Below are 71,839 nucleotides of genomic sequence, written 5' to 3'. Positions count from 1 at the left end.
TATATAATTAAAATCCATAGATGACCCAGAAACTTCATTAGAGTGATAACTGCAATCTTCTGTCTAGGTATACTGGGAATGTCAGGAAAAAAAGAAAAAGAAAAAGAGACTTTTTTCAGAATTTTTCCCTTCCCTAACTTGTTCCTGAGTATATTGAAAGAAGAATAAAGGCACAACTGAGTCATAAGTTGGAATCCTTGCCATCAGCTCTACCTACTAAAAAGCTGTGCAACTTACCTCTCCCTGGCACAGCTTGAATTCAGCTCCTTCTCACCTCTTTCCCTCCCTGGCAGCAGGGTACTCCTGGGCCTGCATATTTGGCATTTTTGTGCCTCCTCCCAGTAGAAAGATCATCAAAGGGGGCCCTTTCTTCTGAGCCAATGCACTCCACTTCCAGGCAAGCAGCCAGGCAAGTGAGTCCCACTCTCTTCCTTAACCAGCACCCTGGTCTAGTGCACGGACTGCACAACCACATGAGGCCTCCCACCTGACCATCCACAATCCATACCACCAGCATGACCTTCCTCAAACTCCATTCTGACTGCACCCTGGCTTCAAAGTCCCCAGCGTGTATACGGGCCCCACGAGAGCTCCAAACCTCCACCCCTGCACCAAACACCCCTGATGGTGGGAAACTTGCCTCTCTTTTCAGCTTCTTTTCCTGCCACCTCTGCTCGTAATTCCCAAGCTTCTGCCAAATGAAGCTACTAACTAAGCCTGGACATACCACACTCCTTTATTCCTGCATGGCTTTGCACATACTGGTCCTTTAGACGTGAAAGATTTCCCTTCGTGCCTTTCCCCCTTGTCTTCTCAGTCCATTTCTATTCATTCTTTTAAAAAAAGAATTCCACATAAAAGAAATTTTGATGTATTAATTTTAAAACTTGGAAAATATGAAGAATTGTGGGAAAAACTGTCCATAAAAAAAATAACTGTTGGGCTTCCCTGGTGGTGTGCAGTGGTTGAGAGTCCACCTGCCGATGCAGGGGACACGGGTTCGTGCCCCGGTCCAGGAAGATCCCACGTGCCGTGGAGCGGCTGGGCCCGTGAGCCATGGCCGCTGAGCCTGCGCGTCCGGAGCCTGTGCTCCGCAACGGGAGAGGCCACAACAGTGAGAGGCCCGCGTACCACAAAAAAAAAAAAAAGAAAAGAAAAGAAAAAAGATAACTGTGGTTCACACTTTGATTCTTTGGTTTATTTTTTCAAGGTATTTTATATGCATATTTAATTATGGATCATACCTTAAAATGCATTGTATCATGCTTTTTTTTTTTACCTCGTATTACACTGTAAGCTTTCTTCTCAATTTTTATAAATTATTTGAAAACGTCTTTTTTTAATGGCTACATAATTTTCATATATGTTTGTGTGTGTATCTATATTATACCTGAGGAGTTTGTTTAACCCGTTTCGGTCAGGTAGATGATTTCCTTTTCATCTTTTTGCTATTATAAATAATGCTACAAAGAAGAGTTTTGCACATAACTGTGAGAGCCCCTCTGGAAGAGAATTCTAGAGTGGAGTCACTGGAATGGTAGAAAAGAACACTTGTAGGCTCTTGATATGCAGTGTCAGGTTGCTATCAAAAAAAGGTGGACAAATTTACAAACTCACCAGGGGAGCACAAGTGTTCCTTTTATTTACTAACAGCCTTTCTGTTATTGACAGTCATAATTATTTTTGTGTGTGGTCCTTGATAATTTGATTTTAATTTAGCATTTCTTTGATTAGACAGGAATTTTTTCTACATTTATTAACCACATGTATTTCCTCTTATGTAGACTATTTTAGTCCTTTCTTTAGTTTTCAACTGGAGTCAAAATTCCTACTCATCTTCAATATTTCACTTAAGCGTCTTCTCACTGTGAAGTTCTGATAAACCTACACAACACCCCTAGTTCAGGTTTCCTCTTCTGTAATGGGACTGTGTGTGCACATTTATTACTGGGATTTCCACACTCTATTGTAACTGTTTACATGCTTGTCTCCCCCACTGGACAATGAGCAAATCATGCGCCAGAACTAAGTCTTACGTTTTTTTTTTTTTGCGGTACGCGGGCCTCTCACTGTTGTGGCCTCTCCCGTTGCGAAGCACAGGCTCCGGACGCACAGGCTCAGTGGCCATGGCTCACGGGCCCAGCCACTCCACGGCATGTGGGATCTTCCCGGACCGGGGTACAAACCCGTGCCCCCTACATCGGCAGGCGGACTCTCAACCACTGCGCCACCAGGGAAGCCCAAGTCTTATGTATTTTTTTCCTCAGCACCTAACTAATTGCCTGACCCAAGGTATGTGTCAATTAAAACGTATTTAATGTTTAATGATCTAATGAGTAAATCAATGAAGATCATTGAAGAGTTGACTTTTAACTTAACATGGATTTCATCTAGATGTTATATCTACATTCTGTGTTAAACAGCACTACTAACTCCTTGGATAAACCTGTGCAAACTTGTTTAAAGGAATACATATGCTAATAGAACAGCCTATAAAAATCCTCACTATTAAACTGCTAGAGAATGAAAGACTGCTGGTAGCCCTTTACTCAAAACAACAAAACAAAACAAAATAAAAAAACTAAACCCTTTTATTTCACTTGAAGAAAGTAATTTTCTTTGCAAAATATCATAAAGTTATGTTTATTGATGTATCCGGGAACTTTTCAAATGATCTTGACAATGATCATAACACACCTTCTAAAAGGAGAGCATGAAACAAATGCACTTCCTCTGACAATGAAACACATACAGGTACTTACAAATTAAATATACAAACGAGAGTTAAACTTGAAAACAAGTGCATTTTTCATCACATCATACTCTCAGATTATAATTCCTGTATGCCTAATTTGGCCATTTCACAGTTCTGCTACACACAAAAATTACACATATATTTCCAGGTTAATACCACCTCTGAGATAAACCAGAGGTGAAAAAATGGGGCTGCTGCTAAGCTGAAAATAAGGCAAATACTTTGATCTTTGGAAGGGATGGCTGAATGGGGGTCTCAGGCTATTCAGATGTAGCCGGCTGTCCAGCTCAGAGTCTGAGTGTGTCAGGTACACCACAGATGCTGAAACCCCTCTGATGCCCCCATGAAAAAACTTTCATCTTTTACCCAAGGTGAAAGTTCTTCCCTGCAGGCTGGGTCTACAGTCTCTTGCTTAGTTTAACAGCTGCAGCTGTTAAACTTTTCCCTTTTGGTCATAGTGTTGCTAACGTTCGTAAGCATTATGTACAATTAAAGTGCTTGGTGGTGCTCCATCTGAGCCATATTCTGCTCCAGATTGAAAGCGTATCTCTCAGGAACCTCAATAAGGTCTTACTGTCTCCACCAAGGGCAGAATATGGCTTTAACATGTAGATGTTAAGGTCATTGCCACTGCTCTCAGCTGAGGCTGACTGAGTCCCGGGTGAGCTTGTCTCTGTGCTGAATGCCCGGCTGTGTCACAGCCATGCTTAGTAAACACGCTCTCTGGGAAGTCCTACATCCCTGTCTTCCAAAGACCATAAATCCCTCCCCACCAAAGAATCCATTATTTTGATAAACCTACAAAATGGGAGGTTCCAAAAACTGAAACAACATTTTGTAGCCCACTCCAAATTTTCATGCCTACTGACACCCCTACCTCAACACACAAGAAACTGGACTTCAAAGGGTAAAAAGAACTTTTTCTTCTCTAGGGTGTAGACCATAGTCACATCTTGCCTTTCATTTACTTATTTACAGCTTCGCCTCTTCACACAAGGTGGTGAGCGTTTTCCCAGAGGGTGGCTGGGGAAGGACCCTCCAAACGCCTCACCTAGTTATATTTTCTACCACCCTTTTCAGAGGAGCATCTATAATTCAGGCTATACTTGTATCAGTTGGCAAAGGAAAGAATTAAACAGGGGCAATTGTGATGCAAAATAAACAAATCAGGTTCCAATAGAAATAAAGAGGGTAAGAAAATTTAAGAACACCTATCACATAATTGTAAACTGTGTTGTTTCTACTGAATTTAAATAAAGACCCAGAGGTCTCAAGACCGCCTTAAAAAATTAGGGACACCAAGTACAAACAATGGAACAATTACTATCATTGCTTTAAGACTTTTAACATTGTTTACAATATATGAAATTGTAGTTGCTATTATACTCAAAATGAAAAACCCGACTGAACTCGTTCATGAATATAGAGTGACAACACATTATTAAGATCGATCGAGGACTTTCCTGGTGGCGCAGTGGTTGAGAGTCCGCCTGCCGATGCAGGGGACATGGGTTCGTGTCCCGGTCCGGGAAGACCCCATGTGCCGCGGAGCGACTGGGCCCGTGAGCCATGGCCGCTGAGCCTGCGCGTCCTGAGCCTGTGCTCCACAATGGGAGAGGCCACAACTGTGAGGGGCCCGCATACCGCAAAAAAAAAAAAAAAAAAAAAAAGATTGATCGAATAGCTTTGAAAATACATTTAGATGTTTTGTTATGGGACATAGCTTCTCTCTTTTTTTTCTTTTTTCTTTTTTTTTTACGCTATGCGGGCCTCTCACTGTTGTGGTTTTTCCCGTTGCGGAGCACAGGCTCCGGACGCGCAGGCTCAGCGGCCATGGCTCACGGGCCCAGCCGCTCCACGGCATGTGGGATCTTCGCGGATCGGGGCACGAACCCGTGTCCCCTGCATCGGCAGGCGGACTCGCAACCACTGCGCCACCAGGGAAGCCGTGGGACATAGCTTTTAAGGATATAACTTGTAAGATTTTTTTTTTTTTTTTTTTTTTGCAGTACGCGGGCCTCTCACTGTTGTGGCCTCTCCCGTTGCGGAGCACAGGCTCCGGACGCACCGGCTCAGCGGCCATGGCTCACGGGCCCAGCCGCTCCGCGGCACGTGGGATCCTCCCGGACTGGGGCACGAACCCATATCCCTTGCATCGGCAGGTGGACTCTCAACCACTGCGCCACCAGGGAAGCCCTGTAAGATTCTTTTGATCATGGTTCTTTGCCAGAAAATGTGATATATTCCTGAGTTTACCAGAGAGGTTAACACACTGTCACAGGCTGGATTCCATGTTAGTTCCGCAAGAACTGCTGTGCCAGTTCCTATACATAAGAGGCCTTATGAAAATCTTGTGAAAAAACATCCGAAATACCGATGTTCTGAAAATGATGAAAATCCAAGGGTCCACAATGGAGATCACAGAGAGAAAGCGTAAGGCTCGGAGGTCTTCAATTTCTTCAGCAGTTCCATTTTTCTCGTGAACAGCTTTAAACGCTCCATAGTAAGCACGATACTGTTTTAAAGGAAAATATTCAATTAGGATAGCGGAAGGTCGATGGCTGCAACAAATTCACTTACTTCACTTAGGAAACATTACTTTTCCGTAAGAGTATGGCAGCTTGGCTTGGAGTATTCATTTGGGTAAATTTATAAGCAGCTAAGGCCACCACAGTGGATGGGTGCAAGTGAGAAGCCAGGGAGGTGCAGGGCCGACCTGGGAGGCTCAGTGGAAGCCTGGTCCTCCTGGGAGCCCCTGGCTAAGTCCCTGGAGCTGGTCCACCTGTGGTGAGTGTGGCAGGGCTAGAGTTGCCCGCTCCCTGCCTGGCGGTGTAGAGGAAGAGCTGAAGTGGGACAAATCTAGTCTACTGAGTCGTTTACAGAGTCACCGCACTCCCATAGATACTGATTCTCTTCCCTTTTTCCTCTGCCTCCTTCCTGTCCTCGATTCTTAGTTAGCCCAGAAATAAGTCACTCTGGTGAAATGTCACATGTGTGGAGACACCAATGAAACAGAAACTTGTTTTTTCTTTCTCTGAATTTTTTTTTATTGAAGTATAGCTGATTTGCAATGTTTTAGGTGTACAGCATATATATGTATACGTATATACATATAAATGTATTTTTTTTCTTTTTAAGATTCTTTTTCAATATAGGTTATTACAAGATATACATGTTCCTTGTGCTATACAGTAGGTCCTTGTCTATCTATTTTATATATAGCAGTGTGTATCTGTTAATCCCAAATCCCTTATTTATCCCTGCCCCCGATTTCTCTTTTGATAGCCATAAGTTTGTTTTCTATGTCTGTGAGTCCATCTGAAACAGAAACGTTTAATCAACGTAAAGAGACAGGACATATTCCAGTGGAAAGACAGGAGACAACTTGTGTAAATTACTCATTTTTAGCACAGATGCTTATCATTCTGTGGTTGTCATCCTCTTTTCAGACTAGGAAGAAAAAAGAAACATACACAGAGCGATAAGCCTACTTACCTGTGCCCAGCCACTCCTGTATTGTCTTGCTCTTCCTTGAGCTCTCTGGCCGCTTGGGAGCCCTGCAAACTGCTTCATCCCTTTCCTGCCATTCAGCCGACACTGCTGTCTAGACCAGCACTACAACTGTCTCCCACTCAGTTGGAGGCCAGCCACTTTTTCTCAGTGCTCTTACATCACCCATGCTCACTGAGATTCTAAATCCATAATGGGACAAAATGGACTCTAATGGTACAGAAAATATGCAAACTCAACATTAATGGGAGGGGATATGAATAAGTACACAGACCAGACCCATTCAACGCAATCAGGGATATGAGAAGATGTATGTTCTCATAATTGTTTCCTTACCTTTTTATTCTCTTTTCTGTAGGTTCAGATACTTCCATCTAGTGCACTTAGGAAGACAGAGTTTATCTGGAAGCCCTCTCCCATCATCACTGCTTAATAACACTAAGAGTAATAATAATGGCTAACGTCCACACAGAGCTTCATATTCTCAGGCACCGTTCTAAGTGTTTTACTTTTAAAAGTTTGTTTCATCCTTACGAAAGTCCTGTGAAGTAAGTATGTTCATTATCTCCATTTTACAGATGTGGAAATTGATTACATGCCCAAATCCTACCTTCTTTCCAGGTTGACCTAAAACATTACCCCCAACACGAAGCCTCTGGTGATGGTTAAGGTGGTGGTTAAGCTCATCAGCTTTGGAGTCCGACCATCCAGGTTAGATAGAATCGCCTCACTGGCTGTGTTACTTCAGGCAAGTTACTCTGTTTCCTCATCTATACAATGGGGATAATTGCACCTATCTTTCAGGATTGTTATGAAATTTGCATGAGATAGTATGAGTACAACCGTGAGAACAGGTCCTTGCACTAAGAATAATTCAATAATTAGCTAGTATTATTATTTTATCAATTAGGAGTCAATCCTTTCCTTTTCTAACTCCTTTCCGGCCCTAGTCACTCCCTCTCACCCCTAGTATTATAGCTGCAGGCAGATGTGATGTTTTTCTCATTTTATATCCCCACAATGAATTACAGTGCCTGGAATGTTGTAGGTTCCAGATCTGAGATGAATGAATAAATGGATGACAACAGGCTACACACTTGAGTTAACTGAAAAAGCAAACACTTTATATGACTTTAATCTTTATATTTGCTCCTTTCTCCTCAAAGTGGAGTGCAGCAAGATATAATTCTTACTATTTGAGAATGCTTGATTAGTTGGGATCTGGGTAACTGAATGATGTTTATATAATTAAGACAAAATTTATTTCTGTACACTATTTATCCATATCAATTCTATTGCATATTATTAGGTTATTTGTACTTTCAAGTCACCTGATTTGTATTAGAAATGTAATATTCTACAAACGGCCTTTTAATTTTATTTATTTTTTGAGTTTACTAAAAATATGACAAATTTATTCCCTTGTGACAGTGATCAAAGTACATATTCTATTAATTCTCACAAGACATCCGTTCGAACACAATCTAGACTTTCGAAAAATCCTCTGATGATCAATGGTATTCCCTAGAATATACTTTATAAACTGCTCCTCTAACAGAGGGCTTGAATACGGAATACCCTCAGAATATACAACTGGTTTGTTCAACGCGTGTAGGTCATTACACAAAGAGAACTGGTGTGAGAAGAGCGCCCTCTGTTGAAATTAGGGGTCCACAAAAAAATGTTGCTGTTGCCGGTTCTCTGGCGACAGCTTGGCTGGACATCCCTGCTTAGGACATCAACATTGATTCCAACGCCCTCTCCCATTCAGTTCATCCATCACCACACCCTAGACCTCACCCTCTGCTCTAGCTCTTTAAATCCACTTCTTACCCTTTTCCCTGGGCCAGTCTCTTGCTACCATCCCTTACACAACTTTAACAGCCTCCTATGGATGGCGCATCCCACCCATTCTTTCTGCTCAACAAAATGAAACACACACACACACACACACACACATACACACACACACACAAGAGTTATCTCAATGCATGCAGGAGGTCCTCTAACCACTTCTCTGACTCCATGGATTCTGATATATGCGATTGCACAAGCTTGTGCATACCTTTACCTGGCTTCTAAACCTTTCAACTACTATGTTGAATCTCTTCGTGAAAACCCTCTTTCAGCCATTCCTGCTCCCCGACCAACCTCCAAAACACTGTGGTTTTCTAAGGTAAAAATAATTTTGATGAAAATACTTTGTATACATTAAAGAACGTGCTGCAAACTGCCACTAAAGCTCCTCCCATATTCTCTATACTTTCTTTTTACCGTATCAAATTGGAAATTTGAGAATTCAATCTAAACATCTTGCTCTAATCCAGCATTATAACAAACTTAATTAAAAAATCATATTCCAACAAACTTTTCACCGGCTTAATGAAATATGATATTTATGTGATGAGCAAGATTTTTTTTTAAAGTTTACCCACCTTCACATACAGCCTTATTTTTTCCAATCACTAAATCCTTTCCTTAGAAAAGTGATTTTCAAAGAATGGGCATCTTTAATACTCTTTCCGTGTGTCTATGTGGTCAAAACTATTTTCATAAAAAGATGTTACTTGTCTTTTTTCACTTTCATCCTCTCATAAGTGTACAGTGAGTTTCACAGAAGCTGCCTGATATGTAATGAATGACATCATCACTCCCATGGCTAATGGAATATGTGCTGTGTACTCTTGCATTTTCTAGACCTTTCTAAGGTAATAGGATATACATATGTGCATTTTCAGAGATTGTTCTCAGTGTTTCTGTGCTCTTAACATGCTTTTCCCCATGTTATCTGCTAATATTACTATACTTTATTATCATTCATTAAATAATTTTGAAATCTCAAACTTCTCTTTCACCTATGCAAAAACACAAGCAATAAGTACATTGCAACTTGTTTTACAATAATATCTAAAATTTTTCTTATTTTAATTTCTAATATTGTAAATACTAATAGATATAATCCACATAAATAAAACATCTTTGGGTCCTTAATAATTTTTAAGAGTGAAAAGAGGGTCGTTAGACTAGAACAAGTTTGAGAACCACTGCCTTAAAATATTATACTATCTTCGGAGGTCATATTTCTTAATTAATTTTCTATGTCTAGCAGGCAATTATAATAAATGGAAGTTATAATTAGTAATACTAATTTTTGAGGCCACCGGGCACCTGGTTAGTGTGTATTTATGTATGTATGTATATATATATATATATATGTATATATAATACTTCAAATCTTCATAACTATCTTACAGAGCAAGAATAGTTATCCTCATCACAGATGAGGAAACTGAGGTTAGAAAGGATAAGTAAGCGCTTTTATACTTAGTAAGTGATGAGACCTGATTCAAACCTATGCTAAAGCCCTTTTCCTTTCTAGAAATGATACTTCCTGTGAAGAATGCTGTCTGCATTGCATGTCTTTGAAACTTTACAAGTTTTTTAGAAAATCATTTTCAAGTCCATTATTTCCTTCAATCCTCACAAGCCCCTGTGAGTTATTCAAATCTCCTTAGAGAGTCGTCAAGTGCAATGTTCTTTCCAATGTATTATGCTTTCTGCATTATTCTTACTAAAACATTCAAACTCAGGACATAATATCCAGGCATTTGGCTAATTTCTGCTTTTATCGCAGCACAGGTAAGTAAGGCTCTTATTTTAGAGCAAGGATCTGAAAACATATTCTGTAAAGGGCTGAAGAGCAAACGTTTTAGGTTTTATGAGTCAAGAGGCAAATAGTGAATATTTAGTAGGTACTTACTAACAAGAGAGAAAACACATTTCTACAATTTTAATTGATGAAATTAAAAATGTAATAATAATTGAGTACAATTTTTGGTAATACATGTCTACTAAAGAGAAGCGTGAGTCTTTTTCTTGGAATCACATTTGACTTAGTTGGGGTTCAGAGTTCATGTGCCCTATCATCAAATTTATGGCAAATGTTTACTTATAAAAACTATTCTTAACTCCAGGGCTGCACTAAAACAGTGGGCAGGACATATTTGGCCTGTGGGCTGTGATTGCTAAGTCTTGCTTTAGAGTGTGGTTCTCAAAATGTGATCCCCACATCAGCAGGTGAAGAAGAGGCTGCTGAATTCTTCAAAAATGTCTGCATCAGAAACTCTGGAGAATGGGGCCCAGCCAGCTCTGCTTCTAAAAGCACTGCTGATGAGTCTGAGCGTGCTAAAGTTTGAAAACCACTGCTAAATATCTATACCTATATCTCTATCTCTCTGTTTATATAGATATAGATTTATTTATTTATCTTGGGGAGTTCTGATCCTAACCCAGAGAGCTCTTTGCCCAACACATTAAGGCCTTCATTTAAGGGAAAAATCACAGTATATTTCACTTTCACCCCCCCTTGAAAGTAATGTCCAAAACTGCTACACTGCCATGAGAAACTTAACTTTCCTATTCACATAAGTCTCAGGACTCCAATGACACGGACTTGGTAACGAATTTATTTAAATGTTGTTCATGTTGAACAAGTACACTGTGGGGTCTGGAGAGGGAGAGGAGCAAGGCTGAAAAAGGTTTCTCAAGCCTCAGCCACTCCTAGGTGTCTTGGCCGGGGTCACAAGAGGAAATACCTGCAAAATGAGGAAGTAATTCAATGTGCACCACACCACCCCCGTTAGTGATTGAAACCCAACATAATGGCTTTCATGTCACCTCGCTTGCCAAGATAGAAACAAAACCTGTCGAGACAGGTTATTAGAACGACACCACCAGCGGAAACGTTCCTACACATCTGCTAATCCAAACAGCCTCTCCGCCTCTGCAGCACCAGAAACGGCATCCGCCACTCCTCAAAGTTTACTCACGAGTTAAAAAAAACCTAAACCTATGCTTTTAGTCACTCACATGTGCAAATCACTTTGACAGAAGCACACCTTCCCTATTCCCTTTCCACACCAACACCGGGGAGAACTCCCAGATACCATTTGCCCATTTCTGATGCCACTAAAATCATGGGCAGGTGTAACGAAATAAAACCTCACGTAGCCATCGAGAAGTGGTAAAGGACTCGTATTGCCAAGGTCCGCTCCTCAAAGTCCTGAGGTGCATAAATAACCCTGAGATCTTCGCAGAGGAAAGCAGGGAGGAGGGGGTTCTGCTAACTGGAGAGGTTCTGCGGGGCTAAGGGGACACCATCCGGCTCCGGCTTTCCCTACCTTTCTGTGGCTTTACCTCTTTTGGCTCAACAAATTGGGTTCTATCTCCTGGGGGCTGTGGAGGGAACCTGATCCGGGGAACGCAGCAACACACCCTCCTGGCTCAGGGCGCATCTCTTGCACCGCGTCCAATGCGCCCCACCCTTCCCTCCCGGCAACTGCGGCCCGACGCGCTTCAGTCTCCCGCAGCCTGAGCGCCAAGCGACTCACAATTAAAGGCAGGGAGCACATGGTGAAGAGCACAGTCATGAGGGCTAACAGCAGGAGGTGATCCAGCTCCTCCAGGGGCTGCGCGGTCTCTTCCCTCTCGCCGGCGGCCAGCTCCGCTCGTTCCCTGGGGCCAGAGCGCGGGAGCCGCCGCAGCCGCAGGTGCATCGCGTAGAGGTTGCGCATGGCGCTCAGGTTGCACAGCCCGATGGCGAGGACCAGCAGCAGCATGAGGCTGGCGTAGAGCACCGAGTAGCTCAGCACCGACAGCGAGCGCTCCTCGTGGACCATTTGGATGAAGCACCAGGTGCCGGGGCAGTACTGCACGAACTTCCCGAAGCCCGCGAAGGGCAGCGAGCAGAAAGCGAGGCAGAAGGCGCCCACGACAGGCGCCACCAGTGCGCCCCGGCGCGGGGTGATGTACCGTCGGTAGAAGAAGGGATGCCCCAGGGAAAGCCAGCACTCCAGGGCCATGGCCAGCAGCTGCAGCGTCGAGGCAAGCCCGAAGAAGGACATGAAGAAGGCGAAGGCTTGGCACAGCGAGCTGCCGGATGCGGGCTCCAGGCCCCTCAGGCTCCGGTTCTGCGCGTAGGCGGACAGCACGAAGGGGCTCACGAGGGACTTGCCCAGCAGGTCGGTGACCGTCAGGCCGCACACCAGCACGTAGAAGACGGAGGGCGGCGGGCGCGGCGAGCGCCGCGGGCACGACCGCAGCCCCGAGCGCGCCAGCAGCCCCAGGGCTAGCAGGTTGCCCAGGAGGCCCGTGCTGAAGAGCACCCCGCCCATCGTCGCTGAGTTTCCCTTCTCCACCGACGTGGTGTTGCAGCAGCGGTAGAACAGCGGCCTCATGGCGGGAGGCGCGGCGAGCCAGAGCGGAGGCTGCGGGAGCGCTGGGGCCACGGCGTCTGGGTGCAGAGGAGCGCCCCAGGCCGCCCCGCGCCCGGCTCCGCCGGAGAGGCTGAGCCGCCAAGAAAGCTCCGCGGACGGCGGTGTGTTCCCCACCGCAGGCGCCTCTTATCTCAACTCTCGGGTCACACCCCGCCCCTCGGGGCGGGACGCACAGCCGGCTGCGCAGCCCGCGCTGGTTTCTCAGAGACCCCCGGCAGCGGAGTGAAGAGCTCCGCCCCGACGCGCCGGGTCCTGAGGAGAGACAGATCCTCAAGCCCAGAGTCGGAAGAAGGGAGGGAGGAAGGAAGGAAGGGAGGGAAGGAGGAAGGAAGGAAGGAAGAAAGTAGGCAGACTCCCAGCATCCAAGACCAGTCCTTCCTGCGAGGCAAGAGAACTACTGAAATGGAGGGGAAATTGAGCCGCAGCCACTGGGAGGAGAGGGGCCCGAGGAGGAGCATCCAAGACCAGTCCTTCCTGCGAGGCAAGAGAACAACTGAAATGGAGGGGAAATTAAGCCGCGGCCACTGGGAGGAGAGGGGCCCGAGGAGGGGGTGGTGGCGTGGTGGGACTGTGGCGGTGGCCGAGAAGAACTCTGAAGATGAGCGCGGCTGGGAGGCTGAGAAAGCGCTACCACTAGTTTTCGCGTTAGTGCTTTAAGGAGGGGAAAAGGTAACCAACCTTCGCATAACACCTAAGCCTTAGCTCCTTTCTCTTCTAGATCCTGAAACAGGAACAATGAGCTTCATGGCCTAGGTGAGGAAACAGAGATCTTGGAAGGTTAAGTCATCTCCCAAGGTGACAGAGCTAGTACTTGAGCTGGACCTGGAACCCGGATCTTCTATTTATAGAGTCCAGCTGTCTTGCTTCCATGGCTTCTCCTATCAAGCTTTCAGGCAAGTGGCTCCAGGGAAAACCAAGAGGAGATGCTGGGTAGCGTGAATCACGGTGGTTGTGTAGACATGGTGGGAGGAGGATGGTTAAGAGTGCTGATGATATCAGACCCGGGTTTAAGTCCTGGTTCTGTTACTCACTGTGTGATCCTGAGAGACTTGCTTAACGTCGCAAGAAGTAACATCTAACCAGCTTGTTTGGCTCTTTTGAAACATAGGGATAACACGTGTAAAGTGCAAACACGTAGGAAGCACTAAGTACGTACATTTGTCAGGATTCTCCCATGTTTTAGGAAGGTTGTTTTAGTAGCTAATGTTTAACTGCAATTTTGAGCATGGATTTGGAAACCAGAAAATAGGAGACTTAGTTTGAAGCTTTTTCACTCTGGTTTGTGACTACTAGAAAACATTTCTGCCCTTCTGGCCTTTCACTTGGCTGCATGATAGATTGGAGGGAGTTAATTGTGCTTAGCATGACTTATTTCTTTAATTAACACTTGACACCCTGGGAAAGAAACTGGCTTGAGTGTGGAATTTCAGGGGGATGACCAGGACCCTATTATATAAGCAAGTAGATTATGCCTTGGCTTGAAGAAGCTCATTTTGTGGCTCAGTGCCTGTTCTGATGGACAGACTCAGGGAGAGAGTAAGACTGGGCTTTAGACATAAAAGCCTAAAGGGTAGCCGGAGAGGCTGCTTTCAGATTGAAAGCCTGGCCAGTAATTCAGGTCTTGGGGTGGGGACAAAGAGTCCAAGCTTTGGAATTAGATCTTTCTGAACTCCACCACTAGCTGTGACCCACGGGTTAGTTTACTTAATCTCTCTGAGTCTGTTTCCTTATAAATAGGATATGGGACTTATGCTGGCCTTGTAGGGTTATTGTGAAGCTGAGAAAGTATAAGGCTTTTGGCATAGAGTAATAAAAATAGTGAGAGCTAACATTTATAAGCCCCTATTTATATATGCTGAACACTCTCTAATCCTTTCACATCTATTAACTCAATTAATAGAAGGTCTTCCGAGGGCTTAGTTCCCTTCTCCCTCTCGTTCCCACCACCTCTTATTCCCACCTCCAGCCCCTAATGAATAATTATGGACTTAGAGGAGCTCCATTTGAGCTGATGAAGAGGAAGAAGTAGCAGGCCCAATAACCAAAGGGCACAAAAATCTGATGAATCTGAGGTCTCCTCTCTAGACAGACAGCCACACGTATGCACAATTTATACCAATTTCAGTGTGTTCACAGTTTCCTGAAGTCTCGCTATGCTGCCTGGAGGAGGCCCAATAGACTCTAGGTTAAGAATCTTCCTCTAATGACGTTGTATCGGGATGTTCTCTTGCAGTCTTATTTTTCTGTTCCAGCTGTCTTGACCTTCATACCCCTTCCAAGAATGTACGCAACTTTTTAGAAACAACTCTCAAGTGGGGCTGAAGGGGCAACTGTCCATCCTTGACATGGTCTATATATATCATGCTTCAAGGCTGATGGCTTTGAATGGATACAATTCAGGAAACCACATGCTTCCTTCTGGCCAGTGTAGCTGGCCTTTACCATAGGATTTCCAGCTGCTTTCCTGCCTGTTTGCTCTGGTTCACCCTGCCCTATTCTCATGGTTAACTTTGGAGTCTCCTGTCCCTCCGCCTAAGAAATCTTATTGTACAACTTCATTGTTCAGCCCAGAAAAGTATCATTTGTTCATACATCAAGTATTTTTTGAGCTCTTACTTTGTGCCAGGAATGGGAGTGAGGTGTGTGGGCCTTGAGGAACATACAGCAAAGAAGCGAAGGCAAATGTCGTCTCATGGGACCTTTACATGGTTATACATTTTATATCAGTTTTCATAGTAACAAGGCTAAGGTTCCCCGCCCCGACCCCTAGAGGGAAACTTCTAATGAAAATATCTTGGGCCCAGTTACATAGTAAAGTTATCTTCATAATCTGCAGGTTGCTTAATTGGGTTATAAGACAAATCTTCTGGAAAAATATATATGGTATAATGTGAACAGACACATCTAAATATATAATTATATTATGATTTTGTAAATATAAAAACCATATATGCTCATGGACAAGAACTAGAAGTTGACATAGGCAAATAAAACATTAACTTAAACTTGAGAACGGATGGTTGAAAAATTTCTCCTTGGATTTGTGATATTTTCAGTATGGTACCTGTAATAATTATCTACAAATTTTTTAAACAGAAAACAAGTGTATGCTCATGGCCAGATTTTAGAAAGGGGAGAGTAGGAAAAAGAATAGGATTTCCTGGATCCATATTGACTGTTCTTATCCATCCCTCAATCCTACTGAACTCTAAGCAACATTTTGGGCTGGGGATTGTGAAGAGCAAAGAATAGGGAGGAAAGCTAAAAAGTAAAGACAAACTTAGCTACCAATTTTGGAGCATCTGCTCTGTGCTAGTGGCCGTGCTAGATACTCTTCACATGCAGGGGGTGAGGTGGTGGCACAGCAGTGTGGTGGTGATGGGAAGGGTCTTTGTGGTCATACTGTGTGAATTCAGATCTCAGCTTTGCCCCCTTGCTAGCTCTGTACCCTTGAGCGACCTTCTAACCTTTCTAAACCTGTTTCCTTGTCTGTGGAAATGGAGGGAGGAGTACTTATACTGAACTCATATGCTAGTTATGTACCTAAAATAGAAAATAATCTTCATGGAGCAATCATTCTCAACCTTGGCTGTACTTTATTTATTCATTTATTTATTATTTTTAATTGAAGTTTAGTTGATTTACAATGTTTCAGGTATACAGCAAAGTGATTCTGTTTATAGTTATATATATATATATATATATTTCAGATTCTTTTCCATTATCGGTTATTACAAGATATCAAATATAGTTCTCTGTGTTATACAATAGGTCCTTGTTGTTTATCTATTTTATACATAGTAGTGTGTATCTGTTAATCCCAAATTCCCAATTTATCCCTCCTTCACCTCCCCTTTTTAACCATAAGTTTGTTTTCTATGTCTGTGAGTCTATTTCTGTTTTGTAAATATAAGTTCATTTGTATCATTTTTTTATATTCCATATATAAATGATATCATATAATATTTGTCTTTTTCTGTCTGACTTACTTCACTTAGTATGGTAATCTCTAGGTCCATCCATGTTGTTGCAAATGGCATTATTTCATTCTTTTTTAGGTCTGAGTAATATTCCATTGTATATATATATCACATCTTCTTTACCCATTCATCTGTCAATAGACACTTAGGTTACTTCCATGTCTTGGCTATTGTATATAGTGCTGCTATGAATATTGGGGTGCATGTATCTTTCTGAATTAGAGTTTTCATCTTTTCTGTATATATGCCCAGGAGTGGGATTGCTGGATCATATCTACTTTTAGTTGTTTAAGCAGCCCCCATACTGTTTTCCATAGTGGCTGCCATCCTTGGCTGCACTTAAGAATCACTTAGAAAGCTGTAAACATTTCTGATGATTCGACACCTTAAACCAATTATATCAGACTCTCTGGAAGTTCCCTCCAGGCTTCACTCCACTGTGCAGTTACAGTGAGAACCACTGGACTAGAATTTAAGCTTAGTGCTGTGACTTGCTCTGCATGGCTCTGTCAGTGATGTCAATGTTTTTATTCCTGTCAGTAGCACCCGAGAAGTCTTCTTTCTTTTCCCCCCATTTTTCAGATAAGGAAAATGAGACTCAGGTTAATAACTTCTCCAAGTTTACATAATTAGTAAGTGATGAGGCTAGAATGGCATCCAGATCTTTTGGATTCCCCAGGCCTCTGCTTTGGAAGAAGAGAACAGAGAAGACAAGAGGGTGGGAGAGAAAGGAAGGACCCTGCGATTTCCTTTATTTGCTCAGAGGTGGGGAGGCAGAACTCCCCCAGGGTCAGACAGCATGCCAGTTGCCTACATTTCTGCTGGTTGCCTATGTCATGTGGCCAAGTCTGCACAAACATCATATTAGCATCTGTTGGCTAAAGTTTGCAGGTGGTTTAGTAAACTCTTCATTTTGTCCCATTGTGATTTCTGCTTTTTTTGGTTTCCCAACCTCCTGTCCATCAAGAAGTTTCATTTTGATATCTTTTGCTGCCAAAGCAAGTAATTAAATCCTCCAGAGATTCTGGGGAGTGGGTGTGTCCTGGCCGACCTCAGTGTCCACGTATAAATCAGGATCAGGATCTCTGTATGCTTGGATCTTGGAGAAAACATATTCTCAGTTATAGCTTGGCTGTAGTTTAAACCCTAAAGATCAGAATGAATTTTTGAAACTGCCTTTGGGTGATGACCTGGGAATAAATAAATGGTGGAATAATACATTTGTCAACCCAATTATAGGTTTGACGGTTCACTGATTACTGAGATTTTCTAGCAGTTTGCTTGTGGTTCTAAGGGATGTTGTTGGCAGGTGTGGCTAGTTTGTTCCCTGTGAAGCAGACTCTGAGATGGAGGCTAGTGTGTAGGATATTTATTAGGAGTGCTTTGACGATGAACACCTGTGAAAGGGAAGGAACAGAAGCAGGATTGGGCAGAGGGTGAAGTCAGGCTATGATAGTTTCAATAAAAGGCTCGAACCAACCTGACTGGTAGCTCAGAAGCTGAAAGGGGTCTTTGGAGTTGCCCCAAACTGGGGGTGAGGGCCTCATCGCCTTGGGTGGGCCAGGCACTGGGGGCCCAGGGAAGGGCACATGACCTTGAGTGCAGCAATTCTTTTGAGACAAGGCAACAGCTAGAGGGGGCTGATAGTGAGGACTGTGTGCCAGTAGCCGGAAGAGTAAGCCCTTTAGTTTGGAGGGGGATCTGGGTAGTGCATTCAGCATCCACTGCCAGGATGGTATTGTTGGGCATCTCAGCTGAGACCCAGAGGCAGTGAGCCCTTAAGCTCCACCTAGACTTAACTCAGGTTTAAAGAAGCCTCCCTAAACCCCTTTTTGGTGACCTCAGGCAAGTTAGGCCAACGTCTAGGTCACAGCATTCCAATGCTATTTTTTTATTCATACCTTTTTTTAATCTTGCTTTCCTCAGCATAGTCTTGGATTTTTATTTCAACATTCTTCTTCAGATTCTTCCCAGAAGTTTCTCATCCTCATCCCTGAACCTAAGAAGCCCACTTTCTTGGGCTCGCTGAAAGCCCCATCACATTTAATGTATTATACTGTGTTGTGTGTTTGCACGTTGGGGTGTGAATCTCTCAAGGGCAGGGGCTGTGTCTTATTTAACTTTCTCCCCCAGGTCCCAGCACATGCTGCTAGGCACATGGTAGGCTCTCCATAAATATTTACTAAATGAACGAATAACCATGATACTATTTTTCCTTGTCCTGGAAGACTCTATCCTGAGTCAGAAACAATTTTGATCTCTCATTCTAAGAAGCTAAGATATTCTTCTGTATTCAACTGCCAGGCAGAAAGCCCAGGTCAAACAAATTTAAGTTGTATGCTTATGTAAGTCTGGGTGTCAAAATTATTTTGTATACCTGTATGTGGCTCTGGAAAAAATGGAGACTGGCTTTTGAAATCACTTGTTTCTCTGTGTATGTGCTAATTTACATGAAAGATGAGTTATTTGAAATAATACACATTCTTAGCAGGAGAGCGTTGAGAGCAAACAATTGAAAAGTTGGAAACTTCCAACTTTAAGAATGAATTACTATTATTACTGTTAATAAGGTTGGAGAGAGAGGAGGAAAATTTATGTGGTTCAAACGTTTCTTTTATCACCTTGAATTTCAATACAGATAAATGTCTTCCTATTAGACAATAATCTGAGCTGAACGAAGGATAATTTATAGGCAGACCATTTTTAACCGCTGGTCAAGAGTAGACAGTAAATGTCATCTGTCAGTAACCATGGTAAGGAAATGCTGGGGAAGACTTTGATATACAGTCTACAGAGAGAATTAAACTAACAGGGGAGTCATTAATCTGGGCAGTAAGACACTGTGATCCCCGTGTATCTTATAAACTTCATCGGTACTTTTTTTGTACTTGGCAAAAAAGCATTATTGTTGACAACAACCAACATGACTCACATTTTGCAATTTTGGCCTTCTTGGGGGATTTAAAGTACAAACTCATAGTACATCTTATCTCATCTATTTCTTTATCTCAGTATTTTTCAAACTTCACTTTTCACAGCTATAAAGGGGAACAAGTCTAATTGTGATTAGAAATGGTTCTTATTATGGCAGAATGCAAATTAATTCATGCTTTATGACAACAACAATAAGAGAAAAAAATGTTGAGTAATAAACTTGTTATGGCAGACAGTAAAGAAGAAATGCTCATCTTTGGCTTAAAGGATTGAACGAGTAAGATTTTCTGCCCTAGAATGTACCCAGTCAGGGTGCAGTGACTACGGCCTGTTCCATTCATGTCTGATGGTTGGATTAGGGTCGAGTCTATTACTGAATGGCTTAACTGTAACGGTAGGCCAGAGACTAGCTAGTTGCCCACTAAATCCATTTCCTCCTCTTGGGTGGTCACACGTACTACATTTTCTTGCCTCCTCTGCCATTATGTCTCATCATATAGCTGAGTTCTGGCCTCCTACATGCTGTCCTTCATCCCCTTTCTCCATCTACTAGCTGAATATAGAGGATTTTGAGGTCCTAGAAAAAGATGGAATACATGGAAGGGACCTGGGTCCCAGAATGACCATGTAGGAGTTTTTCTGCTGGCTAGGAACATACATTTTGAGTATTATGTAAGCAAGAAAGTACTATTGTCTAAGCTGATGAGAATTTAGAATTTATCTTTTACAGCAGCTGACATTAACCTAATGAATTCAAGCATGTAAGCTTATGTTTCCTAAGGCCATCTCTACTACAAGAAAGGCTTGGAAATTTTGTCCTTTAGTTGGACATGTTACCACTTCAAATAAAATTGGAGTTGTGTTGGTAAGGAAAAGGGGAGAATGGGATATTTGGTGGTCAACTAACAGTCTCTGCCATGGTATGTAATAGTTCACATATTACAGAGTGAACGAGGAAAATGAAGACTAAGGAAAGATCATTGAGGGGCTTCCCTGGTGGTGCAGTGGTTGAGGGTCCGCTTGCCGATGCAAGGGATGCAGGTTCGTGCCCCGGTCTGCGAGGATCCCACATGCCGCGGAGCGGCTGGGTCTGTGAGCCATGGCTGCTGAGCCTGCGCGTCCGGAGCCTGTGCTCCTCAACGGGAGAGGCCACAACAGTGAGAGGCCCACGTACCACAAAAAAAAAAAGAAAAGATCACTGAATTTGGCAAGTAGGAAGTCACTGATGACCTTCAAGAGCCCAGAGTAGAGCAATTATCAGATTGTAGAAGATGAAGGAGTGCATGGGTCATGAGTCATTGGAGCCAGCAATTCGTTTTGGCTGTGAAAGCAAAGAAAGAAATTAAAAGAGCAGAGGGGAAAACAAAGCCTTTTTCAAGCTGGGGGAACATTGTTCCTATTTTGAGAGCTGACAAAGGAGAGAGTAAAGCTGCTGGAGAAGAGGAGATGATTGAGGGAGCAAGACTCAAAGATATTGGGATGGGAAATAGTGGTGAAGATGTGAGCCCTAGAAAGATAAGATCTTCTCCCATGATGGGAGTTAAGAATCTGAAGGTGGTGTATACAGAGATAGAGATATTTTGAGATGAAAAGTAGGGTACAAGATAGAGCTGACCCCAGAGAGCCTCATTCATTCATTCACTAAATATCACTGGAAATAAAGCTGTGAACATGAAAGATATGGTCCCTGCCTACGTGGAATGAGGATAGATGACCATTGAACAAAAACTTACAATTAAATAAGAAGAGTGAGGTGAGGAGTTTGTCTGGAAAGTAAGGAATGTCAGGGGTATGAGGAATTTGGAGAAGGATGGAGGAGCCAATGTGGGGAAAGCCCTAAAGCACCACTAGGAAGTGATGGGGTGGTGGTCATGGTGATGGTGGTTGACAGACAAGAGTGAGAGCACAGCTGAAATTAGCATGAATTCGGAGTGCATCCTTTAGCACAGTTCTTTACTTTCTCAGCATTCACATTCTGTGACGCCAAGGCAGGAAAGCAGAGGAAACACATGGGTCAGTCCAGGGAGTATTCTGTCTCCAATGTTAAGTGTAGTAAATTTTGGAATAATGGTCCAAATAAGTGAAAATTCTATACAATAACCTAGTTAAAAGCCATTAGTTTTATTATTATTGTATAAGTTAGTTAAAGAGAAAAAATACACTAGTAAGGATAAATTGCACTTTAGAATTTAGTGAACATTAATTTTTATCATACATGAGTTAATCTGAGCACAACTTAAAAGTCCATTAAAGAATTCTTAGCTCCTTGAGTTTGGTTTGGAAAAAGTTAATGATTTTAAATTGAATTCCCACTCATTACTGTAGTAGAGATGAACTGCTCACTATACCAGTTTCCTCTTTTCCCCAGGCACATAGCTAAATGACATTTCCCAGCCTCCCTTAAATTTGGATGTGGCTGGTGGCTGAGTTTGGGCCCATGAAGTGGAGGTGGAAGTGATGTATGCTACTTGCAGATTCAGCCTATGAAATCTTAGCCATCCATGATCCTCCAGTTACTTTCTTCTTTTGCCTACTGGCTGAATGCAGAACATCCAGTGGAGGACTCTGAGGCCCAGGGATTAAAGGAGCCAGGGTTCCTGAATTCCACATGGAAGGCTGCCCGCTGAAAACCCAACTGAACTGTAAATGTGCAAAGTAAACCACTGTGTCAGGCCTGTGAGATTCTGAGGCTTGTTTGTGATAGAACCTAGCTTCATCTAACTAATAAAATTATCAATCAGATGGGAAGTTGGATTACTTAATAATAATGCAGTTTTGTAGTCTGAAATAAAGTCATCCCTAGGTATCCATGGGGGATTGTTTCCAGGACCCCTGCAGATACCAAAATTTGAGGATGCTCAAGTCCCTCATATAAAATGGCACATTACTTGCATATAACCTATGTACACCCTCCTTCATATTTTAAATCATCTCTAGATATCTTATAATACTTGATACAAATGTAAATGCTATTAAATCATTGTAAATACAGTGTAAATGCTATCTAAATAGTTGTTTGTACATGACAAATTCAAGTTTTGCTTTTTGGAACTTTCTGGGAAAAAATTTGTTTTTTCCAAATACTTTCTATCATGGTTGATTGAGTTCACAGATGGGGAACCTGCAGATACAAAGGGCCAACTGTATAGCAAGCCCTTCCCAACCTCAAATTTCTTTACACGAAATTTTAGTACAATTTACATAATATCTGTCCTAAAATTATGAAAATGTTGGATAATGTATATGTGGATTTCAAATCACTAATATTGAAGATGAATGGGAAAATTGCTAAGAATAAAGGGAGGTGAAGTATCTGGCAAAGGCTGGGAAGAGGCCTTTGGAATGCAGCCATGGAAAAGTAAAAGAATCTCAAGCAAAGCCCTCCTGGGTCTTGCACCTGCATTCCTGACACCACAGTGGATAGACAGCTGAGCTGCCTGAGCAGCAGTGTGCTGATGCATGCTGGAAGGAAGTTTTCAGGGGAGTGCCATGTTTTTAAAATCCTAGGAACAGGGAAAGGAGTTTGAGAAATACTCCTGGGGGCCAACCTGGAATTCTATACCCAGTTAAAATATTCCTGAAATCAGAGACAAAACAAAGACATTTCTCAACAAAGAAAATCTAAGAGAATTCATTGCCAGAGGACTCACTCTAAAAGAAGTAATAAAGAGAATTCTTCAGGCATAAGGAAAGTGATCACAGACAGAAAAAACAGAAATGCAGGAAAGAAAGAGTAAACACTTGGGTAAATCTAAATAAATACACACTATACAAACAACAATCGTAATGCCTTGTGTAGTTTAAATATATATAGAACTAAATGCATGACAACAATAGCACAAAAGGCATGGGGATAAATGGAGTTAAAATGTTTTAAGGTTTTAGCATCATCTAGGAAGTGGTAAAAATATTAATATACACTATACAATAATAAGTCAATAATGCATGTCATACTCTCTAGAGTAACAGCTAAATAATAGTAAAAGAATATATAATTAATAAAGAAGAAAATGCAATAACAAAATATTCATCTATTTCAAAATAAGGGAAAAAAGAAGAAAAAATATAAAATATGAAAACAACTAGTGAGATGGTAGATACAAATTCAAATATACCATCAATAATATTAAATGTAAGTGAACCAAAGTCATTACAGACTTTTAATTTTGAAAAAAATTAAGCTGCTTCTCACTGGATAGAAGCACACAGCACATAGTAGGTACAGTAGAACTAAGCAAATTAAGAATTTATTTGTGCATCATTTACAATGAATTTAAAAGTAAAAATTTTTTTGGAAACTACAGATAAATCAATCTTCTCTTCTGCCTCTTGTTTTTCCAAATTAGGTCTTTCATGTTTTGAAACATCAACTGGCAGTGAAGAGATAGAATGAATGAAAGGACACTACACCAAAAAAGGAAAAGGACTTACATACAACTCTTTAAAAAATTGACTTCTATAGCTTTTGTGAAAGGCTGGTGCTTAAATATTGAATAAAAACCAGGTAACTAATATTTTCAAGATATTGAAAAAAAAGAAATTAGAAGTTAGCACATCAATTCACATCAGTTAAATGAACATTAGTAAGGCTTTTGAATGTAGGTTCTGGGACTCATAGCTAGACAGAGACCATTTGGGAGCAATCTTCACTGCAAATTTCTCAAACTTGGACTCCTATTCATAAGCCCAAAGATTAACAAGCTTGTAAGAACTTTTAATTTTACATTTTTATTTAAATAATTTAAAACATTTATATAAATCTATTCTGGCTAGTCAGTGTGACCTAGTACTGTTCCCATATGTTTCTGTCCATAATCACATGGTCCCAAGGCCTTATGATGTCATGGCACAGCATAAAAGAAATGTTTCACACTTGTTCCAATAAAGAAAAGCTGTGGAAGCATCCCTGTACCACATGGCACATAGTGATATAGGCCCACAGAATCCAATAGAACCTTCAAGGCAATAGTCAATTCCATATTCATATTTTGAATAGATGTTTTTTGTACAATAGATCTTGCATACCAACTCTGCAAATTCAATCAGCAGTAAATGCAGTAGTAAAAACCCAATGAAGACTTCTCTGTTAAATTTGTATTTTATAGTACACAAAAAAATGAGCCATCAAAATAATAGATCTGTGGCTTAAAATGAGTTCACTGTAAAAAGGAAAAACAACAACAACAAAAAGTACTGAAATAAAAGGTAATTACCTTTAATAAAAAAAAGAAAAAACAAAACATAATGATGATAAAGGTTCATCACCTTGAAAACAAAGTTGTAGGGAGCTATAGCTGGGCTCCCTTCTCTATGGTCCAAATGAGAGCTTGGCAACAACTGTAGGGACGTCTCAAGCAAACAACCACAAGCATTCATGCCTAGGGTATCTTTTATTTTTTTATTTTTTTAATTTTTATTTTATTTTATTTTATTTTTACATCTTTATTGGAGTATAATTGCTTAACAATGGTGTGTTAGTTTCTGCTTTATAACAAAATTAATCAGTTATACATATACATATGTTCCCATATCCCCTCCCTCTTGCGTCTCCCTCCCACCCACCCTCCCTATCCCCCAGCTCCAGGTGGTCACAAAGCACCGAGCTGATCTATCTGTGCTATGCGGCTGCTTCCCACTAGCTATCTACCTTACGTTTGGTAGTGTATATATGTCAATGCCTCTCTTTCGCTTTGTCACAGCTTACCCTTCCCCCTCCCCATATCCTCAAGTCCATTCTCTAGTAGGTCTGTGTCTTTATTCCTGTCTTACGCCTATGTTCTTCATGACATTTTTTTCTTAAATTCCATATATATGTGTCAGCATACAGTATTTGTCTTTCTCTTTCTGACTTACTTCACTCTGTATGACAGACTCTAGGTCCATCCACCTCATTACAAATAGCTCAATTTCGTTTCTTTTTATGCCTGAGTAATATTCCATTGTATATATGTGCCACATCTTCTTTATCCATTCATCCGATGATGGACACTTAGGTTGTTTCCATCTCCGGGTTATTGTAAATAGGGCTGCTATGAACATTTTGGTACATGACTTTTTGAATTATGGTTTTCTCTGGGTATATGCCCAGTAGTGGGATTGCTGGGTCATATGGTAGTTCTATTTTTAGTTTTTTAAGGAACCTCCATACTGTTCTCCATAGTGGCTGTACCAATTCACATTCCCACCAGCAGTGCAAGAGTGTTCCCTTTTTTCCACACCCTCTCCAGCATTTATTGTTTCTAGATTTTTTGATGATGGCCATTCTGACTGGTGTGAATGATATCTCATTGTAGTTTTGATTTGCATTTCTCTAATGAGTAAAGATGTTGAGCATCCTTTCATGTGTTTGTTGGCAGTCTGTATATCTTCTGTGGAGAAATGTCTATTTAAGTCTTCTGCCCATTTTTGTATTGGGTTGTTTGTTTTTTTGTTATTGAGCTGCATGAGCTGCTTATAAATTTTGGAGATTAATCCTTTGTCAGTTGCTTCATTTGCAACTATTTTCTCCCGTTCTAAGGGTTGTCTTTTGGTCTTGTTTATGGTTTCCTTTGCTGTGCAAAAGCTTTTAAGTTTCATTAGGTCCCATGTGTTTATTTTTGCCTTTATTTCCATTTCTCTAGGAGGTGGGTCAAAAAGGATCTTCCTATGATTTATGTCATAGAGTGTTCTGCCTACGTTTTCCTCTAAGAGTTTGATAGTGTCTGGCCTTACATTTAGGTCTTTAATCCATTTTGAGCTTATTTTTGTGTATGGTGTTAGGGAGTGATCTAATCTCATACTTTTACATGTCCCTGTCCAGTTTTCCCAGCACCACTTAGTGAAGAGACTGTCCTTTCTCCACTGTACATTCCTGCCTCCTTTATCAAAGATAAGGTGACCATATGTGCGTGGGTTTATCTCTGGGCTTTCTATCCTGTTCCATTGATTTATCTTTCTGTTTTTGTGCCAGTACCATACTGTCTTGATTACAGTAGCTTTGTAGTATAGTCTGAAGTCAGGGAGCCTGATTCCTCCAGCTCCATTTTTTGTTCTCAAGATTGCTTTGGCTAGTCGGGGTCCTTTGTGTTTCCATACAAATTGTGAAATTTTTTGTTCTAGTTCTGTGAAAAATGCCAGTGGTAGTTTGATAGGGATTGCATTGAATCTGTAGATTGCTTTGGGTAGTAGAGTCATTTTCACAATGTTGATTCTTCCAATCCAAGAACATGGTATATCTCTCCATCTATTTGTATCATCTTTAATTTCTTTCATCAGTGTCTTATAATTTTCTGCATACAGGTCTTTTGTCTCCTTAGGTAGGTTTATTCCTAGATATTTTATTCTTTTTGTTGCAATGGTAAATGGGAGTGTTTTCTTGATTTCACTTTCAGATTTTTCATCATTAGTATATAGGAATGCCAGTGATTTCTGTGCATTAATTTTGTATCCTGCTACTTTACCAAATTCGTTGATTAGCTCTAGTAGTTTTCTGGTAGCATCTTTAGGATTCTCTATGTATAGTATCATGTCATCTGCAAACAGTGGCAGCTTTACTGTTCTTTTCCGATTTGGATTCCTTTTATTTCCTTTTCTTCTCTGACTGCTGTGGCTAAAACTTCCAAAACTATGTTGAATAAGAGTGGTGAGAGTGGGCAACCTTGTCTTGTTCCTGATCTTAGTGGAAATGGTTTCAGTTTTTCACCATTGAGGATGATGTTGGCTGTGGGTTTGTCATATATGGCCTTTATTATGTTGAGGAAAGTTCCCTCTATGCCTACTTTCTGCAGGGTTTTTATCATAAATGGGTGTTGAATTTTGTCGAAAGCTTTCTCTGCATCTATTGAGATGATCATATGGTTTTTCTCCTTCAATTTGTTAATATGGTGTATCACGTTGATTGATTTGCGTATATTGAAGAATCCTTGCATTCCTGGAATAAACTCCACTTGATCATGGTGTATGATCCTTTTAATGTGCTGTTGGATTCTGTTTGCTAGTATTTTGTTGAGGATTTTTGCATCTGTGTTCATCAGTGATATTGGCCTGTAGTTTTCTTTCTTTGTGACATCCTTGTCTGGTTTTGGTATCAAGGTGATGGTGGCCTCGTAGAATGAGTTTGGGAGTGTTCCTCCCTCTGCTATATTTTGGAAGAGTTTGAGAAGGATAGGTGTTACCTCTTCTCTAAATGTTTGGTAGAATTCTCCTGTGAAGCCATCTGGTCCTGGGCTTTTGTTTGTTGGAAGATTTTTTATCACAGTTTCAATTTCAGTGCTTGTGATTGGTCTGTTCATATTTTCTGTTTCTACCTGATTTAGTCTTGGCAGGTTGTGCATTTCTACGAATTTGTCCATTTCTTCCAGGTTGTCCATTTTATTGGCATAGAGTTGCTTGTAGTAATCTCTCATGATCTTTTGTATTTCTGCAGTGTCCATTGTTACTTCTCCTTTTTCATTTCTAATTCTATTGATTTGAGTCTTCTCCCTTTTTTTCTTGATGAGTCTGGCTAATGGTTTATCAATTTTGTTTATCTTCTCAAAGAACCAGCTTTTAGTTTTATTGATCTTTGCTATCGTTTCCTTCATTTCTTTTTCATTTATTTCTGATCTGATTTTTATGATTTCTTTCCTTCTGCTAACTTTGGGGTGTTTTTGTTCTTCTTTCTCTAATTGCTTTAGGTGCAAGGTTAGGTTGTTTATTCGAGATGTTTCCTGTTTCTTAAGGTAGGATTGTATTGCTAAAAATGTGTTTCTTAGAACTGCTTTTGCTGCATCCCATAGGTTTTGGGTCGTCGTGTCTCCATTGTCATCTGTTTCTAGGTATTTTTTAATTTCCTCTTTGATTTCTTCAGTGATCAATTCGTTATTAAGTAGTGTATTGTTTAGCCTCCATGTGTTTGTATTTTTTACAGATCTTTTCCTGTAATTGATATCTAGTCTCATAGCATTGTGGTCGGAAAAGATACTTGATACAATTTCAATTTTCTTAAATTTATCAAGGCTTGATTTGTGACCCAAGATATGATCTATCCTGGAGAATGTTCCATGAGCACTTGAGAAAAATGTGTATTCTGTTGTTTTTGGATGGAATGTCCTATAAATATCAATTAAGTCCATCTTGTTTAATGTACCATTTAAAGCTTGTGTTTCCTTATTTATTTTCATTTTGGATGATCTGTCCATTGGTGAAAGTGGGGTGTTAAAGTCCCCTACTATGACTGTGTTAGTGTCGATTTCCCCTGTTATGGCTGTTAGTATTTGCCTTATGTATTGAGGTGCTCCTATGTTGGGTGCATAAATATTTACAATTGTTATATCTTCTTCTTGGATCGATCCCTTGATCATTATGTAGTGTCCTTCTTTGTCTCTTCTAGTAGTCTTTATTTTAAAGTCTATTTTGTCTGATATGAGAATTGCTACTCCAGCTTTCTTTTGGTTTCCATTTGCATGGAATATCTTTTTCCATCCCCTTACTTTCAGTCTGTATGTGTCTCTAGGTCTGAAGTGGGTCTCTTGTAGACAGCATGTATATGGGTCTTGTTTTTGTATCCATTCAGCCAATCTGTGTCTTTTGGTGGGAGCATTTAGTCCATTTACATTTAAGGTAATTATTGATATGTATGTTCCTATTCCCATTTTCTTAATTGTTTTGGGTTTGTTATTGTAGGTCTTTTCCTTCTCTTGTGTTTCTTGCCTAGAGAAGTTCCTTTAGCATTTGTTGTAAAGCTGGTTTGGTGGTGCTGAACTCTCTCAGCTTTTGCTTGTCTGTAAAGGTTTTAATTACTCCATCAAATCTGAGTGAGATCCTTGCTGGGTAGAGTAATCTTGGTTGCAGGTTTTTCTCCTTCATCACTTTAAATATGTTCTGCCTGTCCCTTCTGGCTTGCAGAGTTTCTGCTGAAAGATCAGCTGTTAACCTTATGGGGATTCCCTTGTGTGTTATTTGTTGTTTTTCCCTTGCTGCTTTTAATATGTTTTCTTTGTATTTAATTTTTGACAGTTTGATTAATATGTGTCTTGGCGTATTTCTCCTTGGATTTATCCTGTATGGGACTCTCTGTGCCTCCTGGACTTGACTGACTATTTCCTTTCCCATATTAGGGAAGTTTTCAACTATAATCTCTTCAAATATTTTCTCAGTCCCTTTCTTTTTCTCTTCTTCTTCTGGAACCCCTATAATTCGAATTTTGGTGTGTTTAATGTTGTCCCAGAGGTATCTGAGACTGTCCTCAGTTCTCTTCATTCTCTTTTCTTTCTTCTGCTCTGCAGTAGTTATTTCCACTGTTTTATCTTTCACGTCACTTATCCGTTCTTCTGCCTCAGTTATTCTGCTATTGATCCCATCTAGAGTATTTTTCACTTCATTTATTGTGTTTTGAATCGTTGCTTGATTCATCTTTAGTTCTTCTAGGTCCTTGTTAACTGTTTCTTGCATTTTGTCTATTCTATTTCCAAGATTTTGGATCATCTTTACTATCAGTATTCTGAATTCTTTTTCAGGTAGACTGCCTATTTCCTCTTCATTTGTTAGGTCTGGTAGGTTTTTATCTTGCTCCTTCTCCTGCTGTGTGTTTTTCTGTCTTCTCATTTTGCTTATCTTACTGTGTTTGGGGTCTCCTTTTTGCAGGCTGCAGGTTCGTAGTTCCTGTTGTTTTTGGTGTCTGTCCCCAGTGGCTCTGGTTGGTTCAGTGGGTTGTGTAGGCTTCCTGGTGGAGGGGACTAGTGCCTGTGTTCTGGTGGATGAGGCTGGATCTTGTCTTTCTGGTGGGCAGCTCCACGTCTGGTGGTGTGTTTTGGGGTCTCTGTGGACGTTTTATGATTTTAGGCAGCCTCTCTGCTAATGGTTGGTGTTGTGTTCCTGTCCTGCTAGTTGTTTGGCATAGGGTGTCCAGCACTGTAGCTTGCTGGTTGTTGAGTGAAGCTGGGAGCTGGTGTTGAGATGGAGATCTCTGGAAGATTTTTGCTGTTTGATATTATGTGGAGCTGGGAGGTCACTTGTGGACCAGTGCCCTGAAGTTGGCTGTCCCACCTCAGAGGCACAGCACTGACTCCTGGCTGCAGTGCCAAGAACCTTTCATCCACACGGCTCCTCAATTTGGGATGATTTGTTGTCTATTCAAGTATTCCACAGATGCAGGGTACATCAAGTTGATTGTGGAGCTTTAACCCGCTGCTTCTGAGGCTGCTGGGAGTGATTTCCCTTTCTCTTCTTTGTTCTCACAGCTCCCGGGTCTCAGCTTTGGATTTGGCCCCGCCTCTCCTTGTAGGTCGCCGGAGGGCGTCTGTTCTTTGCTCAGACAGGACGGGTTTAAAGGAGCAGCCGCTTCGGGGACTCTGGCTCACTCAGGCCAGTGGGGAGGGAGGGGCACGGAGTGCAGGGCGAGCCTGTGGTGGCAGAGGCCAGCGTGACGTTGCACCAGCCTGAGGTGTGCCGTGCGTTCTCCCAGGGAAGCTGTCCCTGGATCCCGGGACCCTGGCAGTGACGGGCTGCACAGGCTCCCCGGAAGCGGGGCGTGGACAGTGACCTGCACTTGCACACAGGCCTCGTGGCGGCGGCAGCAGCCCCAGCGTCCCACGCCCGTCTCGGGTCCGCGCTTTCAGCCGCAGCTCGCGCCCATCTGTGGAGCTCCTTTAAGCAGCGCTCTTAATCCCCTCTCCTCGCGCACCAGGAAGAAAAGGGGGAAGAAAAAGTCTCTTGCCTCTTTGGCAGGTCCAGACTTTTTCCCGGACTCCCTCCCAGCTAGCTGTGGCTCATTAGCCCCTTCAGGCTGTGTTCACGCCGCCAGCCCCAGTCGTCTCCCTGCGCTCCGACTGAAGCCCGAGCCTCAGCTCCCAGCACCGCCCGCCCCGGCAGGTGAGCAGACAAGCCTCTCGGGTTGGTGAGTGCCGGTTGGCACCGATCCTCTGTGTGGGAATCTCTCCGCTTTGCCCTACCCAGGTACGTGGGGAGTTTCTCGCCTTTTGGGAGGTCTGAGGTCTTCTGCCAGCGTTCAGTAGGTGTTCTGTAGGAGTTGTTCCACGTGTAGCTGTATTTCTGGTGTATCTGTGGGGAGGAAGGTGATCTCCATGTCTTAGTCTTCCGCCATCTTCCCCGGAAGTCCATGCCTAGGGTATCTTGATTCAAGGGGATCCTTGATGTTCTAGGGAAGATCAAGATCAGCTGACGGGAGCATGCCCAGACTCTTTGGGTCCTTAGGAGATTGAAGAAGGGTCAAACCTTGTTAACTCTGAGAGGTCAAGGAAACCAAGATACAAAAATGTTTCCTCCTGGGAGCTGCTTTTTATAGAACAGCAGCAAACTATTTAAGGCATGTAGGTAAACTGAGTCTCTGACCAACTCCAAGAAAAAGAACAATAAACCTAAAGAGCCAAGCTTTCATGGAGAGGAAGAGCAAGTAAAACAGGCTCTAACACACCAGAGGCACAGACGGGGAATGGTGATAACAACAAGGATAATAACAGCACTTAAGGAGATTTGGGTATAGCTCAGAAAAGATTTTCTGACATTAAAAACATGAGTGTCAAACAAACACAACTTAGTAGGTGAAATGAAAGAGAAGTTGCTTGCTTTTGAGACAGAGATGCTTTCTTTGCCTGTCTGGTTGTTTATTCAAAAGTTCAGATCCTTTTGTGTGTTATGGTTGGAATTGATCACAGTCTCTTTCTGGACCCCATCATGGCCTGAGAGATTTGGTTTTGGACTCTAACAGTTCTCTGTGTCGACTCAGGTATATGTTTCAAACTTCTTTTGCTGTTCCTAGGATTTAAAAAAAACTTGGCACTTCCCTGAAAACTTCCTTCCAGCATGCATCAGCACACTGCTGCTCAGGCAGCTCAGTTGTCTCTCCAATGTGGTGTCAGAAATGCAGGTGCAAGACCCAGGAGGGCTTTGCTTGAGGTTCTTTTACTTTCCCATGGCTGCATCCCAAAGGCCTCTTCCTATGCTCTGCCAGATACTTTACCTCCCTTTTCTCTTCACAACTTTTCCACTAATATTAATAGTCCTTAATATTGGTAATTTGCAATCTACATATATTGACCTAAAATTTTAGAGTTCTAGAACTTATGTTTGTGGTTTTTCTACATTCCAGTCCTTTTGTGAAGTTCTCTATCCTATCATGTATTTTACTGAACATTTTAATCACAGTTACTTTAACGTCCATGGCAGATCATTCTAATACCTGAGTCATCTGTAAGTACATTTCTATGGTCCTCTTTTTCTCTTGGTCCTGACAATTTTTGATTAAATACTGAGCATTGTGTAAAAATACTGTAGAAGCTTTAATGAAGTTATCTTTCTCCAGGGAGGGTTCACGTATCTTTTAGAGGATAATTAGAACGAGGGCAAATTACCTTAATCCATCAGGGACTGAGCTGATTTGAGGCTGAGTTGAAGTCTTTTTGAAGCAACCTTGGCTGAGGGAGTGAATGGGGACCGAAATCTAGCCTGTAACTCTTCTCCCTAAGCCATGATTCCTATTGTGTTCTACATCTGCCCCCAAAAAAGCGTGATCTTTTCAATTCATACAAAAGTATGCATATGGGCTAAGTAGTTGCCCATTTTCAGCTCTTCTCATTACTGTCGCTTTTAGGGAAAATGGAAATGTAAACGAGTAGGTCTCTTAGGGCAACCTCAGTTATGGTTACGGTCTTCCAAAACTTGTAGTTCTGAAATTCCAAGAAACTTATAAGGCAAATTAACTGAAAAGAGCAGCACCAGTCCATTAAAAAAACATGAAAGTGGCATTGTGATGCATCAAGTCTGCACTTTTATAATAATTTTGTAAAACAAAACAAAAACATGGTCCCGAGATGTTTAGAGGTCTAATTAATTCAGAGCAGTACTGAGTGGCAAATATCAAGACAAAGGGGCCAGGATACAGAATAGATGCTTTCTGAAGAGCGATAGGCAAATTTTCTCTAAAATCCCACAGGTATGTTCAGTGGACATTTATAAACCTTCTTGGTTTCAAGATGACGGGAGCAAAGACAGTAGCAGACCTAGTAAATAGTTAGAACTTCTGCCAAAGCTAGACACCAGGTTGCCTCATCTAATATGGTGCTTTCAGCCTGGCCCACAATAGACATACGCTTGTTCAAATTACTTCTTTCCTTATTTAAATCACTTTATTTATGGACATTTGGGCCCCCAAATCAAAGATATTATTTAGAAGTAACTCTTGCAGTATGTTTTGACTAAAGGAAGCACCACGTGATTTCATCCCAAACAACTTTGCAATTACATAATATTTTCCATGAGTTAGTAAATTAGGGTAAGTGACATGAAGCAGAAACAGAAAGGTGCTGTAGCCTCTATTGCGTTTTTCAATTGTTTATTTTCAGGAGATATTTACTGGTAGCTTCTAGCATGTATACTTGCACATTTATGAAAATTCATACCAGTAATTTATGAATTTCCAATTAGACATACCTAAATATGAAAGAAAGAAGTCTGCAAAAAAAGTCTCTTTCATGATTTTTCCTTCTTCCTTAATGTATGTGGCTGTACCCTATCCAGAGGTCTTGCCCTGTGCCCTGCTTCATTTCATCTGGATATTCCCCTGATAACTAAGTCACTGTAAGCGGGAATACTCCTTCGCATTAGGCCTCTTCTGTTCTTCTATTCTTTCCTGTTCCCAACTGTGACCTGTAGGTCTGGCATCTGAAATGGGAAAGAAAAAGCCCTAGGGGCAGCCAACATGACTCTCCAACTGTTCTATCTAAAGTATAGTTTATGGTAAAAGCTACACCCTTAATCCTTTAGAGCCCAAGATTTTAGAAATTCAGAAGACATTTTTCCTCAGAACTATAAGCTCTAACATAATTTCAAAATGCTCAGTAGAAACCAAAAGCCAGGCCTTACTTTCTTTGTTTCCTGGCTGTTATTGTTACATCTCTTCCCTAAGGCAAAGATAGAAAGCCCTGTCTGTTTGTTCTGGGGGACTGGCCAGAAGTACAAGACTTCAGAAGAGCTTTGATATCACATTGGTGTCATAACAATTACAAATATTTTTACAACTAATACCCTTCATAATCTGACCAGGCCTACTTTTTTTTTTAAACCTTATCACTTATTCCCTGCCTTCCCTTACCCTGCCATCCCCACCCCAGCCTGCCTGCTCACTCACCATGTACCCTCTGGTCCAGCTGTATAGGACAGCTTTTCATTTCCTGAGCATGCTATGCACTTTCATACCTGTATTCTTTGCTCATGCTGACTCTGCCTAGAGTGTTCTTTCACCCTGTTACTCTCTCCGCTGCTGAAAGCTTACTTATTCTTTAATGTTCAGCTGATATATGACTTCCTTGGAGAAGTCTTCTGGCCTGTGCCTCATCCTGGATTCTTCCTCTATACTTTGCCAGAAGGTAGTTCCTACTGTTAAAAAAAAAGGCATGTATCAGATTATTTATGGGCAGCCCAACAACTGTGGGATGGGTCTCCCCCATAGAAGTGAGCCCCTAGAGAGATGGAACATTGTTCTGGGCCTCTTTGAACCCCTAGTGCATGGCACAGTGCCCAGCACATGGAGAGCATTCTATAAACAGAGAATACTTAAATAAATTAAAGAATGAATGGGAAAAAAGGAACAAATTTAGATAAGGGGATGGTAACAATGGATTTGATTTTAGATACATTAAATTTGAGGATACCAAGTGGGACATCCAGGTAAAGATTCTCCATCATCTAAGTTATCGCTGATATCCCTCAGGATTCATAGTGGCTGCTACATGTGTCTTAAAATGATGCTAATTGGACCCATTCAGGTTTGGAACTGTATCAGTTAGGCTGTGGCAAGAAAAAGACACCATCCTAACATGGACATACATACACTACCCAGTGGAAACTAGATAGCTAGTGGGAAGCAACTGCACAGCACAGGGAGATTTGCTTGGTGATTTGTGACCACCTAGAGGGGGATAGGGAGGGTGGGAGGGAGGGAGATGCAAGAGGGAGGAGATATGGGGATATATGTATATGTATAGCTGATTCACTTTGTTACACAGCAGAAACTAACACACCATTGTAAAGCAATTATACTCCAATAAAGATGTTAAAAAAAAAAAAGAAAAAGACAGCATCCTTAAGTGGGAAAATTGAAGAGGGGTTAATGGACTGCTTTCAAAGACATTAGGGGAAAATAACAGGGATGTTGAAGCACATCCTACCAATACATTTCTTAGTCCTGAAAAGGCAAGCAGTGGTTACTGGAATTTACAAGAGTGGAGCTGGAGTTGTTGTTGTTAGAGCTGTAGGAGAAGCTGCTGGAGAGAAGCTGTGGTCTTTGGTGGAAGGATGCAGCTGCTGCCAGCCTGCAAGCACACAGGAGGGAGCCGAAGGAATAAATATCTTGCCCTCTCTTTTCTACTTATTGCCAAACTGCTGCCCGTCCTTTCCATTGGCCTAACCCTACTGGAAATCAGTGGGCAAGGGCTCCTGTTTATTATCCATAGAGTGACTTCTGGATAGTAAACAGGATCACTTCTGGGGGCTGGGACAGGTAGAAAAGTGTGGAGAGGGGATCTGGAAGGCAACCTGAGATCATCTAGCACAGAGGCTCTCTAAATCAGGCCATCGTAGCTGTTTGCAGCCCTCCTACATGCTAGCCTTTATTGGAGCTTGCCTCTTGAGCATATGCTATTCAAGGTTCCAGGGCTCGGGCTGGACAGACAAGGTGATGAGCTACAAAGCAGGGATCTCAAAGGGAGGAGCTGTAATTGAGTATGGAAGCTGGAAGTCAGAGCTGGCTAGAGAAGCAATACCAAGCCAAATCTATGGAATGAGACCATTTGAGGACTGAGTGAAGGAGTTAGAAAGAGAGCCAGAATAAGCAGGATGTAGAGGGCTGGAGTGGTGGGAGTGTCTCATTCAGGAAGGGAGAACAAAGGAGGTGAGTTGTTATAGGTGAGCTCTTACCTGAGCAAGCATCACAGCAGGGTGAAGAGAGGTGCCAGCCTCCTCAGTGAATTATGCCAGGCCAGCCACAACACAACTTTTGTTGACATTCCACTGACTGTTTCCAATCACGACCACAATTCTTAAGTCTCTGTCTCCAGCCCAACCTACCTCTTTCAGCGCTGGACCTGGCTCCTACTTCACCAGGGTGATTGGGGTCATCAGAAGTAGGCTTGCTCAACCTCTCCTCACTACCTCCCTTCCTGTCTTCCCTTCCTGTCTTCCCTTCCTCTTGCCTCAGAGAAAAAGTTTTCTTTCTTCATCTCTATGGCTCTCCGAGACTTCCCCTGCATCCTTGATCTCTTTATCCCCCCATTCCCCAAAAGGACTTTGGCATTTCAGTTGTCTTCTCTCTCTAAGACTTTCCACTAATGTTCCTTCACATACATTATCCCGAAAAACAAAATCACAGACTGACCACTCTTTTCCAGCTGCTGTCTCTCGCTCCTTGCCTCGGGCATCAAAACCCTAGAAAAAAATGGCTCATGGGGGCTTCCCTGGTGGCGCAGTGGTTGAGAGTCCGCCTGCTCAATGCAGGGGACATGGGTTCGTGCCCCGGTCCGGGAAGATCCCACATGCCATGGAGCAGCTGGGCCCGTGAGCCACGGCCGCTGGGCCTGCGCGTCCGGAGCCTGTGCTCCGCATCGGGAGAGGCCACAGCGGTGAGAGGCCCACGTGCCGCAAAAAAAAAAAAAAAAAAAAAGGCTCATGGTCGCTGCCTCGCAATCCTACCACCTACTCCCTCTTTACTCCTCTGTGTTTTGGCTCCTTTGACATTGCTCCCGAAGTCTCCTGGGGCCAACTAATCAGCCCTTCAAAACCTTTTTCGTAGTCTGGGGTTATGAATTATCTGAGAGATTTATAATTATGAACAACCCTTGCCTTCTTTTTTTTTTTTTTTTTTTTTTTGTGGTACGCGGGCCTCTCACTGTTGTGGCCTCTCCCGTTGCGGAGCACAGGTTCCGGACGCGCAGGCTTAGCAGCCACGGCTCACGGGCCCAGCCACTCCGCGTCATGTGGGATCTTCCCGGACCGGGGCACGAACCCGTGTCCCCTGCATCGGCAGGCGGACTCTCAACCACTGCGTCACCAGGGAAACCCAACCCTTGCCTTCTTGAAACTCCTCCCTTCACATCCATGACCCAGTGTTCTCCTGGACCTCTGCCCACTTCTCCTACAGTCCCTCTCCCTTCTCCAGCAATGTTGGGCCCAGGGTGCAGCTCTGGAATTAGACTTCCTGGGTTCAAATCCTGGCTCAGGCACTTCCTATTTGTCATTGGATCCTGCTGTACCTTGGTTTCCTTGTCTGATAAACAGAAGTGGGAATGGTAGCTCCCCTTTTGAGTTGTATGAGTATTCAATGGTATGATGAACGTAAAGCACTTTGCAGGCTGCCTGGCTTTAATAAGTACTGAGTTAGCTGTCGGCATTTATATCTCTCCTCTCTTGTCTCTGATATATTTTCTTCCACCAGGTGTACGTACATATCATTTCTTGGACTTGCTTTGTGCTTTGCTGATTTTGCTTACACCATTGCCCCTCCCAACTTCAACTATTGAAATCCCTCTGCTTCTTTAAGACCCACTTAAATGCCACCTTCTCTGTGAAACTCTTCCAGGTCACTCAAGCCAAAGCTAATTTCTCCTCCAATGAAATCTCATAGTCTCTTGCTCATTCTCCTGGCATTTTCTGCCTTGTATTATAATTCTATAATTTATCTTCCTTACAATATTTTAAGTTCTTTGATTGCAAAAGGATACCTAGTATGTGTTGAGTAGTAGGTGGTCACAAAAACGTTAATATGGGGCCATGTATCCTAATCCAGTGAGGAAGGCATTATATTAGATTCAGTGGAAATATCTTTATAAAGAATATAGATGATCTCAAGGGAATACTGAACAGAGTTTGCTTACATGATTCTGAAATAAGACTGCATGGGAAAAGCAAAAGAATGAGCACATGGATTCTTCATATGTTTTTAATGAATATAAAACACTGGGGAAATATATAGAAAACTGGAGGTTGTAACCTCAGAAAAGCTATTTGATTTTAACACACATAAGAATGAAGTGCTGAGCTGAAGTTGTTTAGGAATTAATCAAGTAAAAAAGGAAAATTTATATATTGAGTCCATGCCTATTCTCAGAATCTCAGGAAACTACTGAGAGAGTTTGAATTTGGCTCAATATGAGAGAAGGAAAGAGAGATAATGGTACAAATCTTGCACACAGTGGGTCTTTGTTAAATATGAGTGAACAAATGAGTTAGGAAATGAATCTGTCAGCGTTGAATCTTATTACTTTAAGATCACCATATTCAACAAGAGTAGATTGAATTTAATTAATTTGCCTATGTGGCTTTGACAGTGAGCTCTTTTCACTCTGCAAATATTTGTCACTGATGCACATTTTCTCCTCCATGTTCCCTCTTCTCCTGGATCCTTTCAAGATACTGCCGTAATGAACCTAGAGATGATCATACTAAGTGAAGTAAGTCAGACAAAGACATATATCATATGATATCACTTATATATTGAATCTTAAAAAAAGATACAAATGAACTTATTTATAAAACAGAAATAGACTCACAGACATAGAAAACAAACTGATGGTTACCAAAGGGGAAAAGGCAGGGGGAGTTTGGGATTAACAGATACATGCTATTATATATATAAAAAAAACAAGGACCTACTGTATAGCAGGGAACTATATACAATATCCTTTAGTAACATATAATGGAAAAGCATCTGGAAAAGAATATATATATTTATAAATATATATAGCTGAATCACTTTGCTGCACATCTGAAGCTAACACAACATTGCAAATCAAATGTACTTCAATTAAAAAAAAAAGATACTGCCATAGTTTTCTTCCTACTTTTCTGGCTACATATTCTTAGTTTCTCTTCCTCAGCATTCCATTCTTGGAGTGTGTCTCTTCTCATTTTGCTCTCTATATCCTTTCTACATGATCCATCCATCCATGCCCATGGTTTCAACTCTCTTTCATATGCTGATAACTCTCAAATATGATAACTCTCAAATATGCATTTCCAGGCTCCAGACACACTTATCCAACCAACTATGTGAAGTTGTCACATTTCACTTGTCACATACTGAGCTGAACTCATCCACTTCCACCACCCAGCATGAGACTGAGATACATGAGCCTCTTAGGTAGTTATGAATTTGTCCCTCCATGTCACCCTCTCAATATTGATTGATTGATTGTATAATTTATAACATATAATATATTAGTTTTAGGTGCAACCTAATGATTCGTGTATATTGCAAAATGACCACCACAATAAGTCTAGCTAATATCCTCAAACTTTATTTAGAATAGAGGCTGAGAACTTTTGAGAAGGGCAGAGAAAGAATTGTCAGTGTTCCAAAGCCCCAGCTTCTCTTCTATTTTCCTGACCAAATCAGCTTGGTCCCAAACTTGTATATCCCTTTAAGAAAAGCAAAACCCATGGGGCTAATCAGAACCGCCCTCCTTAGGAGTCAGTCCAGTGAGTTGCCACTTTTACTAGAATGTTCCATTGCAGGGAATGGAGTCTTACCCGCATCTCAAGTGGCTTATCAGAGTATTCTGTACAACTACATGCAGTAATCTCTTCAGTAGAGGTTCTGACGACACTTTCCTCCATCTTCTTGTATTTCCAGTGATCTTTAGGGCTATAGATAAGTTCTCCAGGAAGCTACCCACCTAGAATAACTCTGCCCTGACTCAAGGCTCACTTTCCTGTAGAATTAGCAATCTAAATAAATGGTCACATGACGTATTTTCCCAAGCCGGAACACCAGATATCATCCTTATTTCTTCTTTCTCTTACTCAACCACCAAGTCAGATCTGCTTCTTAATTTCTAAAATTAGCCCGCTTTCTTATTTCAAATAATGTATCCATTCAGTCTCTTGAATTCTTGTGCAGAGAGTGATACCATCTGTGCGTAATGACAGTTCTGTTTCTTTCCTTCCAATAAATATGCCTTGTTATCTTTTCCTCAGACTGCCAATAAAATATTGTGACATAGTGATAGCCAGCATCTTGGTCTTATTTCCTTTTTCAAAGGAAATATTTCTAATGATTCATCATTAAGTATAATGTTTGCTCTAGGTTTTTGGTGGGTACTCTTTATTAAGTTAAGGAAGTTCCCATGTATTTCTAGCCTGCTAAGAGATTTTTTAAAAGACTGTACATCTTTTATCAAATGTTTTTCCTTATATCTTTTTTTTTTTTTTTGCGGTACGCGGGCCTCTCACTGCTATGGCCTCTCCCGCTGCAGAGCACAGGCTCCGGACGCACAGGCCCAGCGGCCACGGCTCACAGGCCCAGCCGCTCCGTGGCATGTGGGATCCTCCCAGACTGGGGCACGAACCCGCGTCCCCTGCATTGGCAGGCGGACTCTCAACCACTGCGCCACCAGGGAAGCCCTTTCCTTATATCTTGAGGTGATCATATTTTTGGACCCACATAAATCAGAAAGAATCATTCTTCTCTATTCACTAGGAGGTCAGTCTAGATTTTTCTTTCCTCCGTTTGCTCTTGTCTAGGTTTAGTATCAAGCATTTACTTGCCTCATAACATGAGATGGGCAAGTTGACCCCCTTTTTGACTCATTGGAACAGTTTGAAATGTTGAGATTATGTATGTGTTTCCTAAAGTTTTACTAGAACTCACCTATAAAACTGACTAGATCTAAAGTTTGTTTGTTTGTTTGTTTTTTTTTTTTTTGGAGGTAGATTTTAATTCTTGAAAAGCTCTAGGCTATTCAGGGTTTCTTCTTGAGTTTGCTTTGACTAGTTTTTATAGGAATTGTTCCCAAACCCAAGCTTTCAAATTTATAAACATAAAAGTTTTCTTAGTGGCTTTCTCTCTCTGAATGTGACATAATTTACTTCTTTAACTGCTCAGTACTCTTCAAGAGTGTCAAGATCATAAAAGACATGTAAAGGTTAAGGAAATGTCACAGACTGGAGCAGACTGAAGAAAAAAAACAACTAAATGTAATTTGGGGTCCTGGATAGTATCCTGGAACAGAAAAAGATCACTAGTGGAAAAATAGGTGAAATTTGAATAAGGTCTTCAGTTTAGTTAATAGTATTTTACCTATGTTAATTTCTTAGTTTTGGTAATTTTACTATGGTTATGTAACATGGGGAGAAGCTTGGTGGAGGAACTCTTCTATTTTCAGCAACTTTTCTGTAAGTCTAAAATTAGTTTAAAGTAAAAAGTTGAAAAAAGAGATGATTCTGGTAGCTATGTAGAAAATAGACCAGGGGTGGGGACAGACTGGACACAGTGAAAATAAGTAGCAGTTCAAGAAAGGTGGTTTGGAAGAGTAAAGATGGTAGCAGTAAAAATGAGAAGTGGTTGATTAATTTTTTCAACTACCATGTCTGTACCTCTGTCTCATTTTTTGTTTCCTAACATTGTTTATTTTACTGTCTCCCTTTTTAAATTAATAAATATTACTAAAGTTTTATTGACTTAGTAGTCTTTTCAAGGAACTAACTTTTGAAAAAAATCCTTTTAACTCTTTGTTCACTATTACATTCATTTCTGTTCTTTATTTCTTGAATAAATATTTGTTGAGCTCTTACTATATCCCAGGCATTTTCTAGGTGCTATAAATAAATCAGTGAATAAAAGTGACCAAGATTCCTGTCATCAAACCCATCAAGTCTTAAATTCAGAGGAGCCCAGCAGCAGTGCATAGTGAGAGGACAATGGTACATCTGGGATCAAGTCCAGGTAGGACCAGAGGGCATGAATAAGCTGTATGAGCAGATAGTCCAGAGCCCCATGTCACCCCACAGTTGCACCAATGCTTCTGCCTCAGCTCATACTTGTGGCCATATGGAGAGATCCTTGTGAGCAGCTAAAGGTGGAGGCATAATCCCAAGCTTGTTTCACAAATGAGTTGGCTTGGAATATTGTGTAAGCTGAAAATTATAGCCACATCAGGAGTCACCTTGAAAGACATTAGAGAGTGAAAATCTTCCCAAGGATGGAATGTGAGAGGTGCACCTGGTCATCTACTTTGTGCTGGAATGGCCTGAGGTGAGGATGCACATAGATTCCTGTGCAGTGGCCAATGTGCTGGCTCTCTGGACAGGAAATGTACCGGAAAATCTGGTGTAAGGTGTATGGATGGACTGATGGGCGTAGGCACAAAGTGTGATGATCTTTGTGTCACATGTAATGCCTACCAGAAAGCATCCCCCATGGAAGAGACTCTGAACAATCAAGTAGACAAATTGGCTCAGCCAGATGGCATTAGGCAGACTTCATAATCAGCCACCCCAGAACTGGCTGATGGGCACACGAATGGAGTGGTCACAGTAATCGAGATGAGGGCTACTGACCTGATTTAGCTACTGTGGCCTCTGAAAATCTGACCTGTTAGCAATAGAGACCAGTGCTGAGCACCTGGATATGGTATTATTCCCTGAGAAGACCAGTCAGCCACCTGGTGGCAAGTCAATTACATTAGGCTCCTTTCATCCTGAAAGGATCAGTGATTGGTTTTCACAGGGTTAGATGCTTATTCTAGGCATGCTTTGCCTCGCCTGCCCATAGAGCAAGCCTCAGCCAGCATCCTTATTTGGGGGCTTATAGAATGCCCGATCCACAGGCATAGGATCCCACGCAGCATAGGGGAATCATTTCATAATAAAGAACATATGGGAGTGAACCCATGCTCATGGAATCCGTTGGTTGTATCACAAACCACATTTCCCAGAAGAAGCAGGCCTCAGAGAATTCTGAAACTGTCTTCCAAAGGCACAGCTGAAGAATCAGCTTAGACACAATACTCTGAGAGGATGGGGCATTATCCTTTAGGATGCAGCATATGTGTTAAATCAGAGACCTCTGTATGGCACTGTGTCCCCATTTGAAATAATATATGGGTTGGGGAACCAAAGGGTGGAAGCATGAGTGAACCCCCCCACCCCATCACTCCCAATGATCCACTGGGAGGTATTGTCCTTCCTGATGCTGGAACTCTGGGATTTGCAGGGTTAGAGATCCTGGTCTCTCAAAGAGGCTCCCCCTTGCCAGGGACTACGGCCACCGTCAAAGCCCTTTGGATTTCTTGTATCCAGGGCCAAGCAGGCAAGGAGAGGTGTTGCTATCTTGGCAGGAAGTGGAGCTGCTGTTACACAGGGGGGCAGGAGGAATACATGTGGAGCTAGATGATCCACTGAGGAGCCTCTGGGTTCTCCCTGGCTCCTTGTTACTTGTGAATGGACACGTGCAGTTACCCCAACCTGAGAAGATGCCTCAGGAATGAAGGTTTGGGTCACACCACCAGGGAAGTCACCAAGACCTGCTAAGGTGATAGCTGAGGGCAAGGGAAATTTCGACTGGATAATGGAGGAAGGAGATGATGAGTACCAGTTATGCCCTGGAAACTACTCCAATAATTTCCTCTCCTCTAAGTTTTCCCTTAAGACTGGAGGCCATGGGAACCATGGAAGAGCTGCTCCTCAAACCTACCTGGAAAAGTAGACCTATGTAGGTTAAAGGGTGGACTGTGGCTGCCATGGGAACAGACCACTCAGATCTCCTGCTGTGGGGAATGTTCCTGACTGACAATTCCTCCGTATCCACCACCACGTTCACACAGAGGCTGTTCCAGCTGTGATGGAGCACAGCTGGGAACTAGTGCAGACCCATTCCTGTAGGGCATGGACTAACTCTAATGGAAAAGTCAAGGACTCCGCATCAGCCTGGTCAAATTTTCTTGGAACTGAGCTGCAGTTTGAGACTCTTCCTACCCAAACCGCCCTCCTTCCTCCTCTGTTTTCATAGGGGTGTCATCATGATCTGAAGCCTCTCTCAGCCTACTCCTGCTTCCTTTATGCTTCACAGCATACAAATCTCTTGCACATCTAATCCCATCTTGGTGTCTGCTTCTTGGTATTTAAGGCCATAAGACTGGGTGAGATGCTCAAGGTTGTGAGTGCAGATAGAAATGGGAAGGGAACTGAACTCTGGGGCTCTCCAGCACTGAGTGAAAGAGAGGGAAAGTGAACAACAGAGACCAAAAAGAGGTGGCTAGCAAAGTAGAAGAAAAACCAAGAGAATACGGTGTTCTTGAAACCAGGTAAAGAAAGTGTACCCGAGAAAAGGAATGATTGACTATGTCAAGGATGCTGCCAGATTGTGTAAACTAAGGATCAGGGGTTTAGCAAGATGAAGCTCTTGGTGACTTTGACAAGAGCAATTTTAGTGAAGGGTGTGGATGACACCTGATTGGCCTGGGTTTAAGAGAGAATTGTTCCTGTTGCACAGAAAAACTGAGAAATGGGGCAGTGGCTGGCAGGAGAACTGAGGTCAAAGAAAGGATTCTTAAGATGTTCAAGATAACAGCATATTAGTGTGCTGATAGGAATGACCCAGTAAGGATAAAACATTGATGACGTAAGCAGAAAGTGAAGCACTGCTGGAGTACTGTTGAGTAGGTGAGAAAGGATGAGGTCACTGAAGGGGGAAGCTCTTCAAAGAGTCTTCGCTCCAACTCCCTGCTTCTCCCAGGCCCACGTCTCGCCTGGGGTCAGTTAAGCTCAAGTCCCTGAAATAAGACAAAATTTCCCACCCTTTTAACTGAGTGTTGCAGCAGCTGAGGCACTCACCACTTGAATTTTCAGTTCCCTCTTTGTGTTTGTTTTCTAGCGATTTCACTTAGTCTTTTGTGACTTTTGACTATACTTTTAAACTAATTTTAAAACTTTAACCCATCTTATGTTTTTGTACCTGAAATTTTTTCTGGTTATCTCAGTCTGCTATCTTACTGGAAATGGGAATCTCCTGGAGTGAGTTTTTTCTCAAGTGCAGATCTTATTAGGGTACTACTTTGATGGTTTACAGTTACCATAGGAATAAGATCCTGGCTTTTTATGATGACATTTAAAACCTGTTCTTTTCCTCTCTGGTTCCTAGCTGTCCATGTCTTGCAGCCTCAGGAAACACTAAGAGGTCCTAAGACTCACCGTGCTCTCCAGTGTCCCCTTGTCTTTGCATATGTTGCTCTCTTCCCTGGAGAGGCATCCCCCCTTCATATGTTTAAAGCTTGCTTACCCTTTAAGATCCATTTTGGGAGCTGATGCCTATGAGGAATGTTTCCAACTCCCCTTATCCCTGAGGCTAGTTTAAATGCCTGTCTCATGTGCTCCCATACCCATAGCTCTGGGAAAGCTTTTCACCCTGAGAATCCTTTTCTATTTATTTCTTGGTTTCCTCTGTCCACCCAGCTCCTGGCTGCCTCTAGTATTCCCAGTGCTTCCACATCCTTGGCATACAATACCTTGGTAAATGTTTGTGTTGGGTGCAATTAGGTTTTCTGTATGGGTCACATTAAGTCTCAAAATAGATTCAAATTGCTGGAGAGGGAAATATATCTTCATAATTTATTTGTATAAAATATATTTTATTGATTGCTAAAGCCTTTATACAGCATTGGCATAACTCAGAGAAATAAAGACTGTTAGAATTTCAGATCTGGAAAGAATCTAGAGATTCTTAGAGATTACTTAACTCACCTCCTTTATTCTCTGGATAAAGAATGTTTCTTTGTACCAGTTTCTGTGTCTATCCACGGTGTATGAGGATGCCTCTGTCTGCTCACACTTTCTCCCTAGAAGGGGTATTTTCAGTGTCTTATATCTTTGATAGTAAATTGAGTACATTTGTATATGTTTGTTGGCAATTTAGCTTTCTTCATTTTTGAAATGTCTGTTCATATCCTTCTCCCAGTTATAATTGGGATGTTGATATTTTTCATATTTATTTGTAAGTGCATTTTATAACTAAAGATATTAACCCTTTGTTTCTCACATACATTGCAAGAGTTTTTCTAGATTTGTTTAACTTTCTTTAGAGTGTCTTCTTCTGTACCAGTGGTCAAATACATCAGCTATCCTTTTGGGTTTCCAACCTTGGTGCCATTCTAGTAAGGACCTTCTTCACTCTAAGATTATAAGACTGTTCTACATTTAACATAGTACATTTTATTATTTTTTTTTTACATTTCAGATTTTAGTCCACCTAATTTTTTTTTAATGTGACAAAGTAATCTAACTTTACATTTTCTCACATTTTTTAGTGGATTGCTCCAATGCCCTTTTTCCAATTTTAAATATTACTGATTCAAAATGAAGGCACCGGCAAAGTTTCATTAAGAGCACAGAGCTGGGGGGCAGAGAGGTCTGGATTTGCTTGCTGAGTGCTAGCTCTGCCTCTTTCCTGATGTTGTGAGGTTTTAATGGAGACAGTTTATGTGGGGCACTGGCACCCAAGGGGAATTCACTAATGTCATCATGTTGGGCACCTTTATGGCTTAGTAGTAGTAGCACTAATGGATTTTTTTTTCTTTTTTGGACTCTATTTTATTCTGTTGATCTGTTTGCCAGGATTGTACTGCTTTAATCGTTTGCAGTTTGATAGAGTATTTTATTATCTAATAGGCAAAATCCCTTGTGTGCACTTTAACTTTTTGTAAATAATTTAAACATCTTTTTTATTGCACATATAACAATGCTTTTCATTGCTCCCTTTTCTTGTCATTAGTTATTATAAAAGCATCTTAATGTGTTTTAGTATTTTGAGATTTACTACTTAGGATTTTAGTATTCAGAATGTAATTCTAATTCAGAATTTTAAGAAAATATTGCATACAATGGATTTCAAAGAAAAAGTTGAATGGTTTAGGGTTATTTGGATTGGCTTGATGTATCATGAAGAAGAAATTAACTTGTTATTTTCCATTGCTTCTGAGAACCAAATGAGGAAACAGGTTTAAATTGGAACATGGGTTTCAGTTAAACAAAAACAAAGAATTAAAAAAAAAAAAAGTAAGTCTGGCTAGGGAATGAAGCATACTTCCAAAGAAAATGATGAACACTCTTCCCGGATTTTGGAACATCTGGTTCTCTCTTATTTCTCTCTAGAATCTTGTCCTGTGGAGGGGAAGGGAATGAATTCCTGCTGATTGCTTAAGGGGCTTTCTAACTTTAGGATTACATGAATGTTAACCTTTAATGCAAGCTATCCTGCATTTTGGGGACTTTCCATGCATGTCAGGAACCAAAATGCCACCATTCTCAGCAGAGAGCCTAGTTCAATCATAGTTTTGCACAATAATATACATATCTTAAAACACTTATTTTTCTTTGTTTTAATCAATTTCTCTTGACTTGTCATTAGTATTTCAAGCATACTACTGAATCATTATCTCTCTCTCTTTTTTTTTTTTTTTTTTTTTTACGGTACGTGGGCCTCTCACTGTTGTGGTCTCTCCCGTTGTGGAGCACAGGCTCCGGACGCACAGGCTCAGTGGCCATGGCTCACGGGCCCAGCCGCTCCGCGGCATGTGGGATCTTCCCAGACTGGGGCATGAACCCGTGTTCCCTGCATCGGCAGGCAGACTCTCAACCACTGCGCCACCAGGGAAGCCCTCTCTCTCTCTCTTTTTTTTTTTAAAGTCTTTATTGAATTTGTTACAATATTTCTTCTTTTTTTTTTTTTTTTTATGTTTTGGTTTTTTGGCCACAAGGCCTGTGAGATCTTAGCTCCCCGAACAGGGATCAAACCCGCACTGCCTACATTGGAAGGTGAAGTCTTAACCACTGGACCTCCAGGGAAGTCCCCTGAGTCATTATCTCTTAAAACACGTCTCTTCCCTTGTTTATTTTCTGCACATGCGCCGTGGGACAGGAAGCAGCAGGAAACAATCCCTCAGTGACTACTGTCATTTAGTGCTCTGCAGCTTCTTCTGCTGCGTGGTTTATTATTTTTTTAATTCACACACACACTCACTTTATTAACGCTCTGCCCAGTCTAAAGCACATTACTGATGCTGCTTTACATTTGAGGAAATAGCAAAATATCACCAGGGAGCTGGAAACAGAGAAATAATGGAGACTTAGGGCATTGCAGTTTCCAGAAATGTCTTAGTTTTCCAGTAACTTCCTTGCTTTGGATTAACATCAATCAACCAAATATTTCTAGAGTTAGTCTTATAGTGGGTGCTGTGTGAGATTCAAAAGAAGTTTTTTTGTTTTTTTTTTTGTGGTACGCGGGCCTCTCACTGTTGTCGCCTCTCCCGTTGCGGAGCACAGGCTCCGGACACGCAGGCTCAGCGGCCACGGCTCACTGGCCCAGCCGCTCCGCGGTACGCGGGATCCTCCCAGACCGGGGCACGAACCCGTGTCCCCTGCATCAGCAGGCGGACCCTCAACCACTGTGCCACCAGGGAAGCCCCAGAAGTATTTATTTAGTTAGTTATTCATTCATCATTTAGCAAATGTTTATTGAGAGCCACCTGACAGGTGCTGGGGATCTACTGGAAAGAAATTACACATAAAGGTTTTAGTCTAGCCAGGTTGACAGATGTAAGTGTTATGAGTGCTATGAAAAAAAGAAGAGCAGTCAAATTTATTTATTCAACATACGTTTCTTGACCCACCTCTGCTTTGTGTAAAGCATTAGTGTTACGTAAATTGGGAAGTGGATCAGCAGAGGCTTCCTGTGAGAGGAGTTGAGTGCCAGCTGAAATGTAGGGACTTTCTGAAGTCGTAGGTGAATGAGTTGCCTTTGTAGTGTGTGAGCCAGATGTCACCAGGGAGGCACTGGCAGAAATTTCCCTCCTGTCTTCCTACTGCCTGCCACCCTGAGAGCTGCACTTCACATGGACTGCCATTTCAAGCGAAGCAGCAGGAGCAACTATGGAAGCCACCTGAAGCTGGCAGGTGGAGAGGTCATCAGAAGGACCTGCAGTGGCAGTGGAGGGAAAAGGAGGCAGAGAGAGAAATCCTCCCAGCCAGGGAAGGTTCTGAACAGGCCCAGGTGAGGGGTAAATATAGGTCTCTATAGCCATGTTCTTGCTCTGTGCTCTGAAAATGGGAATTTCGATATCTTTTCCAACTTAGGTCTAAACCCTAAATCACATCAAGAACCATGCCTTCCCTCCCCTCAACCAACCATTCATTCAATCAGCCATCAAATCAATCAGCCAAAACCTCACGTTTCTCACATTGGTTGGCCTTTCTCGTCGAGGTCTTCCTCCATTTCTTTCCCCTTCTGGATGGTTTCCAACCTTGGATGCACATTAGAATTATCTGGGGGGTACTTGAAAATACTGATGCTTGACTTCCATCCCAGAGATTCTGACTTAAATGGTCTGAAATATGGCCTGGGCATCATGATTTTTAAAAGCTCCTGAAGTAACTATAATGTACTAACAAAGTTGAGACTCGTTAGTCTAAAAAAGAATGTGATCAGTGCACCATCTAATTCACTAAAAGAAAGAGAGCACTGCTAATCATGTTCATGTGTTTGTTGGGGAAAAAAAAATCACAAGCTTAAATTAGAACCATAGGTTTTTTTTTGTTTTTCTAAATTAATTAATTAATTAATTAATTAATTAATTAAGTTTTGGCTACGTTGGGTCTTTGTTGCTGCACTCAGGCTTTCTCTAGTTGTGGCGAGTAGGGGCTACTGTTCGTTGTGGTGTGTGGGCTTCTTGTTGTGGTGGCTTCTCTTGTTGCGAAGCACGGGTTCTAGGCATGCGGGCTTCAGTAGTTGTGTGGCTCACAGGCTCTAGAGTGCAGGCTCAGTAGTTGTGACACATGGGCTTAGTTGCTCTGCGGCATGTGGGATCTTCCTGGACCAGGGCTGGAACCTGTGTCCCTGGCATTGGTAGGCAGATTCTTAACCACTACACCACCAGGGAAGCCCCTGAACCATAGGGTCTTAAATAGACATTTGGTTTAGGACTGTTGTCTATAAAGAGTTTCCAGGGAAGAAGATGAAGATGGCAGTGGCTGGGGGTTGGTCCTGGGAGACTGAGGGCTGCAGAGGGAAGGCTGAAATGTGGTGTCGTTGGGAGCACAGATAGCCTCCCATATTATAAAGGACATGCTCCCAGGGCCCTATCCCAAGACCTCAGAAGAACGGGCAGCCGCAGCCAAGAAGTATAATATGTGGGTGGAAGATTATGAGCCCTGGCTGATGATGGCATGGGGTATGGTGACTACCCAAAGCTCCCTGACAGTTCATGGCAGGAGAGGGATCCATGGTGTGTCTGGGACCACCCAGACCTGAGGTTGAACCAAGTCACTGGGACCTGGACGTGTGCATCAGGAACTGTGTGCACACGTCCCCCATGTCTGCTTCTTGGAATCTCGTGTGTAAGCAGCTCTTCAGCTTTGTGGCCTTCATGTGGTTCATGTTTTGGGTGGGGGAGAATTACCCCACCCACCAACCCGTGCGTGGAACCAAAGCAGCATCCTTATACTAATCTGCACCTGGAAGGGGTCCATGATCCCACCAAAGAGCCTGAGCTGGTGGTTTACTATGAGATCTGGGGAGGCTTTGTGCACCCTAAGTAACTCCCTCATCCTTAGAGACTGAACCTTAATGAAATCCCTAATGAAACAGTGGTGTGGAAAGAAAAAAGAAAAGAAAAAGAATAAAAGAGGTTCTAATCCAACTGTGGAGTTGTCTTGTAGAAACAAATCAAGAAGGAGGCAGTACAGTGTTAAGTCTGTGGTGGTGTCATCGACTGAGTGTTTTTGTCCCCCTTGAATTCATATGTTGAAATCCTAACTCCCAATGTAATGGTAAAAGGAGGTGGGGCCTTTGGGAGGTAACTAGGTCATGAGGGTGGGGGCCTCACGAATGGGATTAGTGCCATTATGAAAGAGACCCCAAAGAGCTCTCTCTCCCTCTTTCTGCTATATGAGGATACAATGAGAAGATGGCAGCCTGAAACCCAGAAGAGGACTCTCACCAGTATCCATTTGGTTTCAGTATCTGCTTATTGTTTAAGCCACCCGGTCTGTAACACTTTTATTTTAGCAGCCCAAGCTGACTAGGACATGTTGTGACAATTAATCAAGGAAGTTGGCATAAGGTAAGGCAAAGAGTTGTAAACAAGCATTATCATGTTGGATTTATCAGGAGAGGGCTTGCCCAGGGTTTTATGAGAAATTTTATGATTTAATCATTTCCTTCATTTGGGCGTGTGAACAAAAGATAGCTTAATGCATTGAACAGTGACAGATAGTCCTATGAGGAGTTGATTGCCTTCTTCAGATAGCTGAAGCATTGTGTGGTAGGATGAAAATTAAATTTATTGTTTGGAGCCAGAGGGAAGAATGAGGATCAAAAAGGAAATGTTACATGGAAGCATATTTACATTCAATATGAGGGGAGAGATGTTATCTTTTCAAAATGCTGCCAAGTAGTGAAATGGGCAGCCCCAAGAGGTAGAGACATTTTTGACTCACGAAATATTCAAAGATTGCAAAATCTTTTATTGGTTATTCTGTTTGTGAGAGATGTGTATATGTTAGAGAGATGGTAGGAAGAGTCATGACATCCACAAGTCAATGTGATGTGAATGCTCCTGTTTAAACATGTACATATGTGTAACACATATTTAACAGTGTAGAACTTAGATTTTTCTTTATTAAAAAAATAAAACCTGAAATGAGAAAAGAGAATGCAGCCAAGGTTGAGGCTTGGATCTTATGAAAGTCAGGACATGGGTAAGGGTCTTTCTTCACATCTCTGTTCCTTACACTGCTCAGTGTCACTTGGGAAAAGTGGCCTAGGATAGGGTTGGCAGTCTACCATGTACATACAGAGGAGGGGCTTGGGTCAGCCATCAAAAGACTGAGATAAAATGCAGTGTGAACTTGATGTTCTCTAATCTTTCTGTAGCATTCTCCTGCCTTGCATGAAACCTACTCCTTGGCCCTCGAATCTCCAAACTATCATGCTGCCTTTCTACTGTCCAAACCTGACCCCTACCTTCAGGGTGTCTGCTGCAGAATGCCATCTGCCTCATGTCTGTTACTCAGTCCCTCTCCCTCCAACCTCCTCTCCAAACTTTCCAGTCTGTTGAATCTCCAAAGATAATGATCTGAGAAATTTATATCAATATTAGTGTTTTGAATGGCCACTGGCTCACCTATCCTTCGGAAGCAAGAATGTAAGTGGAGGTAATGTAAGTGGAGGGATATGTGTGGTGGATTTGGAGGGTAGAGGTTGTGCGTGGACCTGGGGAGAACCTTTTTCTTGTCCTCAGTCCTAGGACCAGGCAACCTGGAAGCCCATTTGCAAGACTGCCAAATTTTGATTTGATTTATGGATATAGAGATAAAAAAGTGCTACCCTTCTTAGACAAGGATTTCTTTCTTTTACAAAACCGGGCGAGTTATAGACATTGTTCCTGTGTTATATCAGGAATAATTTCTATGAATAATAACTATGAAAAAATTCCCATAAAAAGTTCAGTTTTAGCTTGGAAGAGAAAGTAAAAATGGCACATCTTCAGAGTAGCAGAAGAAATATTTGCATTCATAGGAAGGACATCATCTGTTTCCTGTAATGAACACCAGTCTTGCAACACCCATGGGGCTTAGGGCTTCTCTTAAGAATTTTATTTCAGTGGAATGCCATAAAAGGATGAAACTGGGGCTTTTTAAAAATTTTTTTTTAATTTTTAAATTTTATTTTGGCTGCATTGGGTCTTTGTTGCTGCGTGTGGGCTTCCTCTAGCTGCAGCGAGCGGGGTTACTCTTCATTGCGGTGCGCGGGCTTCTCATTTTGGTGGCTTCTCTTGTTGTGAAGCACAGGTTCTAGGTGTGCGGGCTTCAGTAGTCGTGACTCGTGGGCTCTAGAGCGCAGGCTCAGTAGTTGTGGCGCACGGGCTTAGTTGCTCTGCGGCATGCAGGATCTTCCCGGACCAGGGCTTGAAGCTGTGTCCCCTGCATTGGCAGGTGGATTCTTAACCACTGCACCACCAGAGAAGTCCCCGGGAGCTTTTTTCTTAAGAAAAAAATAGCAATAGATTTTCTTCTGTCTGGGAAGATTTTTTGAATCATTTTCCCCCTGGTTTTTATTTTTATTTTATTTACTTATTTATTTATTTAGAGTACCCTCATCTTTATTTGGGAGGGAATTCTGGGTTGTCATCCACCCCACCCTGCTCTGGGGGCTAAGCTTGCTGTCCCCAGCCCCTCTTTCTTTCGTGGGGGAGTGGGGAGGACCAGGTGGGCGTGGGCATCAGGAACTAGTGGAGGGTGAGTGGGCGGGAGGGGGAGATGTGGGACGCCCAGGGCGGGGAGGGGCAGCTAGCATTGTGTTTGCATGAAGTGCAAGCGTGGGAGACCAGGTGTGCCCAGAGGGGGACGGCAGGAGGACTGTCAGATACACGTGTGTGAATCGGGGAAGTGCACGTGGTGTTGGACCTCTTGAGGTTCTGCTCCCTTCTGAACTGGCCTCCCACCTGCACCTCCAGGCCTCAGCTTGCCTAATCTGTGGTATGAGCAGGTATTCACCCTTTGAGGCTGCAGGGGAGGAAGAGGGAGGCCGGGAGTCGGGGGTAGGAGCAAAGCCAGTGGGTGGCACACAAGCAGGGTGAGGGCCCCAGCAGGCGGCTACCATAAATACTAGCAGAGTTTAGCCAATCCCGAGCTATAATGTGTCTTGAGCTGAACCTTCCTCTCTCTCTATGTCTGACTCCCCTTTGTACTTCACCCTCCACATCCCAGCCACCCACTAATCCAGCTTCTCGCCATCATCCTCCTGGTGGGTGTCACCATCATGCCCGTTCTTGTCTTCCTTGGAGAGGTGGGCCAAGGAGCCCAGCACAGAGAGCGAGAGGAGGCCGGTGCCTGCGCTAGCTGCCAGCAGCGAAGGGGGCTGCAGCCTCCCAAGCAGTGGGGTCAGGGGCAGGGCCAGAGCCTGCAGCTGGGATAGCTGGTGGGCTTGGAGCTGCTGTCGGCTGATGGGGTTCAGCTCAGAAGCAGCGCCCTGCTTGGCCCTCTGCTCTTGGGGAATGTAGGGCCGGACCTAGGCATATATCCCATTCAGCCTCTTGAAGATTTCAGCCTGCTTGTGCGTCTTCGTGTTCAAGCCGTAGGACATTTCGTAGTATGTCACTGTCGACTTAAAAAAAAAGGTGGGGGGCTTCCCTGGTGGCGCAGTGGTTGAGAGTCCGCCTGCCGATGCAGTGGACACAGGTTCGTGCCCCGGTCCGGGAAGATCCCACATGCCGCGGAGCGGCTGGGCCCGTGAGCCATGGCTGCTGAGCCTGCGCGTCCGGAGCCTGTGCTCCGCAACGGGAGAGGCCACAACGGTGAGAGGCCCGCTGCACAGCATGAGAGTTGCGAGTTAAGTTTTATTTGGAGCAAAATGAGGACTGCTGCCCAGAAGACAGCATCCCAGATAGCTCTGAGAAACTGCTTCAAAGAGGCAGGCGGAAAGGTCAGTATATATGTGATTTTGGTGAAGGGGGAATACAGGCAATCAAGCACATATTTTTGCAGAAGGTTGCTGCTAGTCTCGTGAAGGTTACTGCTATTCACAAGGAGCAGTTGTCACTGTGAAGGATTTTAGTGCTTTTCTAGATATGAGGAGATACAGGATCTGGGCCCATAAAATTGTCTCCTGAAAATATCTAACTATCTGAAGGACTGTTCTGCCAGTTTTTCCCAGAGCACCCAGTGCCTCATTTCTGCTCTCCACCTGAACTCCTTTCAGGAGGTGTTGAAAGTCAACAGCTGCAGCAGCGCATGATTTAATCCTTATAGAGGTAGATGGCAAGTGCCAATGGAAAATGCCAATTTGTAGTTGACATCACATAATGACTCTGCATCTCCAGCTTCTCGCTGGCCTGCTTGTCACATTTGAATTTCAGACTGTGGTACTGAGCTTGCAGCAGCTGAAACTCGTCTTTGATATGGTGGCGGGACTCTGAGGTGGTGAATTTGAGTTGCTGGGTTAGGTGCGATGAGTCGGATGCCTGCTTTGTGGAAACACCTTGTTAGTCGTGGTGGGGGGTGCGGAATGCTTCTCAGCTGTGCGCCCAGGCTAGGACTGCTCATGGCGCCAGGTGGCTGGGCCTTTGTCAAGGGGGCGCGGATCCGCAGCTCCTGGGGCCACCGCCGCAGCCTCCGACACCCGGCCTCACCTGCTTCCTGCTTCCTGGTTTTTAAATTCTGTCTTTTACATGTCTTATCCAAATTTTGTAAATCAGACTTCTCTCCCTCCCCTAAGAGCAGAAATAGGTCTTTTCTGTGTGGAGGTGTTTTTTTTTTCTTCCATTGGGGATCAACTCTCAAGACAGGATGTGGGTAAGAATAACAAACGTCTGAGAAAGTGAGCTGCAATATATTTTATTTCCTCCTGCCATAATCAAAAGGACTAGCAAGCAGTCAAACACAAGTTAAAATTTCCTTCTCAACACTGTCAACCTCACTTCTAGAAATTCTTCTGGGAAATTTTATCTGGTTGACAACTGGAAGAAAAATGCAACACATGTTCACACACACACATATGTTCACACACACACACACAGCCTAGCTCTCCCTTTGGCCTCACTTTTTTTTTTTTTCTTTGCGGTACGCGGGCCTCTCACTGTTGTGGCCTCTCCCATTGTGGAGCACAGGCTCCAGACGCACAGACTCAGCGGCCATGTCTCACGGGCCCAGCCGCTCTGTGGCATGCGGGATCTTCCCAGACCGGGGCACGAACTCGCGTCCGCTGCATTGGCAGGTGGACTCTCAACCGCTGTGCCACCAGGGAAGCCCTGGCCTCACTTTTGCTTTCACAGCCATTTATGACCAGTTTGAAAGGGGACTTATAGTGAGGTGGCAATGTCCTGAAATCTCATTCTTTGAGGAGCATGGCCCCCAGTAAGAGTTACCACCTGAAGTCGCATGTTTCCCTCGTGTTGTGTTCCTGGGTTGGCCAAGACACAGAGACTGGGCAGGAAAATGACCCATTGGAATATAGGTAGGCAGGTTCACTGCTGATTATGTAGAATGGAGCAGGGCTATCTTTCATGTATTTATGAATTTATGAATCACTGGGAATCTTGTTAACGTATAGATTAGAATTCAGTGAACTTCTGGAATAGGGCCCAAGAGCCTGAATTTCGAAGTGTTTGCAGGGGGAAAGGTGAGCTTCTCTCCTTCTACTCCAGCCATCTTGAGCTCCTCCCCCTGGAGCCTGCATTTCTAACAAGCTCCCAGGTAATGCAGATGCTGCTGCTCTGTGGCACAGAAGAGCACCTCTCCCTGACCTTCTCTTCTCTGCCTTCCCATCAGAGAATTTTGGAACTGGAAGGGATCTTGAACATCTTGTTTAGTTACTCCTAAAATACTGGCCTATGGAGTGGTCTCATCTGAACCACTGGGGGAGCTTTAAAAACCTAGACTCCCAGAAGTTCTGATTCAGTCCCAGGCATCTGTATTCTTTCAAAGCTTCCCAGATCAACTGGAGGTGAAAAAAGGCTTTGAACTATTAACTGTCTCCTTTTATAAATAAGGAAACAGGTTGTGAGTGATTACGTGACTTGCCCAATAAGACCTAGTTAGTGACAGCAACAGGACCAGAACTTAGAGACCCTTTCCAGCTCACCGCCCTCCTATTTCCTCTTTGGCTGCCCAGGGCAGTAGCTTATGCTAAGAAAGGAAAGCAACTTCCCACCCCAATTCTTTAGGATGAATAAAATCCAAGTCCAGTGCTGTTTACTGGCATGCCATTTCACCCAGAACATTTTCCTCTGCTGGAAGCAAGCCCAAAGAGGTCTAATGGGCATGTGTTTCTGTCCTACTCTGTGAGAAAGTTGCATGGACAAGTGCACTGTGGAACCGGAAATGGAAGTGTTTCACATTATATTCCCCTGGGAGATAATTTCATACTTTAAAATGTTTTTGTTCCTAGGTGTTTTGGACACCGAATGAAAATATCAGTGCTTTCCGTGTAATCAACAATCCTAAAATTGACATGTTGTAATCCTTTCTTCCTAGAACCTGAAGCTTTCTTGTTTATTTTCATCTCAGCTGCCATAGCTCCTGGATTGGGTTGCCTTTATTTGGTCTCTTTAATTTTTGGTGAAACACTGAAACTTTGCACGAAGTCAACTTCTCCCTCCTTACTGAGCTGTGCTAATTCGGAGAATGGAACTGTGGTTTGGGTTATTCCTTCTGTCTGGGTAATTCCTGCTTTACCATTGTTGGTTCTTTGTCTTTGAGAAGAAGAAAATCTCTATTAATGTTAAAGAAAAGTATATGCTGGTCTTGTTCCACCTAAACAGACCTGTTGTCCAGTTGAGGAAGTTTCCATGCTTTACAAGGGTTTTCTCTGCAGTATCTGCATCTCCAAGCTGGACCATCTCCTCTCCACTTACAGTGAGATGTCTCAGCCAGAGAACCTCTCCTCCCCATCCTGAAGCCACTCTGGGCTGCTCTGGCAATTAGAGACTCCAGCCTCTGGTCACCCCCTGAAGGAGTTTCCTGGTAAACAGGACATCTTGTGACCCATCCTTGGGTTTCTCTGCTAGAGACAAATCTATTTTTGTCCTATGAATGCTGCCTCTAGAGAAAGAATCAACATAGAAAGAGCTTTCTTTGAGTGAATTTTCTCTCTAGAGCAGCTTTTAAGCAAGTGGCCTAAGATTAATTCTTGCTTAGGGACACTGCAGACATTTTCAGGGCACTGACTTTCAGCAGGTGCTTTCATTATACAGTGGGCTTAGCTTGGACTAAGAATGAGATGGCTGAGTGCCAGGCTCAGCTCCCCTCTGCATGGTCAGGTGTCCTAGAGAGCTTCAGGCTTCCCACTCTTATAATGGGGATAATGTCACCTGGACTATTTAAAATGAGAGCATGAAATGGAAATCCATGGGACATCCAGATATTTGAGGATGTCCTCCAAATTCTAAGACAGAAAGCAAAATAATCAAGGAGAAACCCCCCAGAGGAAGCAGAGGCAATGCAGCAGCAGAATACTTTGGAATAAGAAGATATGCTATCCATAATAAAATTATTTAGATGCTATATAAAGATGGAATATTCAGAAACAGCAAAAAACGCTCTTTAGAAATTAAAAATAAGATAGCAAATAAAAATTTAAAGGGTTGTAATTTAAAATTGAAGATACCATCAACTTTAAATTGTAAGTGGAGCAAAAAGACTAGGAGATAGACAATAGGAGAGAAAACAAAACAAAATAAGAGATCAACCCAGGAGGTCCAACATCAGTCTAATAGGTGCCACAGCAAGTGAGAACAAGAGAAAATGGAGGGGAAGAAACTATCAGAGAAAGAATACAAGGCAGGGCTTCCCTGGTGGCGCAGTGGTTGAGAGTCCGCCTGCCGATGCGGGGGACACGGGTTCGTGCCCCGGTCTGGGAAGATCCCACATGCTGCGGAGCGGCTGGGCCCATGAGCCATGGCCGTTGGGCCTGCGCGTCTGGAGCCTGTGCTCTGCAACGGGAGAGGCCACAACAGTGAGAGGCCCGCGTACTGCAAAAAAAAAAAAAAAAAAAAAAAGAATACAAGACAATTGTCCAGCACTGAAGGATGAAAGTTTTCAAATTTAAAGAGTTCACTGAGAACGCAGCAAAATGGTTGAAAAAAAGATCACATCAAGGCACATACTTGTGGCGTTTTAGATCACTAAGGATAAAGCTAACGCTTTTGACTTCTTGACTTCAACATTGGAAATTAGATGAAAATGGAGTAATGTCTTCAACCTACAGAGGAGAAATGAATTTCATCCCCAAACTATCAATCAAGTATGAGTATAGAATAAAAACAGTTTTAGACATGCAATTTTTCAAAAACGTTACCTGTCACACAACTGAGGAGGCTCAAGCACAGAGGGAGTTCAAGGAAGATGCACAGAACTCAAAGCAGGAAGCACCCAGGCCTCATGGGAACTGGAAAGTCTTAAGGCCACAACCTTCTCCATCTTTTTCGGATCCTTTCTGGAGTTGTGGTCTCTTACCTCTGCACATCTTCTTTCTCCTTTCAATGTAGACCATTTCTGTGGGTCTTTCAGTTTTTGTTCAGGCTCTGGCTTGATTGGGATTCTGATTTTGCTGATGCTCATAGGGAGAAAATGAAGAGAGGGAGCTTCTTGAATACCTCTGACTAATAAGCAAAGACAATCACAGATTTAAGTTCCAGAATGATTCAGAGAAGCTATAAATCATTAAAGACCACAGTGCTAGCTGTGTATTACAACTTGAGGTGAGTGGCAGAGCCTAATAATTGTTCCCCAATATCCACTCTCTTCTTTCTTTTGATAATCAACCCCCCACTTTTTACTTAGGTACATGACTGCCCAGGTAGAGACATTCACAGGCCTCAGTTGGAACTAGATGGATGTGGCCATGTGACTAAGTTTTGGTCAATAGAATGTTAGCAGAAATGATGTGTCCACTTGTAAGTAACGTCTTGCCTTTCACTGCTTCTTTATCCCTTCCCACAAACCAGAGCATGAATGGAGCTTCAAACACAAAGATCACACTCTGGGACAAGAGTCATCAAACTTTAACCCATGGGCCAGATGTGGCCTGCCATCTGTTTTTGTAAATAAAGGTTTATTGGAATAATGCCATACCCACTCATTTATATGTCTATGGCTGCTTTCATGCTACAATGCAAGACTTGAGAAGTTATGATGGAGAATGTATGGCCCACAAAGCCCAAAATAATTACCATCCAGCCCTTTGCAGAAAAAGTTTACTGATTCCTGTTCTACATGATTATGGAGCAACAAGAGAGAAGGAGCCTAGATACCCAAATGACCCCATGGAATGGAGTCTATTATTTGCCTAGATTATCTGTCTACCTCTGGACTATTACCAGAGAAAAAAAATTTCTCTCATTTGAGTCACTACATATCTGGGTCACTTTCTTATAGCAGCTTATTTAAACTTAGTATGGTACAAAACAATATTTTAACAAATTTAGTTTCCTATAATGAACATATAATGAGTAAATTTAATGTTTCCATAACAAATAATTAAAGGTAGCTTAGCCACAAGATCAGGGTTATGTAAGACAACACTAATTACTTAAGACAGGATTTAAAGGGAACTCTTACAATCATAACTCGATAGAAAAAATGTGAAAACAACTTACAGAATATGTATATATCTGACAATATGGTATCACTACTCTAATGTAGTTTAATATTTACATTCACAAGTTTTTCAAAGTAAAAGTCTTCTAAATATTCTCCAGTTTTTACTCTTATTGAATAAGACAAAATGACTGGTTCAGTCTTGTCTCTTCGGAGCAGCTATCTACAGGGTCTACTTTCTTGAAGTTCTCCAATAAACTGCAGATTGAGACATGTTCTTTGCCTTCAACTACAATTTCTAGCCAAGGCTGAATTTAAAAATATGTGTCTCAAAGTCGTGCAATCGTTATTACTATCTACTTCCAGAACATTTGCATCACCCTCAAAAGGAATTCCATATTCATTAGCAGACACTTCCCTTTCCCCCCTTCCTCTGGGTCCTGGCAACCACTAATATGCTTTCTGGCTCTATGAATTTGTCTTTTCTGGGTATTTCATATAAATGGAACATGTGGCCTTTTGTGACTAGCTCCTTTCCCTTAATCTCTTCAAAGTTCATCCATGATGTAGCATATATCAGTACTTCATTCCTTTTAATGGCCAAATAACATTTTGTTATATGGATATGACACATCAGTTGATGGACATTTGGGTGTTTCCATTTTTTTGGCTATTAGGAATAAAGCTGCTGAGTACAAAAAAAATATGTCTTATAGTTTTCTATTTCTAAAAGAGACAGGGGTGTTAAGCCTAAAGGAAATCAGAGGTCAATTATGGAGAGCTTTAAAAGGTTGCCACAGGACAGAGTGAAGGGGAAAATTAACAAATTTAATTAACTATCCTCACAGCTGTCCTCTTTATGTCTGAGCTTTCTGCATTTCACCTGATAAACTACAGGATAAAAATTTTAAAACAATGCAATTTTTTGAAAATTTACTAAAATTTACTCCAGAAATGAAAAAATATATTCATATGAAAGCCTATATGTGAATATTTAGGGTAGCAAACTTGGAAACAAACCAGTCTTTCAACTGACGAATGGATAAACACTTTACTCAAGCAATAAAAGCAGGATAAACTACTCCTCTGCAATGAAGAGGAGTGATTATTGATACATACAAAACATGGATGCATCTCAAGTGCATTATACTAGGGAAGAAAGCCAGATTTAAAGGCTATCCACTGGGTTGTTCCATTTATATTACATTCTGGAAAAGGCAATACTGCCAGAATAGAAAGATCAATCTTTGCCAGGGACTGAGAGGGAAGGGTTGACTAAAAAGTCCAACACAAGGGAATTTGGGGGTTAATGGAAGGGTTTGACTTGATTCAGTCTATGGTTACACAACTCTAGGCATTTGTCAAAGCTCAAAGAACTCAAAACTGAAAAAAATAAATTTAAGTATATGTAAATTAAAACGTAAATTAAGAAAAAGTAAAAGGACACTAGAAGTGATAGAATTAAAATAGCAATGTTTGAATATTCTTAACCATGACATTATGCACATATAATAACAGGGGAAGAGTGAAATACACACAATCTTGTGAAATCTACTCTTTGATTTAGAGACACAACAGATGAAATTAAATTATTTATGTGGAACTAAGTTATCCCTCACACTGTTTTTGTTTTTGGTTTTTCGTTTTCTTTTTTTTTGAATTTCACATAACTTTATTTTTATTTTTAAGTTTTTTAACATCTTTATTGGAGTATATTTGCTTCACAATGTTGTGTTAGTTTCTGCTATATAACAAAGTGAATCAGCTATATGTATACATATATCCCATATCCCCTCCCTCTTGCGTCTCCCTCCCACCCTCCCTAGCCCAACCCTCTAGGTGGTCACAAAGCACTGAACTGATCTTGTGCTATGCGGCTGCTTCCCACTAGCTATCTATTTTACATTTGGTAGTGTATATATGTCAATGCCACTCTCTCACTTTGTCCCATCTTACCCATACCCCTTCCCATCTCCTCAAGTCCATTCTGTACATCTGCATCTTTAGTCCTGTCTTGCCCCTAGGTTCATCAGAACTTTTTTTTTTTTTTTAGATTCCGTATATATGTGTTAGCATATGGTATTTGTTTTTCTCCTTCTGACTTACTTCACTGTGGATGACAGACTCTAGGTCCATCCACCTCACTGCAAATAACTCAATTTAATTTCTTTTTATGGCTAATATTCCATGGTATATATGTGTCACATCTTCTCTATCCATTCATCTGTCAATGGACACTTAGGTTGCTTCCATGTCCTAGCTATTGTAAATAGTGCTGCAATGAATATTGTGGTACGTGACTCTTTTTGAATTATGGTTTTCTCAGGGTATATGCCCAATAGTATGATTGCTGGGTCATATGGTAGTTCTATTTGTAGTTTTTTAAGGAATCTCCATACTGTTCTCCATAGTGGCTGTATCAATTTACATTCCCACCAACAGTGCAAGAGGGTTCCGTTTTCTCCACACCCTCTCAAGCATTTATTGTTTGTAGATTTTTTAATGAGGGCCTTTCTGACTGGTGTGAGCTGATACCTCATTGCAGTTTTGATTTGCATTTCCCTAATGATTTGTGATGCTGAGCATCCTTTCATGTTTGTGGGCAATCTGTATATGTTCTTTGGAGAAATGTCTATTTAGGTCCTCTGCCCATTTTTGGATTGGGTTTTTTGGTTTTTTGATATTGAGCTGCATGAGCTGCTTGTATATTTTGGAGATTAATCCTTTGTCAATTGCTTCATTTGCAACTATTTTCTCCCATTCTGAGGGTTGTCTTTTTCTTTTGTTTATGGTTTCCTTTGTTTTGCAAAAACTTTTAAGTTTCATTAGGTCCCATTTGTTTATTCTTGTTTTTATTTCCATTTCTGTAAGAGGTGGGTCAAAAAGGATCTTGCTGTGATTTATGTCATAGAGTGTTCTGCCTATGTTTTCCTCCAAGAGTTTGATAGTGTCTGGCCTTACATTTAGGTCTTTAATCCATTTTGAGTTTATTTTTGTATATGGCATTAGGGATTGTTGTAATTTCATTCTTTTACATGTAACTGTCCAGTTTTCCCAGCACCACTTATTGAAGAGGCTGTCTTTTCTCCATTGTATATTCTTGCCTCCTTTATCAAAAATAAGGTGACCATATGTGCATGGGTTTATCTCTGGGCATTCTATCCTGTACCATTGATCTATATTTCGGTTTTTGTGCAAGTACCATATTGTTTTGATTACTGTAGCTTTGTAATATAGTCTGAAGTCAGGGAGCCTGATTCCTCCAGCTCCGTTTTATTTTCTCAAGATTGCTTTGGCTATTTGGGGTCCTTTGTGTTTTGATACAAATTGTGAAACTTTTTGTTCTAATTGTGTGAAAAATGCCATTGGTAGTTTGATAGAGATTACATTGAATTTGTAGATTGCTTTGAGTAGTATAGTGATTTTCATAATGTTGATTCTGCCAATCCAAGAACATGGTATATCTCTCTGTCTGTTTATATTGTGTTAATTTCTTTCATCAGTGTCTTATAGTTTTCTGCATACAAGTCTTTTGTCTCCTTAGGTAGGTTTATTCCTAAGTATTTTATTCTTTTTGTTGCAGTGGTAAATGGGAGTGTTTCCTTAATTTCTCTTTCAGGTATTTCATCTTTAGTGTATAGGAATACAAGAGATTTCTGTACATTAATATTGTATCCTGCTACATTACCAAATTCATTGATTAGCTCTACAAATTTTCTGGCAGCATCTTTAGGATTCTCTGTGTATAGTACCAGGTCATCTGCAAACAGAGACAGTTTTACCTCCTGTTTTCCAATTTGGATTCCTTGTTTTTCTTTTTCTTCTCTGATTTCAGTGCCTAAAACTTCCAAAACTATGTTGCATAATAGTGGTGAGAGTGGGCAACCTGGTCTTGTTCCTGATCTTAGAGAAATTGTTTCAGTTTTTTACCATTGAGAACAATGTTTGTTGTGGGTTTGTCATATATGGCCTTTATTATGTTGAGGTAGGTTCCCTCTATGCCTACTTTCTGGAGGGTTTTTCTCATAAATAGGTGTTGAATTTTGTCAAAAGCTTTTTCTGCATCTATTGAGATTATCATACGGTTTTTATTCTTCAGTTTGTTAATATGGTGTATCACATTGATTGATTTGCCTATATTGAAGAATCCTTGCATTCCTGGGATAAACCCCACTTGGTCATGGTGTATGATCCTTTTAATGTGCTGTTGGATTCTGTTCGCTAGTATTTTATTGAGGATTTTTGCATCTATGTTTATCAGATATTGGCCTGTAGTTTTCTTTTTTGTGACATCTTTGTCTGGTTTTGGTATCAGGGTGATGGTGGCTTTATAGAATGAGTTTCGGTGTGTTCCTCCCTCTGGTATATTTTGGAAGAGTTTGAGAAGGATAGGTGTTAGCTCTTCTCTAAATGTTTGATAGAATTCTCCAGTGAGGCCATCTGGTCCTGGGCTTTTGTTTGATGGACAAACAAATCACAGTCTCAATTTCAGTGCTTGTGATTGGTCTGTTAATATTTTCTATTTCTTCCTGGTTCAGTGTTGGAAGGTTGTGCTTTCCTAAGAATTTGTCCATTTCTTCCACGTTGTCCATTTTATTGGCATATAGTTGCTTGTACTAGTCTCTCATGATCCTTTGTATTTCTTCAGTGTCAGCTCTTCTCCTTTTTCACTTCTAATTCTGTTGATTTGAGTCTTTTCCCTTTTTTCCTTGATGAGTGTGGCTAATGGTTTATCAATTTTGTTTATCTTCTCAAAGAACCAGCTTTTAGTTTTATTGATCTTTGCTATTGTTTCCTTCATTTCTTTTTCATTTATTTCTGATCTAAGTTTTATGACTTCTTTCCTTTGGCTAACTTTGGCTTTTTTTGTTGTTCTTCTTTCTCTAATTGCTTTAGGTGTAAGGTTAGGTTGTTTGTTTGAGATGTTTCTTGTTTCTTGAGGTAGGATTGTATTGCTAAAAATGTGTTTCTTAGAACTGCTTTTGCTGCATCCCATAGGTTTGGGTTGTGATGTTTTCATTGTCATTTTTTTCTAGGTATTTTTTTATTTCCTCTGTGATTTCTTCAGTGAGCTCATGGTTATTTAGTAGTGTATTGTTTAGCCTCCATGTGTTTGTATTTTTTCCAGTTTTTTTTCCCCTGTAATTGATATCTAGTCTCAAAGCGTTGTGGTCGGAAAAAACGCTTGATACGATTTCAGTGTTCTTAAATTTACCAAGGCTTAATTTGTGGCCCAAGATATGCTGTATCCTGGAGAGTGTTCCTTGAGCACTTGAGAAGAAAGTGTATTCTGTTGTTTTTGGATGGAATGTCCTATAAATGTCAATTAAGTACATCTTGTTTAATGTGTCATTTAAAGCTTGTGTTTCCTTATTTATTTTTATTTTGGATGATCTGTCCATTGGTGAAAGTGGGCTGTTAAAGTCTTCTACTATTATTGTGTTACTGTCGATTTCCCATTTTGGCTGTTAACATTTGCCTTATGTATTGAGGTGCTCCTATGTTGGGTGCATAAATATTTACAATTGTTATGTCTTCTTCTTGGATTGATCCCATGATCATTATGTAGAGTCCTTCTTTGTCTCTTGTAATAGTCTTTATTTTAAAGTTTATTTTGTCTGATATGAGAATTGCTACTCCAGGTTTCTTTTCATTTCCATTTTCATGGAGTATCTTTCTCCATCCTGTCACTTTCAGTCTGTATGTGTCCCTAGGTCTGAAGTGGGTCTCTTGTAGACAGCATATATACAGGTCTTGTTTTTGTATCCTTTCAGCCAGTCTATGTCTTTTGGTTGGAGCATTTAATTCATTTACATTTAAAGTAATTATTGATATGTGTGTTCCTATCACCATTTTTTAAATTGTTTTGGGTTTGTTTTTGTAGGTCTTTTCCTTCTCTTGTGTTTCCTGCCTAGAGAAGTTCCTTTAGCATTTGTTGTAAAGCTGGTTTGGTGGTGCTGAATTCTCTTAGTTTTGCTTGTCTGTAAAAGTTTTAATTTCTCTGTCAAATCTGAATGAGAATCTTGCTGGGTAGAGTAATCTTGGTTGTAGGTTTTTCCCTTTCATCACTTTAAATATGTCCTGCCACTCCCTTCTGGCTTGCAGAGTTTCTGCTGAAAGATCAACTGTTAACCTTATGGGGATTCCCTTGTATGTTTTTTGTTGCTTTTCCCTTGCTGCTTTTAATATTTTTTGTTTGTATTTAATTATTGATAGTTTAATTAATACGTGTTGTGGCGTGTTTCTCCTTTGATTTATCCTGTATGGGACTCTCCGCACTTCCTGGACTTGATTGACTATATTCTTTCCCATATTAGGGAAGTTTTCACCTATAATCTCTTCAAATATTTTCTCAGACCCTTTCTTTTTCTCTTCTTCTTCTGGGAAGAAGAATTTAATGTAATTTGAATTTTGCTTCATTTAATGTTGTCCCAGAGGTCTCTGAGACTGTCTTCAGTTCTTTTCATTCTTTTATCTTTATTCTGCTCTGTGGTAGTTATTTCCACTATTTTATCTTCCAGGTTACTTATCCGTTCTTCTGCCTCAGTTATTCTGCTATTGATTCCATCTAGAGAATTTTTAATTTCATTTATTGTGTTGTTCATTGTTGTTTGTTTGCTCTTTATTTCTTCTAGTTCCCTGTTAAACATTTCTTGTATTGTCTTCATTCTGTTTCCAAGATTTTGGATCATCTTTACTATCATTACTCTGAGTTCTTTTTCAGGTAGACTGCCTATTTCCTATTCATTTGTTAGCTCTGATGGGTTTTTACTTTGCTCCTTCATCTGTTGCATATTTCTCTGTCTTCTCATTTTGCTTAACTTACTGTGTTGGGGCCTCCTTTTCACAGGCTGAAGGTTTGTAGTTCCCTTTGTTTTTGGTGTCTGCCCCCCAGTGGGTGAGGTTGGTTCAGTGGGTTGTGTAGGCTTTCTGGTGGAGGGGAGTGGTGCCTGTTTTCTTGTGGATGAGGCTCGATCTTGTCTTTCTGGTAGGCAGGACCATGTCCGGTGGTGTGTTTTGGGGTGTCTGTGAACTTATTATGATTTTAGGTAGCCTGTCTACTAATGGGTGGGGTTGTTTTCCTGTCTTGCTAGTTGTTTGGCATGGGGTGTCCAGCACTGCAGTTTTCTGGTCGTTGAGTGGAGCTGGGTCTTAGCGTTGAGACGGAGCTCTTGCTGATTGATATTACTGGGGCCGGGAAGTCTCTGGCAGTCCAATGTCCTGAACTTGGCTCTCCCACCTCAGAGGCTCAGGCCTGACACCCAGCCAGAGCACCAAGACCCTGTCAGCCATACGGCTCAGAAGAAAAGGGAGAAAAAAAGAAAGATAAATAAAATAAAGTTATTAAAATAAAAAATTAAAACGAATATTATTAAAATAAAAAAATTAAAGTGTAATAAAAAAAGAAGAGTACAACCAAACCAATAAACTAATCCACCAATGACAACAAGCTCTAAAAACAATTTTAAGATACACATAAAAATCAGAAACTAGTGAGTCTCATACAGCAAACCCCAAGTCTACAGTTGCTCCCGAAGTCCACCGCCTCAATTTTTGGATGATTCGTTGTCTATTCCAGTATTTCACAGATGCAGGGTACATCACCCTGACTGTGGAGATTTAATCCGCTGCTTCTGAGGCTGCTGGGAGAGATTTCCCTTTCTCTTCTTTGTTCGCACAGCTCCTGGGGTTCAGCTTTGGATTTGGCCCCGTCTCTCCATGTAGATCGCCGGAGGGAGGGCGTCTGTTCTTCGCTCAGACAGGACGGGGTTAGGGGAGCAGCTGATTCGGGGGCTCTGGGTCACTCAGGCCGTGGGGAAGGAGGGGTACAAATGTAGGGCGAGTCTGTGGCAGCACAGGCTGGTGTGACGTTGCACCAGCCTGAGGCGCGCCGTGTGTTCTCCCGGGGAAGTTGTCCCTGGATCACGGGACCCTGGCAGTGGCGGGCTGCACAGGCTCCCGGGAGGGGAGGCGTGGATAGTGAACTGTGCTTGCACACAGGCTTCTTGGTGGCTGCAGCAGCAGCCTTAGAGTCTCATGCCCGTCTCTGGGGTCTGCGCTGATAGCCTTAGCTCGCACCCATCTCTGGAGCCCGTTTAGGCGGTTCTCTGAATCCCCTCTCCTCGGGCACCCTGAAACAATGGTCTCTTGCTTCTTCGGCAGGTCCAGAGTTTTTTCCGGACTCCCTCCCGGCTAGCTGTGGTGCACTAGCCGCCTTCAGGCTGTGTTCACACAGCCAATCCCAGTCCTCTCCCTGGGATCTGACCTCCGAAGCTGGAGCCTCTGCTCGCAGCCCCTGCCCACCCTGACGGGTGAGTAGACAAGCCTCTCGGGCTGGTGAGTGCTGGTTGGCACCGATCCTCTGTGCGGGAATCTCTCTGATTTGCCCTCTGTACCCCTGTCGCCGCGATCTCCTCTGCGGCTCCGAAGCTTCCCCCCTCCGCCACCCGCAGTCTCCGCCCGTGAAGGTGCTTCCTAGTGTGTGGAAACCTTTCTTCCTTCACAGCTCCCTCCCAGAGGTGCATGTCCCGTCCCTATTCTTTTTTTTTTTTTTTTTTTTTTTTTTTGCGGTACGCGGGCCTCTCACTGTTGTGGCCTCTCCTGTTGTGGAGCACAGGCTCTGGACGTGCAGGCTCAGCAGCCATGGCTCACGGGCCCAGCTGCTCCATGGCATGTGGGATCTTTCCAGACCGGGGCACAAACCCATGTCTCCTGCATCGGCAGGTGGACTCTCAACCACTGCGCCACCAGGGCAGCCCCCGTCCCTATTCTTTTGTCTCTGCTTTTTCTTTTTTCTTTTGCCCTACCCCGGTACGTGGGGAGTTTCTTGCCTTTGGGGAGGTCTGAGGTCTTCTGCCAGTGTTCAGTAGGTGTTCTGTAGGAGTTGTTCCACATGTAGATGTATTTGTGGGGAGGAAGGTGATCTCCACGTCTTACTCCTCTGCTGTCTTGAAGGTCCTCCCCCTCACTGTTTTTGATTCAGCCTTAATATAAAGTTAAACTCAGGTCAAATATTTTTGAAGCAGGAACTTGTAGGAAAACTTTAAGATACCATTGATATGAATGCTTTTGTAAGTTGAAACCATTGAAAGCACTGGATTAACAATTAGCCTTTATTTAGATAGACAAGGTAGATGGTGAGTAAATATTTATAGTATGATTTGCCATGAAATGTAGGTTTAATCTATAATTACTCTGCTTCTTATCATGAATTTGCAGGTTCATCTAAATCTATTTACTAAGAGGGCAAAGAGCTTCCTTTAATATTGAAAGTTTGTGATGATAATTTCAAAGACTGTTGAGAGATGAATGTTTGATAACACACCTGTTGGAAGGCAGGCTCTAGCAAACTGGGTTTGTTCACATGAAGTTGTCAGCTATGTTTGCCATAGGAGGCTGTCCTCGCTCACCAACTTATTGTGACTAACTAACCAGTTGACTGTCACCTCACTGATCTGGTATTTTTCAAAGTAAAAAAAAAAAAGACTCTAATATATAAATTTTAAATCATAACAAATTCTCTCTTTTCCAAAAAATGCTTTATATACCAATATATATAAATTAACTTTCAGATATCAAGTGCTGCTGCTCTACTTTAAATTTTATATTGGATATTTAAGTTTGGCTATAAAAATATAAAGGGTCAAACTATGTTATTGGTTAGTTAAGCTTATACAGATCTATCTTAAATTGCCTGGCTTGTCTTCCATTTTAAATATTTTTACACTATTTAATTTTTAAAAGTGTTAAATTGGTGGGTTGAAGATATTACCTTATAGATGTATATAGTATTTGCTACTCATTGCAAATATATGTAGCTCTAAAAACATAAGAAAGTGAGATTTTAATAAATAATAAATGGGAAAATAAAGATGAATCAATAATAAAATAGAAGACATGGGGGGAAAGCAGAAAAGCTTAAAAAGGAAATAATATTTAGTGAGCAATAAACTGAGCAAAACATATAGAATGAGAAGGTTTAAATGGTAAAAAAAAAAAGAAAGAAAGTTTAAACTAATAAGATAAAAAAGTGAGGGTTGTCTCAGGTATGATATTCATTTTTTCAGTTTGGGTGTGCAAAAAAAATGAAGTGGGGGGAGCTTTCCTTATATCTCCATAAGTAGGCTCAATTCAGTTTTTGCTAATGGTAGAAAACTTAAACTTGCCAATTCAGTTTAATTCAGTCCTTCCAGTTTAAAACAATCAGTTTTGTCTAATTGCTCTGTTCATTTAACATTCTCTATCTTCCTTCTTCCTGGGGGTAGCCTGAGACTCCAGGGGCTGCACAGTGTCCTGACCGTGAGGGAGGGATGCCTGTGAGTGGGCCAGCCTCTGCCCTCACTGGTGTCCTCTCTCTGGGCTTGTCCTTGTCCTGTGTCCACCCGGCTCCCTGGCTGATGTCTGCAACTCCTTCTTGGCTTGTAGTCAGCAAGTTCCACACACATTGCTTCCTCTTTGTCACAGTTATGAGCCCTCCTCCTTCTCAGCTCTGTGTTCTTCAGGGCAAATGCCAATTCCAGAGGCTCTTCTGTACCACCCAGGTGTGCATGGGCCTCTTTGGGGCTGCTCTCAGGGCTACTTACATGGACACACACTCAACATTGCTAAGTCATTGCCTTGAGTCAGGCTGGACTTGGGGCTCCTCTAGGGCCCTTCTCTCAGTTTACCCAGGGAAGGGAAGTACAAAACTCTATTCTTGAGGCCCCCCAAACTCATCAGAAAGTTCTAATCAACCCTACAACATTGGGGCTCAGCCTGCAGGAGAAGCAGCCTGGATCCAGGCTCTTCTGAGAAGCTGTGTATCTCAGGTTTTATATCTCCCTTTGTAGCCACTGGTTGAATTCTCATTTCCTTTTGGGATGGGAAACATCTTTGATAACATCATGTACCTCTTTCCACAGAGGGACATAAATAACTTCCTCTGAGGCCTCCAGGCCCCCCAAATTAGAACACAAACAAGGCACTTCTGGTTCTTGACAAGTAGGAGACTAGCTCAGGCTGCTGGCCTCCTCCAGACCTATCCCTGGAGGGGCCTCAGAGGGAGAGAGAGGTGTATGGAGCTGAAAAAAGTAAAAAAAAAAAAGGGAAAATTTGAGTGAAACCCTCATGGGAAGCCATAAGGGGAATATAGCCTGGTAAGTGGGAGGTAAGGACGGAATGCTGGTCATATGCAGGCAGACATACAACTCCCTGAATGTCCCTCCTCTCCCTCCATTCCCAGAGGCCCAGGAGGGTATAACAAGGGGGAACTTTAAAATAGAACAGCCTCGGGGTAGGAGAGATAAGTAGGGATTCCTGAGGGGTCCAGTTGCCTGATGAAGAGAAAAAGCAGGAGCAGTAATTTCAGTCCGGGCACCACAGGCACTGAGGTCTGCCCTCATTCTTGCCCCTTAGACCTGCCAGGAAAGCACAAGCTAAGGCCCTGGCATCAGCCAGGAGCATGTTGCTAATCAAGGCAGCTGTGGAAATGACTGCAAATTGTCTACTAATATTTGTTTTTTCATAAGATGAAAAAAGAATACCCAATTTTTAGCTGGACACATGATTACCTAGAA

The 71,839-nt window shown here is 42.0% G+C and overlaps 1 protein-coding gene and 2 pseudogenes across 3 annotated transcripts; 1 reads left to right on the top strand and 2 right to left on the bottom strand.

The window, feature by feature from the left end:
• Window positions 1-4,627: 4,627 nt before the first annotated feature.
• Window positions 4,628-12,516, bottom strand: PTGDR (prostaglandin D2 receptor). The gene is made up of 2 exons (XM_079701050.1): window positions 11,656-12,516; window positions 4,628-5,270 (listed from the first exon to the last, which is right to left on the bottom strand). The coding sequence occupies exons 1-2, from the start codon at window positions 12,499-12,501 to the stop codon at window positions 5,031-5,033; spliced, it is 1,086 nt and encodes a 361-aa protein (XP_079557176.1). The 5' UTR covers window positions 12,502-12,516; the 3' UTR covers window positions 4,628-5,030.
• A 37,749-nt stretch (window positions 12,517-50,265) lies between these two features.
• LOC307049639 (NADH dehydrogenase [ubiquinone] 1 beta subcomplex subunit 8, mitochondrial-like) lies at window positions 50,266-51,325 on the top strand (annotated as a pseudogene). Its single transcript has one exon. The product of its transcript is annotated as an NADH dehydrogenase [ubiquinone] 1 beta subcomplex subunit 8, mitochondrial-like (transcript).
• Window positions 51,326-53,964: 2,639 nt separating this feature from the next.
• On the bottom strand, window positions 53,965-57,586 carry LOC307049638 (TLE family member 5-like; annotated as a pseudogene). The gene is made up of 4 exons: window positions 57,511-57,586; window positions 55,311-55,459; window positions 55,049-55,227; window positions 53,965-54,348 (listed from the first exon to the last, which is right to left on the bottom strand). The product of its transcript is annotated as a TLE family member 5-like (transcript).
• Between the last annotated feature and the right edge of the window lie 14,253 nt (window positions 57,587-71,839).

The sequence above is a fragment of the Hyperoodon ampullatus genome, assembly GCF_949752795.1.
Source record: "Hyperoodon ampullatus genome assembly, chromosome: 3".
NCBI classification, from domain to species: Eukaryota; Metazoa; Chordata; class Mammalia; order Artiodactyla; family Ziphiidae; genus Hyperoodon; species Hyperoodon ampullatus.
This window is presented reverse-complemented; position numbering and strand designations above follow the sequence as displayed.

What these genes read in the sequence shown, in the direction of transcription:
- PTGDR (XM_079701050.1), bottom strand. Translation starts at nt 12,501, where the DNA reads ATGAGGCCGCTGTTCTACCGCTGCTGCAACACCACGTCGGTGGAGAAG. An exon ending in TGTGCTCCCTGCCTTTAATT is followed by an intron (nt 5,271 to 11,655) that starts GTGAGTCGCTTG and finishes CCTTTAAAACAG; the next exon opens with TATCGTGCTTACTATGGAGC.